General features: G+C 31.0%; 8 protein-coding genes across 8 annotated transcripts; 6 read left to right on the forward strand and 2 right to left on the reverse strand.

Annotated features, from left to right (window-relative positions):
- Positions 1-14,700: 14,700 nt before the first annotated feature.
- On the forward strand, positions 14,701-16,630 carry LOC108451031 (phosphoglycerate mutase-like protein 1). The gene is made up of 9 exons (XM_017748767.2): positions 14,701-14,904; positions 14,995-15,102; positions 15,192-15,271; positions 15,369-15,504; positions 15,599-15,673; positions 15,801-15,889; positions 15,969-16,088; positions 16,194-16,238; positions 16,349-16,630. Exons 1-9 carry the CDS (start codon positions 14,845-14,847, stop codon positions 16,431-16,433), a joined length of 798 nt encoding a protein of 265 aa, XP_017604256.1. The 5' UTR covers positions 14,701-14,844; the 3' UTR covers positions 16,434-16,630.
- Positions 16,631-16,743: 113 nt separating this feature from the next.
- Positions 16,744-20,574, reverse strand: LOC108450214 (uncharacterized). Its single transcript, XM_017747736.2, has 11 exons — positions 20,422-20,574; positions 20,110-20,328; positions 19,921-20,016; positions 19,719-19,807; positions 19,479-19,607; positions 19,025-19,145; positions 18,799-18,883; positions 18,596-18,705; positions 17,766-17,917; positions 17,290-17,386; positions 16,744-17,206 (listed from the first exon to the last, which is right to left on the reverse strand). Exons 1-11 carry the CDS (start codon positions 20,500-20,502, stop codon positions 16,919-16,921), a joined length of 1,467 nt encoding a protein of 488 aa, XP_017603225.1. The 5' UTR covers positions 20,503-20,574; the 3' UTR covers positions 16,744-16,918.
- Positions 20,575-27,264: 6,690 nt separating this feature from the next.
- On the forward strand, positions 27,265-30,476 carry LOC108489934 (uncharacterized). The gene is made up of 2 exons (XM_017794690.2): positions 27,265-28,751; positions 29,624-30,476. Exons 1-2 carry the CDS (start codon positions 27,413-27,415, stop codon positions 29,650-29,652), a joined length of 1,368 nt encoding a protein of 455 aa, XP_017650179.1. The 5' UTR covers positions 27,265-27,412; the 3' UTR covers positions 29,653-30,476.
- Positions 30,477-32,942: 2,466 nt separating this feature from the next.
- LOC108450149 (CBL-interacting serine/threonine-protein kinase 8-like) lies at positions 32,943-37,088 on the forward strand. The gene is made up of 14 exons (XM_017747646.2): positions 32,943-33,343; positions 33,628-33,690; positions 33,783-33,854; positions 33,940-34,047; positions 34,129-34,203; positions 34,318-34,371; positions 34,477-34,602; positions 34,707-34,796; positions 35,195-35,326; positions 35,493-35,612; positions 35,919-36,035; positions 36,238-36,294; positions 36,392-36,466; positions 36,677-37,088. The coding sequence occupies exons 1-14, from the start codon at positions 33,185-33,187 to the stop codon at positions 36,776-36,778; spliced, it is 1,350 nt and encodes a 449-aa protein (XP_017603135.1). The 5' UTR covers positions 32,943-33,184; the 3' UTR covers positions 36,779-37,088.
- Positions 37,089-46,096: 9,008 nt separating this feature from the next.
- Positions 46,097-47,116, reverse strand: LOC108451032 (uncharacterized). The gene has a single exon (XM_017748768.1). It carries the CDS (start codon positions 47,114-47,116, stop codon positions 46,097-46,099), a length of 1,020 nt encoding a protein of 339 aa, XP_017604257.1.
- Positions 47,117-49,302: 2,186 nt separating this feature from the next.
- LOC108452127 (oligopeptide transporter 4-like) lies at positions 49,303-53,330 on the forward strand. The gene is made up of 6 exons (XM_017749876.2): positions 49,303-50,003; positions 50,906-51,003; positions 51,272-51,850; positions 51,939-52,191; positions 52,295-52,477; positions 52,583-53,330. The coding sequence occupies exons 1-6, from the start codon at positions 49,476-49,478 to the stop codon at positions 53,207-53,209; spliced, it is 2,268 nt and encodes a 755-aa protein (XP_017605365.1). The 5' UTR covers positions 49,303-49,475; the 3' UTR covers positions 53,210-53,330.
- Positions 53,331-54,752: 1,422 nt separating this feature from the next.
- Positions 54,753-58,015, forward strand: LOC108452407 (oligopeptide transporter 4-like). Its single transcript, XM_017750191.2, has 6 exons — positions 54,753-55,360; positions 55,575-55,672; positions 55,965-56,543; positions 56,632-56,884; positions 56,980-57,162; positions 57,260-58,015. The coding sequence occupies exons 1-6, from the start codon at positions 54,836-54,838 to the stop codon at positions 57,884-57,886; spliced, it is 2,265 nt and encodes a 754-aa protein (XP_017605680.1). The 5' UTR covers positions 54,753-54,835; the 3' UTR covers positions 57,887-58,015.
- A 4,890-nt stretch (positions 58,016-62,905) lies between these two features.
- On the forward strand, positions 62,906-66,993 carry LOC108451033 (oligopeptide transporter 2-like). Its single transcript, XM_017748769.2, is given in 9 exon segments — positions 62,906-63,708; positions 63,806-63,903; positions 64,642-65,008; positions 65,010-65,206; positions 65,304-65,519; positions 65,521-65,554; positions 65,849-66,031; positions 66,246-66,806; positions 66,809-66,993. Coding segments are annotated over 9 exon segments (2,223 nt in total). The 5' UTR covers positions 62,906-63,195; the 3' UTR covers positions 66,863-66,993.
- Positions 66,994-71,558: the final 4,565 nt, after the last annotated feature.

Genomic DNA, 71,558 nt, shown 5'->3' on the forward strand with positions numbered 1-71,558 from the left:
AGATTAACACGTGTTCCCTAAGCATGGATTTACTTGCATGGTGATACGAATCCACTACGTGCGAACTCGTATAAGCGAACTATGCAAGCAATCACTATTGAAGTAAAGAGGATCGATCCGTCCCAGTCGAGTAAGCGAGTAGCGGATCAATAATGACAAACATCGATTAATTTGAATTCTGAAAAATGTTTAAATCGTTTAAAACTTAAAAATAGAATTGAATTTTAGTAGTAGATGTAGATGAGTGATGTAAGGGAGATTTTTATATCATTGTTAATAGTAACACGAGAGAAATTAGTTTTCATCTTATTGGAGTTATTAGGTTTTAGGTTGTTGAAGTCGAAACCAAGCCCAATAGGCAAACAGGTAATGAATTTATTAGACTCCTTAATCCAAAGCAAAGGCCTTAAATATGTGAACCGGAGAAACATAGTTTAGTACATTGGATGGTCCAAATAATTATTTTTGGGAAAAGGGTTTTAGCTTAGTTTCGGCTCGGAGGATCAAGGAATTAAAGTTTCTTACGACCTCTTCTACACATTGCACTTTGCAGCTCTACCATCAAAGATACATGCTTTGGCCCAATTATGTAAATAAATAAATAATATGGACATAAAAATCAACATTCAATTATTTACAACTTAAAGTAAATAGGCACAACGAGTTTAGAAACATTTAAATTTAATTTAATTCCTCACATGATGAAGAGCCAAAGATGAATAAGAAAATAATCAATCAAAATCTGTCAAATACAAAGCTGGATATATAACTTGTTGACAGACTAACTTCCAGTAATACATTATAAGGCCCCTCATGAATGTTGACGAGGCCCGTCTCCACAACCAATGAATGAAGAGTAGGATAACGAAGAGCTTTAGTAAAAATGTCAGCTGGAAGATTCAACATGAAATAGCTTTAAATACATATATATGTCACGGACAGTTGATGTCAATATGTTTAATCCTCTCGTGGAAGATTTGATTATTATCCAAGTGAATGGCAACTTGATTGTCACAATATAAAAAAGACACCTTAAAGATATTAGTATTGAATGAGGATAACAAAGCTACTACATATATTATTAAATATAATTTTTTTTTTTATTTAGACTGACGATGACTCAAGATAAATCATGCTACACTCAATACTTAAAAAGTATATTTAAGACAATCTTGGTTTAATCAATTCATTCTCGAACATATCAAGACTTTATACAAATATAGTACACCCTTCCAATGATCCATTTAACCACTAATAACAAATAACATTAAGCTCCCAATAATACAATGTACGTAGCTTATTTAATTATCTTCTTTTTAACTAAACTCTTGTCTCCCTACTTATCCAAATTATGGTTTCAAATTAAGATTCTCTTATTTATGTCATTGTAACTTTGATTTTGATACCTTATCAATTCATAGGTATAGTTTGATTCTAAATTATTCGATAGCATATTAATTAAATTCTTTCTCATATATTTATCATACAATGTGTAACATCTCAATTTTTTAGTGGTGTTGGAAATAGTGGTTCGAGGCATCAAATTAGGTGAGTAAGTTCGTAAATATTATTATTTAATATTTACGAGTTAAATATAGTTTTAAAAAGATTTTTGATTTGGTAATTTATATTTTATAATTATTTATTAGGTTTGAGTGGTAATACCCTAGATTAAGTGGTTTTAGAAAGTGAGGTACCAGGACCTCGTTTCTATAAATCGAGCCGTAAATATTTATAAAAATATTTACGGAGTATCATTAAGGTAGTATTAAAATTTCGTTGAAAAATCTTAACGTTTCGATAGTTAATTAATTAAAAAAGACTAAATTGAAAAAGGTGCAAAACTTGCTAATTTTAATATTTAAATGATTAAATGACTTGTAATTAAATAAGGACCTAAGTAATAATTGTACCTAAATTTAATAGATGAGGCAGCATAATAAGAGAAAAATAATAAAATAAGGCCACTCAATGGCAAAATTGTAAATTTAATGAAATCAAAATAAAACAAATTAGATTTGGATAGTTTTCTAAACATTTCTTCTTCAATTTTCGGTTCAAAACAGACAAAAGAAACACTTTAAGCCGGTTCCTCAATTTTTGCTTTATGTGAGCTCAATTCTTACCAGTTTCTTATCATTTTTATGTTTTTGAGATTGTTACAATTAGATTCAATTAAACCATACCTTTGTTTTTTATTTTATTAAAAATTTTGGAAGTTTCCATTGATAAATATTAGATGTTTTTTATGACATGGATTTAGAGTTTTGATTGTGTTGTATAATGGTTTTATAAAGTGATTTTGTTAAATATTGTTTTAGGATTAAATTTTGAAAATGTCAAAATATTAGGGTTTAATAGTGAACTTTTTATTTATTAGGGTTTTATGATGGCCTAGAATATTTTGATTGATTATTGAATGAGAAAATTAGTTAATTTAATAAATTAACTAATTAAGGGATTAAATTATAAAAATTGTAAAAGTTTGAGGTAATTGTGTAAATTTGAAAAATAAAAGGGTATTAATTATAAAATGAATTGGAAATGAAATATATGCTAATAAATGAATAATTTTATATTTTAGATCAAGATCCCGTAGATACTCGTAAAAAAAGAAAAATATCGCAATAGTCCCTGAAGTTCTACAATTACTACAATTCAATCAAGGTAAGTTCGTACGGTTAAAATTTAATATTTTGTATAAACTGGTGAATGATATTATTTATTTATTCTATTATTGGAAATGAATTATTGTTGGAATTATAATATTGAATTGGATTTCGGTTTGAATGGAACTCGGGATTTGAGTACATTCGTATTTTGGTGTATGACGGTATTGGAAGGAGACAACGGCATTTTTCCCAAGTAAACTGAGGTTCAGCATTTGTTTCGAACTCTCGTGTTTTACTTTCTATTAAGCTCTTACAAGCTTTTGTTCAGCTTTCTAGTATTCGGGAGAACCGGCTATTATGAACTTCTGTTGACGATGTACTCTTATCCGTAAGTCATTCTTCGAATGGAAAATTTTGGTAAAGTGATTTATTTAATGAATTTGAAAGACATGTTATGTATTTTTGTATTGATTTGAATACGGAGGTATTTATCAATTGAAGTTGTGAATGACAGGTAGTTGGCATGAATGATTTTATTTATTCGACTTGTTATAGTAGGTTCGATAAGATTTACGTTTAACCCGTCGAATTTACTAAGCTACATTAAGCTTATTTGTATTGTTTAATGTTTTTGTAGTTTTTCGGAAGGTTGGACAATCGGACTGGCACTCAAGCTACACTATCCAGGTTATTTCGGTAGTTTTTGAAACATTAAATACAGTTTATATGGCATGTATATGCTTTTGTACGGACTTAGTCAAAATTTAGCTCATGTAAATATTATGAATAATATTTTGTTTATATAACCAACATACATATTGATATGAAATTAAGGTATGAGTGTGATGTTAGTATAAATGATATATGTATATATATAATTGAGTTAAAGTGAACTTTGGTATCTTCGTTAGATAGGTTAATTAGGTAAGTTTGGAGACTTGGTTGACATTTTTCTAAGTTGTCATTTGAGGTATCTAAGGGTTTATTAGTTGCATATCGTGATAAAAACATGTTTAAAACTTGATTTTAGCTTATGTTAAATGCCTTATTATGGTTTGTTGATGTGCAAATTGTTGAGGCTAGGTTGGTATCAATTTGAGTGAGAAATGTGGCTTATAAAATAGACTATTTTCGTCCACATGGGTAAAGACACGGGCCTGTATCTTTTAGGAATGCAAGTCAGTATGCTCACATGGCCTAGCACACAGGCGTGTGACTTGGTCGTGTTACCCAAGTCAAATAGTTACACGGGTATGGACACGAGCTGAGACACGGCCATGTGTCCCTATTTTGAATGCCCACACGGCCTGAGACACAGGCTCGTCTCCTGACCGTGTGAGTCACACGGCCTAGCCACACGACTGTGTGACCCTTGTAGTGTTGAAAATTTTAAAAATTTTTGAAAAATTCTTTGAGTTTTCGATTTAGTCTCGACTTGTTTCTAATATGTATTTTGGGTCTTGAGGGCTCGTTTAAGGGACGATATATATGATTTTTGATTAGTTTTATTATGAGTATTGATATGTAACGAAACGCTTGAAATTTCTGTCTGATTGATCCGTAAACCCCAGTAATGCTCTGTAACCCTGTTCCGGCAATGGATACGGGTTAGGGGTGTTACACAATACATTCAAATCAGATAGTGATTCCAATTAGAATTACAAATCTCTACTAAATTATATTAGATATATTAATTTTACACATCTTAATATAAGTTATTTAATATTTAAGGCTAATTCAAAATTTTAAAATATGCATATATGAATATCCATTTGAATGATTATACTATATCACAATTTTAATCACAATAATTTGATTTTATTCGCAACATTTAGTAAATACTAGTGGAATACAAAATTGGATATACGAAATAACACACTCATCTAATCAGAACATTGTTGAGAATTACTAATCACACCCATTTAGTACAAACTACAAAACTTGTTGGGAACTTTAATTCGCACTCATTTAAATGTAAGATATAATAAGACAAACACTGGATGGTGTGATTCCAAATACATTCATCCAATACGAGATTGGCAAGAATTAATAATTTATAATGAATCATAACACTAGTATTTTATATTAACATGTTAATCATATCAAAAACTATTTCCTATCGGATTTACCAGAACTTTTAATCAATATTCTTATAGTTTCTCACTTTGGAAATAAATAAACAATTTCATTCTTTTTTGTGTAGTACAATTATCATCATTTACTAGTACCATATAATTACTCACTCAAGGAGCATACATTCATTTCTTTCTTTATTGCAAGTAAGAATATTCTTACCTTGACCAACCAAGTACATAATCATTTCTTCTTTTTTTTTTGGGTGAAATGCAATAATAGGACAAAGTCTGAACAACAAACACAACTAGCACGACTCAAACCTAGTGTAACGACCACATTTTGATTTGGAGCTAAGTACAGTGATAGACGGGGTTAGAAAGTAGTGGAGAAATTTTGAAATTTACTAAATATGGATTTTAGTATTAAATTATGAAGTATTTAGACCCGATAGGAGATTAGAAAATATTTCTAAGATAGAAAATATTTAAATAGAAGCTTAGACTAAATTGAAAGAATATAAAATTATATTGTGGTGTAAATAGGAATTTATAAAGTTAGGAGATACATAGTGGTAATAGAAAGGAAGAAAGGATTAAGAAGAAATTTAACCAAGTGAAGTATAAGTCATCCTAGGAATTATAAAAGATGAATTGGGATAAAATGGTAAATAGCCAAGTAGATATTTTAATGTAATGATATGGGTAAAAGTGTAAAGATGGATGGCTTGAGGACTTATTAGCAAATTGACCATTTAATAAAAAAGTGAGATATTTTTAATAGAAATGTGCAGAAAAGTGGAGAAAAGATGAAAGATATCATCTTTCCAACTTACCAAACCGTCGTTCACCCCCCAAATCCATCCAACTTTTATTTTATTTCCTTCCATGTCCTTCATCCATTGTTAAACCATCCAAGCTTCAAACTTCATTTTTCTCTGACATTTCTTTAGTAAAAGCTAAAAATAAGACTAGTGAGCAACTTTATTTCATGAGGAAACTTCTATAGATGGGTTAAAAGAGATAATACATGAGCTAGGGTTTTGGGTTTTCAAAAAGGTTAACGTAAGAATTATGGAAATTCTTATAACATACATTCTTATTTTCATAATCTAGCATAGAAAAGTTATTTGATTTTAGTTTGAACTTATAAATGTTATATGTTGTTATGAAATTGAAGAAAAAGAGAAGAAGTTTGAGGACAAAAGTGAAGGGAAAGGAGAAGAAGAGAAGAAAAACTCATCAACTAAATTTTGGTTGTAAGTACTTCAAGTAGTAATTTTGTTTAAGTTATATTAATTAAGTATTTTAATTACTAAATTAATGATATTATAATAAGTATTTAGTAGGGGTAAGTAATGTAAATGTTATGAAATTTGACTTTAGTGTACCATTATATGATGTATGGTGGTGATAATGAAAAGGACTAAATTGAAAGAAATTAAAAAATGTTATGATATTATGAATATATAGAAAGTGAGTTTAAATGAAGTGATGTGAAAATTAGAGTGTTATATGTGGTAAAAATGAAGAGAATTTACAAGTTTTAGTGTTATTATTGTAATAAGGACGAAATCGTGAAAAATACAAAGTTATATTATTTTCTGTCAAGTGAATGAATAAAAAGATTTAATAATAAGAAAAGCTCATGTAGACAAGTCCCGAACTATTGGGATATTGATGGCATGCCATTAAGGAAAAATTAGTGTGCTTATCGTATTATTTCGCACTTCGGTGCTTATCATTGTAAAATTTGTACTTTGGTGCTTATCGTAATTATTTTGCATTTCGGTGCTTATCGTTATTTGCACTTTGTGCTTAGTGATATATGATATGAATTAACAATGCATTATCAATTTATTTCCATATATCCTAAATGTTCAGCTAGTCTACATTGGGCTACAGTGTCATAATTCGACTATTATCAATTAATGGGTTACAGTAAGTAAGGCTTTTTTACTAAAAGAACCCATCAAATTTAATTAAGTACCAAAATGACCCACCTTTTTAATTAAACACCAAAATGACCTAAAATCTACAGTAAAAGTTGGTGGAGCAAAATTATATAGCGTCACCAACTTGCCACGTCAGCAGGGAGCATAAAAAATTAATTTTTTGGTGGAGCCATGTAAAATGACGCCACCTTTATAAATATCAGGGAAATACTGAAATTTTTAAAAATATAGGAGAACTTCAAAAAGATTAACCATTTTTCTTGTGGAGCCAATTAATATGGCGCCACCAGTCCCTCCATGTCAGTTTTTTTTTTTACTTTTCTTTATTTATTTTATTTTATTTTATTTATTATTATTAAATTTAAAAAATTAAAATATATATTTGAAATATTTTATTAATCTATATTTTTAAAATTTTAAATATATATTCTGAAATTACTTTTAAAATTTTAAATATTATTTTTAAATTATTTTATTTTGAAATTACTTTTTAAATTTTAAATATTATTTTGAAATTATTTTATTTTGTTTATTTATTTATTTATTTTTGTTATTAATTTTAAAAATTTAAAATGTATATTTGAAATGTTTTATAATATATTTTTTAAAAATTTTAAAATTATTTTAAATTATTTTTAATTTTTGAATATTATTTTTGAACATTAAATATATATTTTAATAATATAAAATATTTAAATATTTTAAATTTATGACCTTTCAAATTTATTATTAGTTTTTAATATTTTAAATATTATTTAATTTATTTTATAATATTTTAAATTATGATTTTAAATCATTTTTAAAGATATTCGCTTTTTAAAGAAAAAGATAAAAGTTAATAAAAAGTAAAAAAAGTGAAATTTGAATTAACAAAAAATAAAAAATATTTGTTAAAAAAGATTTATTTGTTAAAAAATATGATGTGACCAGTTATAATATGTATTTTTAATTTTAATTTTAATTTAAATTTTTATTTTTAATATATATATTTTAATTAAATTCATTTTTAACAAATAAATCTTTTTTATTAATATATATTTGAAATATTTTATTAATATATATTTTTAAAATTTTAAATATATATTTTGAAATTACTTTTTAAATTTTAAATATTATTTTAAAATGTTAAATATTTTTTAGTATTATAAAAATTTAAATATTTTAAACTTTCAAATTTGTTATTAGTTTTATAATAATTTAAATATTATTTAATTTGTTTTATAATATTTTAAATTATGATTTTTAAATTATTTTAAAGATATTCAAACCTTTTTTAAATTCTATTTAAAATTTAAAAATGATATTTTATTTTAAAAATAAATTTGAATTAATAAAAAATAAAAATATTTGTTAAAAATATTTATTTGTTAAAAATGAATTTAATTAAATATATATATATATTAAAAATAAAAAATTAAATTAAAAATTAAAATATATATTATAATTGGTCACATCATATTTTTTAACAAATAAATCTTTTTTAACAAATATTTTTATTTTTTATTAATTCAAATTTTACTTTTTTTTTACTTTTTATTAACTTTTATCTTTTTCTTTAAAAAGCCGAATATCTTTAAAAATAATTTAAAAATCATAATTTAAAATATTATAAAACAATTTAAATAATATTTAAAATATTAAAAACTAATAATAAATTTGAAAGGTCATATCTTTAAAATATTTAAATATTTTATATTATTAAAAATATATATTTAATGTTTAAAAATAATATTAAAAATTTTAAAATAATTTAAAATAATATTTAAAATTTTAAATACATATATATTATAAAAATTTCAAATATACATTTTAAATTTTTTAAAATTAATAACAATAAATAAATAAACAAAATAAAATAATTTCAAAATAATATTTAAAATTTAAAAAGTAATTTCAAAATATATATTTAAAATTTAAAATATATATTAATAAAATATTTCAAATATATATTTCAAATTTTTAAATTTAATAATAATAAATAAAATAAATAAATAAAGAAGAGTAAAAAAAGTACAAAAGTCAAAAAATTAAAAAAGTAAAAAAAAAAACTGATATGGCATGGGATTGGTGGAGCGATATTAATTGGCTCCACCAGAAAAATGGTTAATTTTTTTTGAAGTCCTCTCATATTTTTAAAAATTTTAGTATTTCCCTGGTATTTATACAAGTGGCGCCATTCTACATGGCTCCACCAAAAAATTAATTTTTTATGCTCCCTGCTGACGTGGCAAGTTGGTGGCGCCATATAATTTGGCTCCACCAACTTTTACTGTAGATTTTAGGTCATTTTGGTGTTTAATTAAAAAGGTGGGTCATTTTGGTACTTAATTAAATTGATGGGTTATTTTAGTAAAAAAGCCCGGTAAGTTAAGAAAAATATATTAAACTTTAGGGACTAATTTGATGAGAATTATATGTCTATAAAATGAATAAAATTTTATTTTATATTATTATTAATAGTAGATTTTAAAAATCTTGAAGTACTTACTAAGTCTTCACAGACTTACCGCGTTATTTCTCTAATGCGTAGGTGAAGTAAATCCCGTTGGGCTAATATCGAGGTCACGTGCATCCCATCTCATCACCATTCCAAGAGGCAAGGTTGTATGTATGAATTTTTGGGTTAGTGTGGCATGTACATAGGTTCTTGGTATAACTGAATGTTAGATAGACTCAAATGCAAACTTTGGAAACTTTGTTATTTTGATGATCTAATGGCATATTTTGTTAGCTTTTGAAAGGAATTTATAATAGCTTAACATATGCATGCATATATGATGTTATTATATAGATTTTGTGGTGAATTTTAATGAGTTTGAGGGTAATTGAATTGGCTTAGAAGTATTTGAATATTTTGAATTAGTGCAGGGGGCTTTTTAGCAAATTTTCCAACTGTTTTTGTGTCAACATAACCCAATGTATCGATACATGAGGAAGGTATTGATACCTTGACCCAATAATTAATTTTTTTGAGAAATAGAGAGCAATTTTGGTATCATTTGTTAGGTGGGTATCGATATAAACCTAGGTATCAATACCTATACCTAGACCTAAGGTATCAATAGCTTCATCAAAACTAGAAATTTTGGAGTTCCAGAATGCTATTTTGGTATCAATTTTGTGCAGTGGTATAGATACTTTTCATAAAATATTGATACCTTTTGTTTAAGTATTAATATTTTGCCACTGTTTTGAGTAAAAACAATTTTTAAATCATTTCCAAACGCATATGAACATCTGATAATAACCCCGGATATTTATATAAATAATTTTTGGACTAAATAAGTTAATACACTATATATGAATGATTGAATTGTACAATGTCTAGCCAAAACCACTTTGGCACCAAATGTAATAGTTTTATACCAAGTCCATATAGTCTAACTGAGTATAGGGGTGTTACACTTAAGCCACACCTGGGATAGTGAACACCCTTAACCATCAAGCCATTACATGGAGTTCCATAATCATTTCTATTTGATTCTCCTCGTAGTTACTACCTCTTTTAATCATGCATTTTAATTGTTAGATTTAGTGTCACCCTATTATTTTTTTCAAATTTAATCACCTTTTACAAGTTGATTTTCTCTTTTAATTATATTGTTCAAACATCTAAAACCTAAATGTTCATATATCTAGTCACTCCATTATACTCACTTTTTTTCATACCTCAATCAATCATAAGTTATCATGTTTAACTGTATCTTTTACCAATAATTCAATTGTATATTATTTCTACTACACTCGTATAATTCACATTTTTTTAACGTCTTATTATAACTTATGCAATCCTCCATAAGCAAGGTTTACTTTTAGGCATAAATCCCCAAATTTAATTTAACATTTAAATCGGAGGAAAATACATATTTAAGCATATTCAATTTATGCATTCTTATTTATTACATTAATTACAATACCAATTAAACTAAAATTTAATATATTATATTATTTATCAACTACTAATTCTCATAAATATAATTCATTTTATCATTTAACCCCACATATAGCATTACCATTAAATTCATTATCTACATTTTTTATTTTTAACTCATATATTTATTATTTCCATATTTATTAATTTCTTCTTTAGTAAATCAATGTTTATATATTTAAATATTAGGCAAGTATTACTAAATGTCGTAATTCTAACATGTTTAATTTCATAGCCAATTTTCTCATAATTTAACCACTTGTTACCAATTTTTAGTTCACATAATAATTTTTCTTTTTTTAAAAAAATAAATTTTTATTGAAAAATGGGTGACCAAATCAGGCCTAAGTAGCATGCATTGTTTATACGGGTTGAGCTTGGACAAAAAATATTGTCCAATATTTGAGTTAAATTGGGGTTGAGCGGATATAAAAATTATTAGGTATAATAATTTATTTGGCCTTCCAACTTTACAAAAAGTTATATTAGCCCTCCATTTAATTTTTTGTCTCTTTTAGCCTTTAAATTTGCACTATTTATCAAATTACCCTAAAATAGATGGAAAAATTTTGTGTTTGTTAACTTTGTTGATGTGGCATACATATGAATTGCCATGTGAATGTTAAGCAAAAATTAATTAATTTTAAATTTAAAATGCAAAAATTCATAAAAATATTTTAAAAATTAAAATTATTAAAAGATGTATAAAAAAAATCATAATCATTTTAAATTTTTTAAAAATTAGTTAATTGTAAACATGGCATATATGTGGAGTGCCACGCAGATGCCACATCAACGAAGTCAACGGTTGTTAACTTTTTCATTCATTTTGTGGTGATTTGATAAAAATACAAGTTTAAGGACTTAAAAAAACGAAAAATTAAATGAATGGCTAAAATAACTTTTTATATAAAATTGGAGGGTTAAATAACTCATTATATCAAAATGATTAATACCTTACTTTAATCCAACCTATAAACATGTTAAAAATAAAGTGATTCGGATAATGGTTTGTCTAATCCTAATATAAAAATAATGATTTTACCCTTATATATAATTATTAAAAAGGTAAAAATACAATGATGTATTGTGGAATACATCTTATATTCGTCTAACTTACGTATATTTATTAAAATGTAAAATTATTATTTTACTAGATCTCTTTTAAAAAAAAAAATTCAAGTAGAATGGTCATGATAATTAATAACATCTGATCCGACCCGTATGCATCAACGAACGTACTCAAGCTGATCACGCGGCTTTACTGGTCAATGAAGTCCGAGGGATGGAGATTTTCTGTGGGCTTTTTGTTTCCCTATTGGAAAATGCTTTGTATTTTCCACGTATTTGCTAAGCAAACATAATAAATTATATAAAAAATTAAACACTTTTATTTGGACCGGCTGACTTAGTCGTCACTGTTGTTAACACGTGTATGTACGCAAAATTTTCCATGAGCTAAGAGCCTAAGACCCGCTGATTAATTGTTCTCATAAAAAAAATGACAGATTAATTTCGCTTAATTAAAAGCGGTTTAAATGGACGATTAGATGTGTTTAGTTTATTTTTTATTTTATATTATAATATTTAAGTTTATTGTAATTACTATTTTTACATTAATAATAAATAAATACACTGCTCATTTAAACTTATTCTAAAAATTCCAAATTTTAATGTTTAGTTTGAGTATATACTTACAAAATTATAGTAATTGACGTCTAAGAGCAGTAATTTAAATTTTGATTTGACATTGATTTTAAAACCTCTCATGCAATATTCATTAATAAAATTAAATTACTTGTATCAACAAAAATGACCTTAGAGTGACCAAAACAAACCTTTAACGTCAAAAAGATGGTAAATATACATATAATTTTTGTTAAGGTATAAATAGAAAACAAATTTGGAGATGGTGCATACATTGAGGGATTTGAGGAGTTTTCGCCAACAATATTGTTTTTGTGGGAGGAGGGTTGTTGTTTTTTAATTATAAATAATAATCTTATTTTTCTTATTAATTTTATCATTATATTAACTCATAATTTTACAATTTTAAAATTAATAATTAGATAAATTACATTAGTAGTGATCACTTAATTATATTTTTCTTTTTGGTTATTCAATTACGAAAAGTTAAAATGACCACTCAACTATCAGAAATTTCTTTTTCAGTTATCAAACAATGAAAAGTTACAAAATAGTCACTTAACTGTTTATTTTTGTTTTTTATCACCCAACTATCTTGGATTTTTGAGTATTTCTATCTTTACGTTAGCTAGTTATTGATAAAAAGAAGAAGATAAAATTAAAAATTAGGTGATTATTTTATAATTTTTCATAATTGATGATCAAAAGAAAATTATTAATAATTGAATGACTATTTTATTTCATAGTTAGGTGATCAAAAAATTATAGTTAAATAACTTCTATTGTAAATTACACAAAATAATTTTATCAATTTTGAGTCTTGAGTAACAACTATCAAGCACCTTACATACCCTACCTCACGATTCTTCGTACTTTGTCAAGAAACTAAACATTTGTTTAAATGAGGTTAATTTCTATTAAAATTTTTAAAAAATTATGATAAAATAATAAAATTAAGAACTCTACATTTATTGAACATTAATTTTAGGTTACATACTGAACATAATGATACATATTTCAATTATGTAGGTATAATTAAACTAAGAAATTTATATTTGATATATTAATAAGATGTGAAATTCTTAAAATAAACTCATTTAACACTATTTAAAATAATGTAACAACATCAAAGTCACTAACAATTTATAATATATCAAACATTAAATAATACACAATTAATTAGCAGTTGTTGAGAGTGGTTGACCGTTCCCTAAGTTGTAAATAAAACGGGTTTGGGCCTCCGTGTAAATCCAAAATCGCGTTTCCAAAGAAAAACAAAAGGAAAACAGTTGCTTCACACCTATTCGCGCATTGAAAAAGGAAACTCCTATAATCCCTGTTTCCATGTTGCATGGATTTCATTGAATCTTATTCTTTGTAAACAAACATAACTCTATTTAATGTATGGACATGAATTAATTTTTATCATCATCAGAAATTATAATATAAATTTAAATAAAATTATAAGTAAGACTTGAAGTCTAGTATTTCCAAGAATAGCCTTCCATCCTGCGGTTGGCGTTAATTAAACCAAGTTCTCAATTTTTCCACAGCTTTCCTTTGGCCGCAAACTCTTTCCTTTGATTTTTATTTTCTTCATAATTTTCCTGGCAAACAAGGCTAAGACTTGCAGTTTGCATGCCAATTTTCCTTCTACGAAATGTTTATGCATTTTAATGGTATTATTATATAAGTTAGGATAAACTAAGAATAGTTAACTGAACCAAACTAGTATTAATTGAATTAACTGAAATTTTAATTTTAACTGTTAATCAAACCGAAATATTTCAATTAATTCAGTCGGTCAACTAAATTAACTAAAATTTATATATATATATATATATATATATTTGTTAAAACAAGTATAAAACATATCAAAAAATAAATTGATAATATTCATTTAACTAAATTAAAGCTACATATAATTTTTATTATTAATTATTAAATTCGGTTAATTTAGTTAATTCAATTAATTACTCGACTTCTAATGAATTAACCGATAACCGAATTTCTAAAAAATTATTAACTGACCTCTGAATGAATTAGATCGGTTAATCGACCGATTAACTGAATTAGATTGACTTAATTGGTTAATTCGATTTTAATCGAAATTTGAACACCTCTAGTATCAACCAAAGTAATACTGTAGGGGATGGATCATTTACACTAATATAAAATTTAAGGTTAAAATGTTAAAATACTAATCATATAAAAATTATAAAAATATGTAAAATTATTTGCACTGGTATAAATGAGTTCCTCCCAAGAATAGTATATAATATTATATAGAATGAAAGTTGAAAGTTGAAAGTTGAAAGTTGTCAGGGAAATTTATATATTGTAAGTCAAATGGTAACTAGTTTTCAAAGTCTTTTCTAGTTTCATTCTTAAGTTCCATACTTTTTCCTTCTTCATACGCTCGCATAATTCCACCATTATTAAATATTTATTTAGGAGTCACATAGCCATGATCATATGAACCAACCTAGAAAAATACTCATCTCAATTTCTCTCTCACAATATATATTTAAGTATTTATCCTGCAGCGTACGTTTTAAATAACTTAATTTGCATCACAATAAGCTTTCTTCTATTTGCTTAAATTTACTTACCATTTGCAGAAAGTAATGAACACCACCGCAGCTCAATTTCCATACCCATGGCAGCGTTGCAAAATTATTCACTTGGTATGTACTTGGTTTACATATATAATATACCAACGCCAATAAAGGGCTTTTCTTTTTTATTAAACCATAGCCGTCACTTATGAGTTTCAGGTGAGGCATGGACAAGCAATGCATAACGTAGAAGGAGACAAGGACCGTAATGCACTGTTGTCTCCTCACCTATTTGATGCCCAACTCTCCCCGTTGGGATTGCAGCAGGTAATTTAATAACCAGTGGCTTCTTATATATGGATCGTCAAAAACTTATATATAATGATCATGTTTAATCTTTAAATTTGTTTTTACAGGTTTTTAAACTTCGCAAGGAGGTTCATGCTAGAGGACTTTTTAAAAGGATCGAGTTAGTGGTCACCTCCCCTTTGTACAGGTAAAAACATAAAATACCAAAAGGTTGATGAGATAAGTTATTGTCATATATATTTGGATCCGAAGCTAACGAGTGTTGATGGTATCATAATTATTAGGACCATGCAAACTGCTATTGGAGTTTTTGGTAATGAAAGCAGCGCAGATGGAGGGAATACTGATAATTTTTCTGCAAAACCCGGTGGTCTCGATTGCCCCCAAATCATGGCAGTTGAGCTTTGTCGAGACCGCTTGGTATGGCTTAATTAAATCTATCATTTTAAATTAAACCATGTTATTGGAGTTTTAAACTGGAAGTTTCATAACTTTATAATTCAACTGGATGCAGGGGGTTCGACCTTGTGATATGAGGCGAACGGTTAGCGAATGCGAAGCTCTTTTCCCTTCTATTGATTTTTCAATGGTAAGGCCTTTAGCCGCCATTATTTTATCTTTAAACATTAATTGATTAAGATGATGTCATATAGTACAAGTGTTCAATGAATCCGTATTAAAGTATGCATGTCTTATATTTGTTTTGTATCGATCAGATGGATGGCGAAGATGACAGCATGTGGAATCCGGACATTCGAGAGCCTGAAGAGGAAATTGCTGCACGGATGGTCTTGTTTATGAACTGGTAACAACAATTGGATGTAAAATCTTGGCCCTGTTTTGTAATTACTGGTTGATGAAATTATATTTAATTCCAATTCCAGGTTGTGGACAAGGCCAGAGCAGGAGATAGTGATTGTCAGCCATGGCATCATACTTCAGCAAATATTAAAAGTACTTGGAAATGACTGTCATCAAGCTGTTAGCTCTGCCTTATGCCAACGGTACTCACCCTTAACCATTAAATAATTTGTATTTTGAAAGCTTTCAAATGTTAAATGTTTGTGAATTGTGACTGATGATGAGTTAATTACCTGATCTGATCTTAGCTTCGACAATTGTGAACTTCGTTCGGTGGTCATTGTCGATAAAAGGTAAATTATGCTTCTTTTCTTTTTTTTTTTTGGTTTGCAAATTTTGAATTAAAGAGCGACATCGAACGACGCCGTATCTTATGCTTAATCGCTGCCTTCAACTATTGCAGCCCAAGGGCAGTGGATTCAACGCTTTGCTCATCAAGAGATGTTGCAAAGCAGCAGCATGTGTTAAGGGAGGAAGTTTCCAACTAATTGGACATTACACTGTTGGACTCCGCAAGAATTCTTTAATCTGTTCATCCAATTTGTATTCTTTGATCTTTCTTCATTTGTCTTCTTCATTTTAAGGGAAATTTGACACAAAAAAATGGTCTCCTTGCATTGCTAAATAATTGACTAAAAAATGTACGCTCAATTGTTTTATTAATAAAGTTTCCGTGTTTATTGAATTCTTATTCATGTTAAACTCAATGCAAAATGGCTTTTAAAATAGACATCAATCAAAGTTCAGAGTAACATCTTTTTATCATGGCAAACAAGGAAAACTCAAAAGGCACATATCTTCTCATAAAAAACTATTGCCATTTCAATAAAAAAATGTCCAATGGCATTGAAAATGGTTCTCAGAACAAAATTTCCTTTCTATTATAATTTGAGGTAATCAATCATAACACTACTTGATATGATATTGGTTCTAAAAAGGCTCCATATTACTAGCGAAATGTTCACCCACTGCACTATGATTTTCTTACAAACACGAAACCTACTAATACTGAGAGGAGGAGGATGATAACGGCTGCAATGAAGTAGAGACTGGCTGACTTGCTAGTTTTCTGGCTATTTTCTTTGCCGGTAATTTCCATGTTCTTTTCTTGGGTAGAGCTTGATGTCGAACAGTAAGGGAGAACTACATCCCAAAAAGATCTAGTGGACACTCTAATGGCTTCTTCTTCAGGTTCCAATATTTTTGATGCATCATTTGGAGCTTCCATGGACATCAACTCAACACAATGATCTTTTAAAACCTACTAGCGCATGAAAACAACAAATTAGAAAGCACAGAAATATGTTACCCTCCAATTAAACAAAGAAGAAAAAGAAGAAGAACCTCAAGTGTCTCTGATGGTTGGAGATAGTCACAGATATATGTACCCGCCAACCATGGAACAAAGACTCTCCGAGGTAGTGAAAGATTGCAATTTTTCCTGTACCAATTTGTTTAGCATGCAGTAGAGAGAATCAATATTGCAAAAATATAAGGGGATTAACAGGTACTCTGTGAGGTGCAAGCTTAGAAATGGAGGAAAAAAAACACGTATATAGGAAATGAAAATAATGATTTAAGAATGAACACAGAAAAGCATAGGCTATTTTGGAAGCCACTTGTGAACAATGTTTTATTGTAATCAATAATGTAGCCACAACATAGCCAGATCTTGAATTTAATAGCATGAAGCCATGATGGTAATAATGTACAGAGAAAAGAGGAAACTAGACATTGGATGACAGACAGCAATCGGTATTCTAACTAGAGTTAGGTTCTTTTGATAAAATAAAGACTTATCAACAGCACAACTAATGCACCTCAAGGAGTGTAAAACGAGTTGGGAAACCGGCTTCTCAGAAGCTAAGTCATTTCCTGCTTCCTTAATTCCATTGTCGATTGGCCCTGGGTCTTCATCTGCTTCATCGCAAATAATATCGAGCCTGCTTCGCAAACTCCTGATGATATCATCCTGATCACAGCCATATACAGTTGCACAAGACAAGATTATAAACCCATGTCATTCAAGCAAATAAGACAGTTTGTTTTTTGGATTGAGAACATACAAATAACCTTTGAACATTAGCGTTTCAAGAATGTTCTCATCACAACAAGGTGGTTTTGAAGAAACTGGGTAATTCAATAAAGACAAAGTGAAGACAAAATATGCTATATGCTTGTGTAGAGAACATCAAAAAAACTATGCCATGTCATATAAAATAAATTAATATGCTACATGAAAAGGCTTGCATCACAATAGCACACATAAGCATAGTTTAAAGATGACATAAGACTCAAAAAGACTCTTCAGACCAAAGTTTTAGGGGTAATATGCGTCTTTTGATGTGCAAGAGAATGTAAGAATTTAGGTGCATGTGTTTGTACTGAATTTGTCAACAGGCATCACTCAACTAAAATCAGATAATTTCACATATTGAATTCCAAATATTCTATTCTACTTGTATCCATTTGGATAAACAATTGAAATAAACTGGTCATTGTTTATATTCATCTTGCACAGAGGTGGCAACATCTAATCCCTTTTATTTACCAGGACAGGCATTTCCATGTCAACACTTCAAATATCAAAAAGAGACCAAGTTATCATCTAAATCAAGACAAAAAGTACAAAATAGAAGAAATGGGTTACCTTTATATCAGCAACAGCTTGTGAAATTGGTTCCTTGGAATTCAAGAATGAAAAGGAACATAGAGAGCCAGTAAAATTGACAACACCTACAACATCTTTCTGGCTGCATGCTTCACAAATTTAAACAATTATTAAACGTTAGTTTTAACAGTCTAAACAACATGAAAAGACAATCAAGTTCAAAATAGAAAAGGCCAGATCACCTTCAATGTACATATCCTTCATAAATGGTAGAAGCAACTCAACTTCATGCAAACCCTCTGTGGTGCATGCTTCATCATTAACAACCTAAACAATAGAATAGCATCAGAAGAAATTACCAGTTCAAAGGTGAAGGAATTATTCAAGAAGTAATGGATATTGTTCCATAATTATAAGATTAATGAATAAGATGCCTGGACATAAGAGGTTGATTAGAGCAATTCTCACCAGGTTCCCATCAATCACAGCTTTTGCACCTCGCAGCTCTTTAACGTAATTAGAAATTCCATTATAGAGAACATCAACAAGCGTCTCAGATTTTGATGTTTTCTCTTGATAAATTGGCAGCCTGAGTAACATATACCTTTGTTGTTCAAAAATGACTAAAGACATACTTTTGATGCTAAAATAGCTAGCAGGAAAATATCAACATATGTATCAACTATCAAGAGAAGCAACAATGCAAAAGTGAAACCAAGTTCCAAATTAAGCATAGCTATATGGTAGCCTAATACTTTAGCAAAAAGACTGTAAAGAAGTAATGAGGAAGCAGGCAATAAGAGATGCTAATGAAAGTTTGGTGAACCCCATATGGAAAAAAGAACAAATTCAACAGGAATTATCAAGCCAAACAATAGAAATCTGGGATGGGAAAGAAGTTTGAGAAATAGATAATAGTTACCTAAGATCAAAATTGTACAAGCACTTAAAAGTTTGAAGAGAAGTTAAGACCCTCCCCATTTTGAAGTCACAAGGCCGTAAGCTGCTTGACGTAATATTTGATGACAGTGTACAATTCCGACATGTCCATCTACCAAAGAAGTGTAATTTTGAGGTCAAAATAGAAATTTAACTTTAACAACTGAGGAATATCAAACATCAATAACAAATAACGAGTACAGATACAGTTCTTGTAAAGTACCTCCTTGGGCTATAACATATGTGAATAAGCAATCTTTCATCAAGGTCATCCTCCAAAGTGGAAGCTGCTTCAGCAACTCCCTTCACAGTCTGCAAAAACCATTAGATTTATTTCAGATCATAAATAGGTGAAACCAAAACTTTACTCCTAACGAAAACATGCCAAACTTCAATAAAAATGAAGCAAAGATAAAGTGAAACACCTGGCAAAGCACCATGGTCGAATTCTTGAAAGCGGACTCACTTGCCCACACATAAATACCCACTACTTTGATTCCACCCACCATCATTCTTGACAACTTGATTCAACAACATTTACATAATTTAAGGGAAAAAATTCGAATTCAGTTCACTAATTCAAAGTAAACAAATAAATGAATGAATAAACGCACTTGGCGAGCATGTTCAGCGACCCAATCCTTGTCAATGACCAAATTAGAGGAAGAATCAGACGTCTGAGATTTGGATTTCGATCCTTTTTTCTTGTTGTCTTTTGCTGGCTCCAAAACCGAACAAGCTGGTTGTCCGGCGTCGTTTTGAGGAGTGGGTACTAAATCGAACACGAAGCCGCGGTCCAGAGCGGAGTTGAGTTTCCCTATCACCAGACCAACCTGCATTTAAACGGGCAAAAAGGAATTTAACATGAAATTCTTCAGAATTCATCGATCTCTGTAATTTTGTTTCAACGAGAAAACGGAATGGACCTGAGCCGGTTCTGAAGATCGGGAGAGACGATCCTCAGCTAGCTGGAGTTGGCTTTCTTCTCCGACCACTGCTTTCACCATGTTTGTTTGACTTCAGTGAACAAACAGATCGAAGTCGAGCCACCTGGGATTTCAGAGCTTAGCAATAAGAACCGGAGAAGAAATCATGAGAAAGAAAACGGCGTCGTACTGCCATCATGGACTTGCAAATGGGCTTTTGGTTAGGTCTCTCTTGCTTTGTTTGAGGACATTCGAAATGGGCTTCTTTTAGCCCTTGTGCTTTATATGGGCATAATCATCAGTCTCATAATTTTCTTCTTTTCTCTTACGCCCTTGTAAATAATTTTATATTTAGGAATCCTTTTTAGCTATTAAATATGTTACTAAATACATAAACAAATAATTAATGCATTAACCTTGGTATTACAAAGTTTAGTCTCGTTGACCTAAATGAATGTACGAATTCACATGTGGAATTAGGGGAGTTAGTGGGTAAGTTTCGCGAGTCTCATCTCACTTCAAATTCAATTGGGCTGGGATTGATATAAATTTCGCTGATGGTGAGGTAAGGATGGGACAAAAGTTAGACTCTTCGTGGGTGGTGAGGTAGGTGTGAATATGATCTTGTACCTGTCTCATCTCTACCCGCCACTCATAATGTAATAAGCATATTTAACAAATAAACAATTATAAAATTAAAGAAAAAAAGAGAGCATTCCACAGTTCTTATCCAATTTTAGCACACCTCACTCCTTTAGTTTCTCCCTTTCTCTGTTTTACATAAAAACTCTAAAATTACTCATTATTACTCCACGCCGCAACTTGCAAATTTAAAACTCCTGTTTAACTGATACTTATAAATATATTGTATGGAGTGAATTGCGAGACCCTAAAATATTTGGGGAAGATATTTATATATAGTTTATGTTTACATGTCAAATGCGTATTAAAATAATTAATGAATTTTAGTGTTTGGCCGTTTTTAAATTTATCCACATTAAAGATTTGAGTCACAAGAATTTTCTACTCATAACGAAGGTTAATGGTTTCCTCTTGTTAATATCAAAGGGAATGGAATGAACAAATACATCTAACATTTATAGATTAGGCGGTAGTATTATTTAAATTTTAATATTTATAATAAAGGAGGATGGGTATAGACCAAATATGTCAGGATTTTAGTAAAAGTGTTGTTTCAATTTTATAAAATATCTTTCATTTAGGTTTTCGTTTTTATTTTATTTTTAAATTTGTGCTTTTTATCAATTTATTTAAAATAAATAAAAATTTAATATTTTTAACTTTACTAATGTTGTACCTATGCGGATTATTACGTGAATAACATGTAAGTATTTAATTAATTTTAAAAAATTCAAAAATATATATAAAACTATTTTTAAAATTAAAATTATTTAAATTATTTTAAAATTATAAAAATATTTTTTAATATTTTTAAAATTCTAAAAATCAATTAAATGTTTGAGGTGTTATCTATATGGCAATTCACGATATACCATATGAGCAAAGTTAACAAATGTTAAATTTTTCATCCATTTTTGAGTGATTTGACAAAAATACAAATTTAAAAATTAGATGAAAATAAAATAAATGATTAAAATATTTTTTATAAAATTGAAGGATTAAAAAAATTATTATGCCTTTAACAAATCCCTAATGCAAAAATAGGTGACCAAAACTAGAGTTGTCCATAGGTCGAGCCGGATGAAGGCTTGCCTGAAAAATTGGAGGGTTTGAGCAAAAATATAAGCTCAAAAAATAAACTTGGACAAAAAAAATGCCCATTTAAAAAATATGTTGGGCTTTGAGTAAGATTTTTTTGGGCCCGACTTGAATTTTCAATAAAAAAAACTATTAATTTTCCATATTTTGTTGTTATTTTCTCTTTTTTTACTACTATTTAACAATTATGTTACTCTTATTTTGTTGTTAATGTTTGGATATTGTATAATACTTTTATTATTAATTTTGCTACTATTTTAGAGGTATTTACTTATTAAATTGCACTTATTTATTTGAATATAAAAACTTTTTAAATTTATTTTTAATTTGGTAAAAATATTTATTTTAATATTTCTAATGTATTTGGTTTATTATATTTTTAAAAATTTATATAAAAAATTAAAAAATTAGCACGAATCAAATCCAAATTTTAATATATTTATCTACACTGAATTTAAACAAAAATTTAGAATCATCTTTTGAATCGGGTTTAAAACCTAATAATCCAACCTAAAATTTTGTTAAAGTGAGAGTCGGACCCGACCATCACAACTCTAGATCAAAACCATTTGATAAAAATAATCCTTAGTCCAATTTCGGAATAAAAAACAATAATACGTGACCGAAACAGAAGTCATCATGTTGCAAAGTGACGAAGACCTTGGAACATGGGTTGGGTTAACAATACGGAGCAAGTTCCAAATACCAAACTTTCAAGGAAATAAGAAGGTGATTTTAATATTAATTTATGACAACTAGACAAGCTTTGGAAGATTGCAGGTTTGAAATTATTAAAGTGTGTAATATTTTTTTAAATGATAGAATTTTGTTTTGGAAAAAGAAAATTGAAAGACGTATTTAAAAAATGGGAACGGTAGGAGTTGGTGGAAAAGAAACAAGTATGGGAAAATGCCGAAGCAGAATATTTGTTTTTAAATCCTGCAAAAATATCAAATATGTACGAAATCAACCCGACCAAAGCTGAGATGAGAAACATAAAAAGCGGGGGGTGAAAAAGTGTTTTCAAAGTCCCTTAGGTAAACATTATGATACCTACCAATGATTAACCTTATTATTTTTCCTTTTTAACTTTCTTATATTTAATAATCATATTATATTATGTCTTAATTAAATTTAAAATTAAAATTTAATCGAAAAGTAAAATCTTCCTATACCATATTTTTATTTACAAAATTCCATTTAAATAATATTAAATTTCTAATACTTGACTCAATCAATATACATGCCCCTACTAAATTTTAAAACCCTAACGCTAACCTAGTCTATGGATAATTTCCACTATTTTTCCTTTTTGATTACGTATTCTAATAATTTTGGTTTGTTTTGGCAGCATATTAGTATTACCAGATGGGTCCAGTAACAGCTACACTGCAGCAGCAGACCAAAAGCGAATCCTTCCCGCTGCTCCATAAACTTTCACCAACAATACAATCAAAAACTAATAAGTCGACGAAAACCCGAAGGCTTTTGCTGTTTGTCGTGTCTCCGCAGTTGATTTCTTTCCGCCCACGGGTTTAACCAATATATCTAATTTTAAACATCATTACTTACATCGAATCTAATGATGAAGGGTTTTTAGAGAACAGATAAAATTAAAATTTAAGTATTTATATTCACTTTTTAAGAAATTTTAAACTTTTGTGTATTCTTCTTTATCCAGCCGTCGTTGATGTCTAATAAAAATTGCATTAATAATATGTTTAAATAAAAATTTTGCTTTAATTATAACACTTTTTCAATTACATAATTTTATTAAAATAATATTAGAATTATGATTCTTAAATTTTATTATACGTGTATGCATATAAAATTTATGTATTTAGAACATAAATATGTGTTTAAAACAATAAATAATATATATGATTAATAGATGTAATAAAATGTGTATAATAAAATTAAAATACATAAATAAATTAAAATGAAGTTTTGGTTTAGTGGTAAATTTTTAAAAATCTATGTAATTGTTATGGATTTAAATCATACAATATGCATATTTTTATTGTTTTTAAATGAAAAGATTAAAGTATCCTCAAATAATATAAATTATTTTAAATTAAGAAGATCATTTTGTAATTCCTTAATTGAAATAGTATTTGATTGACTCGTAACACTAACTTAATCGAGATTTTATTAATAATATAAATTATGCAATTGTTATTCTTTAAATATTTAAATTTAAATTTTTATTTAATATTATATTTACAACTGTCACTCTTTCTCTTATCTTTTTTTTTTCTCATGATCTTCCATCCATGCAAGGAGTGATGAAAATCCGTAGGGTGTAGATTAGAGTTACTTAACTTATCAAGACCAGCTCAACTCTTTATTTAGAGCCTAGTGAACCACTATAGTAAATTGTAGTTATCAGAGTAATTTTGTAATCCTAAGGATAGGATTATCCAGAGTTTAAATTCTTTATGAATCTACCGTATAGATAGGTTTGAATTTAAGTCATTAATGTAATTTAATTTGTATTATTGGATGTTGGGGGCTCAACTATAGAAAAGGAATTTCCCACCTCGTTTCTAATCATTTTTCACTTAGAGTAATTAAATTGAGAGCATTCACTTTAAAAGCTTTATTAAGCCTTTTTTACTTTCTCACTTGTTCCGTCAATTACTTTTTTACCATTGGTGACTCAGAAATCTTTTGAGATTGTCATATTTCGAGGGTTCAGGTTAAATTATGAAAATTTGAAGCGAATTCACCGCTTAAGGTCACGCAGTTTCCGAGGCTAGTTTCATTAAAGTGCCTAGTTGAGATGACAAATCAAACAGATTGTCAACATATCTTACTAGAGACCCATGGGGGAAAAGAAAGGTAGCAATTCAAGGGATATTCTGTCGGCGATAAATGGAAGAGTTTCCAAACTCAAAGAATCCATGGTTGATGTTAAGAAAAGCCTTGAGGTGGTTAAAGTTTGCATCATAGAACTGGACTCTATAGGATGAGCTTAAGGAGCAAATACAAGATACACCTAATGTCACTGTGGTAGAGATGTAAAGGACTCTTAACTCCATTGTGAATATGCTGACCTAGAGGAATAATGCTCTCGAAGCCGTGATGGAGGCTTTGAAGAAATATGTGGAATAGCTCGAGGGGGAACTTGTTCTATGCAAAGCAATTGTGGGTAATAGGGTGTGAGTCGAGACATACAAACACAAGATTGACGTCCCTAAACTGAAAGAGTTTAAGGGGATCAAGTTTATATATTTAATTAATGTTGCCCTTTTGTGGTGGTGGTGTAGTGCACAAACGAAAAGTGAGGTGGCATCAATATTAGGACTTGGGTGCAGGTTTAGAAATAATTCAATGAATAGTTTTACCTTGAGTATGTTAAAGATGAGGTTTGGGCTAGGTTGCGACGACTTCTGCAACAAGGCACTATTTGGAGTTTTGTGAATTAATGATCTAGATATTTGGCTAGCATGAGATAAATACATTTTTCTCTTTCTTGGATAGACTAAGACCTTAGGCTAAGCTTGAGTTACAGTGAAGAGGTGCCCAAGATCTTACCAAAGCTATGACGACAGTTGAGTCCTTGATTGAGCTTGACATTAAAAAGGTCAAGTTTGAATCTTAATAAGCCAAGGTGAAGGGCAATGGTCGAGGAGATCAAGGACAATCCAAGAATGGTAGTGTGAAGTCACGGGCAAGGAAGTTGAAGTCTAATAAGCCAATCGATTAAAAAAAAAAATAACGAGCTAGTGAAACGCAACTTACCGCCATTTATAAGGAGGATGTGGAGCCAATGGATGAGGCTTTGATTCTTGGTTCTTTAGTGCTAAATTTTGCCAAGGCAAAAAGGGGTTGAAAGTAGGAAAGGTTGATGTTTATAAACATACATCGCAGGCAAACAAAAGAGTGCTTTTGTTTTAGTACTTAATTATTGTTTTCACTTCATTCAAATAAAGCAACCTAAAAATCAAATTAATATTAATATTTTATTTTTTATTATAATTCTCACTATTACCAATAACTCCCCACCCTTACCCTATGTTTCGGTAAATAATTATAAAGGAAAAGAAATGAAATGAAGGTTTAAAAAAGGTTATGATGCATGTTTATTTTGTTAAATAGATAAAATTAGTAAAGCACTTTGGAAAGCGAAAGAAATGTTTGATTATTATAAAAAAATGCCAATTATATTCTTTTTATAAAATAATTCATGTAAAAATTAATAGGATTAAAAAAGTATAATTTCTCGTTTAAAAAGTAACATTACTTTTTTTCCATAGTTTTTCTCCCAATTTGAAGTAAATAAAACTGTGTAACTTAAATTCAACTCTCTTTTGCTTTCCATTGCCTAAATAAAAGATTCAATTGAATCTCAAAAATAACTTGCGTTCAAATCATTGTTATATAAAAAAAAAACCAAATTCAAAAAAGAGAAAGGTTTTTTACTTTCCTCAAAATGTTATTTTTTTTGTATGTCTAAAGTTTTTTTCATGTGGTGTCAATTGAGTTAGGGTTTAATCCGTTATATCTTTTAGGTATGTCTAAGGCAAATGGTTACTTATTTTCCTCAAAATGCAATATTTTTGGGTATATCGAAAGTTTCCTTCATGTGATGCCAATTGAATTAAGGTTTATTCTGTCATATTTATTGGTATGTCTAAAACGAAATCCTCAAAATGCCTCTTAAGTATGTCTAAAGTTTACTTCATGTGATATAAATTAAGTTAAGACTCAATTTATCAAATTTATTAAATATATCTAAAGGAAAAGGTTAAGTTAAGACTCAATTTATCAAATTTATTGAGTACATCTAGAGGAAAAGGTTTTTTTCTTTCCTCAAAATGCCATATTTATTTTGATATGTTCAAAATTTCCTTCATATGATGCAAATTAAATTAAAGCTTAAACTACTATTTCTTTTTACGAACTTATGACAGTCCTCTTAATTATGTCATTTTTTTCTTTCCCTAAAAGGACAATATAGTTTACCTTTGTATCTATCTTTGTTGGTCATGGGTAATATTATATTATTAAACTTTATAACAGTAGGGGCAACGTTTATAAAAGAAACAAATAAAATAATGAAATAAAAATAAATAAAGGCAAAAACATTTACTTTCACGCTTCTAAATTATTTAATTCCAATCCAGCTCCAGCTGGGTCCACCACGCCCACATTGCAAAAGTAATACTCAAACCTCCATTCTCCGCTGTTTTTCATTTTTCAATGGAACCCTAAAGACTAATCCCTCAAACCTCACCAATTTCATCCCATGGAAAACTTCTCCTACTCTTCTTATCCTGAATCCGGCGATTCTTCGCCTCGTTCCAGAGAAATTGAATGCGAAAATCAATCATGGGACGAGTCGCCCTCCCTCAATGCTACTAATAATAATGTTAATTATAAGGTTAAGTTTATGTGCAGCTATGGGGGCAAAATCCAACCGCGTTCCCACGATAACCAGCTCGCTTATGTTGGTGGAGATACCAAAATCCTGGTCGTTGACCGCAACATCAAGTTCTCTGCTATCATGGCCAAGTTATCTTCTCTTTACGGTGGGGATTCTGAGGTTTGTTTCAAGTATCAGCTTCCCGGTGAAGATCTCGACGCTTTAATTTCCGTTACCAATGATGAAGATCTGGAGCATATGATGATGGAATATGACCGGTTGCATCGTTCCTTTGCCAAACCGGCCCGGTTGAGGTTGTTTCTATTCCCGTTGAATTCGCCGTTGGTGGCGTCAGGATTTGAAGGGAGTGAACCGAAGTCCGATAGGCAATGGTTCATTGACGCATTGAATTCGGTGCAGATTCAGAATCTCGATGCCTCTTCTCCTCCTACTGTGGCGGTTCTGGCGGCAAATCCCGATTTTCTGTTCGGATTGGATAAGGTGAATGTGCCGGATTCTGTTCCTCCGGTTGTGACGGTGGCACAGGAAGTTGTTGCGAAGGATGTAACGGCGGGATCAGACTGTGGATCGGAGGACCAGCATTTGATCACGGACCCAATGGTATCTCCAGCAGAGATCCAGAGGCAAATCCATGAATTACAGAGGATGCATATTGCTGCTACACAAGAACAAGGCATTTTGCAGAGAAAAATCGATGAATCAAATGCTAGAGCTTACAATACTCAAGATTATTCAAAAATGTTGGATAAAATTGCCACTTCACCGGTACCAGTATCAACTCCGCTGCAAATGCCAATTCAAACGGCGTATTTAACCTCTGCTGCTTATTCGATATCTGCGACCGCAGCCCCCGCAAACCAACCAGTTTACCTCATTCCGACTCCTGCAGCAGGAGTTTATCAACAGCCTCCGACAATACAACAGGTAACCGTACCAGCTGGTCAACCTTACTTCGGGGTACAGCGGGTGGTTCAGGATGTTTACCGAGAGCAGTCGGTTTACAATGCGGTTCCATCCACGAAGTTTGGGGCATATACTGAGGGAATCCAAGTTATGCAGCCGACGGGTGGGATGCCTGAATCAGGATATGTACAGGTGGTTTATGATGGGGCAGGAAGGCAGGTGTATTACACGGCGGCGCCATATCAAGGAATGCCACAAATGGCGGCATCTGGTAGTGTCCCGGTGTTAAGTCAAGATGGTAAGGTTGCTGCGAATGCTAATGCTCCTCCCCAAACTTCTTCTCTGTGATTTCAATTAACAATTTGTCAGTATTGTTTTGTTTATCAAGTTATAATTATAATATAGTACTTTGAATAAGACAGAATATTTTTATAGGCTTTGGTGAATTCTTCGATGTCTTATGAAACTTTTCAACAATTTATTTTAAAAATTTTTGGGTGATGTTACCTTTGATATTGTTTGATGTGTATAAGAAAAATGGATTTTTCATAATGGCTGTAAATTAAGTTGTTGATTTCCTGATTAGTTTATTGCAATCGGGCAAGCTCCTTTCAGGTTAAATAAATCCTTAAAACCTTGCTGAAAGTAGAAAAGTAAATATTTTACATCGTCTTAACAAGTTCATTACTCCGGTGTTGTCTGTTCTTTTGGAGAGAATTACGGTTTATGCTGAGTGTTATCTGATTGAAGTTTTAATTCAATGTGTTACTTTGGGATCTTCAGAATTTTGGACCTTCTAAGGATCTGGATTTGGTTTATTACTGTATTTGGGTGGCGTATATTTGTAGCTAGTCTTGCTTTGAACATTCTAATCAAGTTACCATGTCCCGACGCATCCATATGATTTTGTTGTTTCTTCAAAATGCATCATACTTCATTTATACATATACTTGCTACCTCCCCTACGACGGCTACTAGTAATTGCTTCCACGCCTCCTTCCATAACCAGAACCTCTAGTTCTAACACTTACTGCTCCACATTCCACCGGTGTCGTGTTGTCTGGGGTGGCCATATCGGCATTCGGTATTATACACCTTTTCTCCTCCTATTCTCAAACTCACGATTAGATTCATGGTTGATTTTGAAAAGTAACTGAGCAACTGTTGCAGGAACCCAACGCACGCTGTCTGGCACTTAATTATTGGAGCTTTTCTCATTGTTTTTCCAAGCCGTCATTTAAAAATCTCTACAATGACAGTGTCTCCACCGTCACCCCCTTTTGTGACTATCCATTGGTCTGTTGACGAAAAGTGAGATGAAGCTTGTTTCCATAATGCCAGGTATAAATAAAAGTTAAGCAAAGCCACAGGCTTCCCATAGAGGACTTTACAGCCACCATGAAATGGCCGTTTATTCTTGCGGTTATTAATCTCATACCACTAATATCTTTCTTTCAAGTAAAACAATCATGTAGAGCCACAATTTATAGATAAATTTGGGGTTTCCAATATGAAATAAATCTGGACGTGTTTGAACCATGTTCAGCATGTAGGATATCATTTGTCGAAGCAAACAAACATCAACGAATACAGAATAAATGAACTAATTAGATTACTCACCCATAAATGGCCCGGTCTAAGGTTCCTCTCAACCTTGGCGGTGAATCTTAGTTGTTGTTTGCCTGCTGCAAGAAAGATCCAAGCTTATGGCAACAATTTGTGCATCCACTCATTCTACTACTTGTTCATTGATTTAGTTTCGATTCTGAATCAAACTTTATACAGTCTGGGACCTCTTGCCTAAATGTAAAAGGAAATTCTAAAGCTCAAAAGCATCCTTGTACTTTTTACAAGACAAAATGATGTGTCGGATTTGAAAATTATCCTGAGAATTGGGGTGACCCTATTTGAAGCTTTCATGAAATGTTACATCTCTTTTGCTTGAGAAAGGTTTGCTTGAGAAAAGTGGAGCATAAAACACTGATTCTCCGACCTGAATGTGTGCATCGTGGAAAAGACATAACTTCTTTCTTTATTGCTTTGTTTATGCTAAGATGCATGACATATATTTTTCATTTATTCTTATACTATGATGCTTCTTCTGTTGTTAATATTATTAATGCTGGATGATAATGTGGGAAGCTAGGATTGGATTTATTGGAAAAGCCTAATGGCTTGGGGTTAGATGCTCCCTTTATTTTATTTTTGTATTTGACCTGTCTTCCAGTTTGATTTTATTAATGAAATTGTACTTTTTCAAAGAAAAAAATTTAGGTTTAGCGTACAATTAAAATGTTAGCATTCATATTCATCATATAAACACACATTATATTCAAAGAGAACTGTTCAAATAAAGATTTAGAGTTTAGGTTTTCAACTTGCTTCTCTAAAAGTTTGAAATTAGATGAGTTATATGAATAAACATTTGTAAATTACTGAATCAATCACAAGAAGTATAATGAGACTCGATAATTATAATAATAATAAATTAAAGAAGATTTAAAAGAAAAAAAGAAAAAAGTGGTAGTTGAGGCCTCTTCCACTTTCTTCCCACCTGAAACTTCCGTTTGGGGAGACATTCCCCAGCTTCTCCACTTCTTTAATCTTTTATCTTTTCTAGCCCTGGCAATATTTTTTTAGGTAGAGAGGGTTAATTAATGTCCAGTGATCTTGATCAAGATAATGATATGCATGTAGAAATAAAAATACAATGGTTGTCTAATCATTAAGAAAACTAATATATTTAATGTAATTTTTATATTAAAATGTAAATTATCATTCCTGACACTGACTAAATTGATAATAACTAAACACGTGGCTAATGTTTCACAAATGATCTTCTTCCCAAAGACAATAATTAAGCCCATGGGTGTGCTTCAATGTTGTTCTCCATTCTCTTTTCTTCCCTCTAAAGCTAAGAACCAGGACTTGTAAGTAACAATATAAAATTATGAATTCTCAATGGAACCAACAACCCCTATTACTTGCCTAACGCTTTTGGTTATTTATGTTTTCTTAAATCATTATTAATATTAGAAATTTTATCTATATATATATAATAAATTTAAAATATAATCACTAGTTTAAAAATAAATTACAATAAAAAATAAAATTTATAATTTGAAATTGATTAATAATAACATTAAAAATATGTACAATACTATATAATGAAAAGAATTTAGATTAAATTATGAGTAAAACAAAATTTAAACACATAAAACATTAAATTAAGAATATTAAATGAATACAATGGTTTATCATTGTATTGTATTTTAATTTGTAATTCTTTATTTTAGTATTGATCCAAATAACGACCATTAAATTTTAATATTTTTATGATGAACATATTATCGCGTATATAATATCATGTCAATTTCTTATTTTCATATAATATTAAGAGTTACGTTATTTTAGTGAATGAATTTAGTAACTATCATTTTAAATCGTGATTAAAATTTCAAAATTCAAAAATGTAAGAATCAAAAAGAATTTAAAATACGAATTAAACTCATAATTTTCACATAATACAAAATTAATAGTAAAATTTGACCGAACAACTTACCACTACTATTTGATTATGATTAAAATTTGATAAATATAAAATCAAAATTATTCAAATTAGAATATAAAAAGAAAATATAAATAACTTACATCAATTTAATGAAGAAATTTATAACAGTGTAGATAAAAGGATAAGATTGTTAACTAAATTAGACCATATAAAATACCAAAAATAAATGCGTTGTAAATAGAGATTTATTATTTGAGCCATATTGAACCTTTAAAGATAATTAAATTCTTTTAAAAAAATTTTCATAAAATAAAATTTAATTTCAAGATGTTATTTAAGAGAGATGAATTTATTATTATTATTTTAGTAAATTATAATAATAAGGTAAAGCTTGTATAATAAATGTGACTATATTTGGACTGATGAACACAGTTGACCATTAGATCATTACATGGGATTTAATTTTTTATTACTTAACTTAATATATATAAGTAATTTATGGAAAATTAAGATTTCTAATTAAATATTAATAGTGGAAATGTAATTTCTGTTTTTAGAATTTATTTTCGAAAATGAAAAACAAAAAGGAAAGCCCAAAAGTTGAGTCCATTAGATGACTTGTCGGCTGGCACCAGCTATGCAAAAAGGTAGTAGTCAGTTAGTCACTGCTAGGCGCTAACTTCCTTAAAATTAAAAAAAAATTCTATTTCATTTATCTATCTTCATCAAATCGAATCCTCCATCATATATTTTTTTCATTTTAAGAAATTTATTTTACTTAAATTTAATATTTAAATCATATCATATGATTTAATAAATATTTGATATATGTATTTTATAAGTATTAAATTAAAATAAAATAACTCATGGACTAAATTAAATATCAAATAAAATTCATGAGCTTAATTGAAAAACATTTAAATATTAAAATGAAAAATTAATTATCATTAAAATAAAAATATACTAAATTCAACATAAAACTTAAGTAGCAGATGATATATTAAACATTTCCTTTTTAGCTGTAACACTGGAATGTTATTTATTAGTAGTGTGGTAGTTTTAAAGCACAAAAGGAAAAGCTAAAAGCTTCGCGCAAACGCTTTGATTGATGTTTCCTTTATCTTAAACTCTTCCCTTTATTGTCTTTCTCCGTTTATCCTTCTCTTTGGTGAGAGAGAAAGTGGGATGCGGAGACTGAGAAAATCGGAAGAAAATTAGCGATGGTGGTGAGAAAAGTAGGGAAGTATGAGATTGGAAGAACAATCGGCGAAGGAACCTTTGCGAAGGTTAAGTTCGCGCAAAACACGGAGACCGGCGAAAGTGTTGCCATGAAAGTCCTCGATCGCAGCACCATTATCAAGCATAAAATGGTCGATCAGGTCAAATTTCCATCTTTTCTGTTTCTGGATAGAAATTTCGGTAAATTTATGAGAAAAATGTTGAACTTGCAACAAAATAGTAGTTTTATTTATTTTTGTCTACTTTTTTTTTTAATGTAATTTTACTGAATCAAAGGTGAAATCGGTAAATTATCATCGCTCAAATAGTGGTAATAGTTATCATTTCTTATAATTAAGCTTTATTATGATTTGAAAATTTGAATTTTTTTTCAAGTTAAGAATCATGACTTCTGTTTTCCTTTTATATTTATTAATTAATTCAGATCAAAAGAGAGATATCTATAATGAAGCTTGTTAGACATCCTTACGTTGTTCGTTTGCACGAGGTAAGTAATTTAGTAGCATCACTAGACTACTGAATTTTTAATATCTCTCACGATTGGTTGGTTTCTAACAGTGTTAATTTTTTATTTATTAGGTTATAGCGAGTCGAACTAGGATTTATATCATCTTGGAGTTCATTACTGGTGGCGAATTATTCGATAAATTAGTATGTATCTTAGAAGAAAAGATCCAATTTTGGTTGCATTATCGGGTTTGTTTTAAGGGCGGACGGTAAATTGGTAATCTTGCAGGTTCATAATGGTCGTTTTAGTGAAGCTGAAGCTAGAAGATATTTCCAACAGCTTATTGATGGTGTGGAATTTTGCCATAGCAAGGGAGTCTACCACAGAGATTTGAAGGTGTTATTTTTCTTAACGATCGAGTTGCTATTTTTCTTTGAATGGTTTCATAAATTCTGACTTGTTGGCTTCTATATACAGCCTGAAAATCTTTTACTTGATTCCCAAGGAAATTTAAAGATTTCAGATTTTGGCCTTAGCGCGTTGCCAGAACAAGTAAGAAATTAAGTGAAGAGTGAAATTCTATTTTCGCTTCCTCCCCTGACATCAAAATAGGCTGACAGAAATATATAATGATATTGGTTGTTATTTGATGACATGTATATTTAGGGAGTTAGCCTACTTCGGACCACGTGTGGAACTCCCAACTATGTGGCACCAGAGGTAAAATTACAGGATAGACAGCTTTTATGTTGAATGCGCCTAATTTAAATGTTTATGTTCTGTTGTTGTCTTGCTTATTAAACCGATATTTCATTTTTGTTGCAGGTTCTTAGTCACAAGGGGTATGATGGTGCTGTGGCAGACGTCTGGTCTTGTGGGGTCATCCTTTATGTTCTGATGGCAGGTTATCTTCCATTTGATGAGCTTGATCTCACCACACTATACAGTAAGGTATGTACGTTTTTATGTTCACTAGTTTATATGAAATTAATGAAGAAAATTTTCATTTTGACATTATCATTTATCAGTACTGCATAGCTTTTTTTAATCTGCAGATTGAGAGAGCAGAGTTTTCTTGCCCTTCTTGGTTTCCTATGGGGGCAAAATCCTTGATTCGTAGAATTCTAGATCCAAATCCTCAAACTGTAAGTACTTGTTGTCCAACAATTTTGAATTGCTTGGGCTGCCTAATTGCTACAATAAGTAATAAGGTTGTAGAAATTAATGGTGTGGTTTCAAGTTATATGAAATGATGCCTAGCTATCCTGGAATGCACCATAAAACCTTTATGTCTAGCCCGAACACAAGTATACTATAACCTTTCTGATGGCTTCAGAGGAGCCATTATTTATTTGGTGTTATTGTTCTGATATCGCTCATGCAGAACACTTTATTTTGCATGAAGGATTCCAATTCTGTTCTCATTTGAAACTAGGTGCATTGGCACCTAGCACCATATGGAATTCTTTATATTGATATATTTGTTTCTGTAAATATAATAATGGTTTCAATATGGCTAGTCTCTTTCTCCCCTTCTGCACAGCGAATTACAATTGAGCAAATCAGGAGTGATGAGTGGTTTAAGAAGAGCTATGTTCCTGCCAGACTTCTTGAGTATGAAGATATTAACTTGGATGATGTAAATGCTGTTTTTGATGATCCTGAGATTGATAAGGTATTTAACAGCTTTAATATAGTTAAATATGATGTAAAAGTATAATTTGTGTTTTCCCGACAATAACTTCAACCAAGTTTCCTCGTATGCATGTGCCTAAATTGAGTGAGTTTGTTTGAATGTTTCACCGTGATTCAAACTCTTATTTCCTAATATTATACTGTAGGAAGAAAGAGGTGATGAGCCATCAAGAAATGAGGATATGGGTCCTTTGAATCTTAATGCATTTGACTTGATCATTCTCTCTCAAGGCTTGAATCTTGCAACACTTTTTGACCGCGGGAAGGTATAGTTCTTTAATAAATAGTCAAAATTGCATTTCTACCGCTTTTGACCAGTTTTTGAAGGAGCTAATTGTTTTTTATGGGTTTTTTTACCAACCAAACAGCATGCTTGGAAAAGCTGCTCAGTTTTTTTTTTTTGCTTTTTGATGTTTAGTGCTGTCTGTCTATGAGCAGTAGTTTACTATCAGGAAATCATATATGGCGATTTCTAAATATCTTGAACTTGGGATATATTTCCTTGAGGCAGTCCAATACATGTTTTTTCCTTCCATTCCTCAACTATATGAATGCGTTATTCTCCCTGTCAGGACACCATGAAGCACCAGACAAGATTTGTTTCACGGAAGCCAGCAAGGGTTGTTCTGTCCAGCATGGAAGTTGTTGCTCAATCAATGGGCTATAAGACACACATTCGCAATTATAAGGTAGATGACTCGGGCGATTAACAATTGCTTATTTTAGATTTTGCTCTTTATTACAATTTACATATGGCTATTATGCATGCTAGTAAGTAAACAAGTTCTCTAGTTCCTTCACAATTGTTTCATTCCCTCTGTTTGCCAATAATGTCATCGACTGGACTGGAGAATAATCTTGTTAACTCTGGTCATGTGTTGATTTTTTCAGATGAGAGTTGAAGGCCTTTCAGCTAATAAGACTCCTCATTTTTCAGTTATCCTCGAAGTAGGTTTTTGATCTCAACTCTTGCTAAATTCTTCATTAGCTTTTAAATAATTTTGTTTTTCTCCCCTATCCCTTGATTGCTCTTGGGAATTTGAAGGTTTTCGAGCTTGCTCCCACCTTTTTGATGGTAGATATTCAAAAGGCAGCTGGTGATGCCGGGGACTACCTAAAGGTTAGTTACCTTGTTCCACTTGCATGCCGAGTGCTGTTTAGTCAAGTAATCTGCTTTTAACATTCTTTTTCACACGGTTTCTCGGGATATCCTTCCGGGTCAGCCTTCCCTCAATGCCCATCCCTTCCCCCTTGAATATAATCTCTCTTTCGCTCTCTGTTTTCATTAGCTATCGGATTCGAAAATAAAAAATGCACCTTCGTTTCACAGTTCTACAAGACATTTTGTAGCAACCTGGATGACATCATATGGAAACCACCTAACGAATCAAGCAAATCAAGGATCAGAAAGTCCAAGAGTAAAAGACGTTGAACATTGCCCGTATTTTGAGTCCATAATCACTATGTATACGTAGGATTACAAGTTACAACCTCGAGGTTGACGTGACGGCTTACCTAACCCTTCCAAACTCCTCTGCAACGCCAAAGAGGAACAGGAAAAACATATATGTATGTATAGTATTTATCTGGACTTTCTGTGTGGTTAATGTTTGTAAAGCTTTCTTTGATTTGATCCATAATTTATGTCTTTGAGCAAAATGCTATATGTTGCAACCATGCTGTAAACACGCAAAGTACCCGAGTTTATCAAATGGAGAATGTCATTTTACGGTTCCTCAAAATTATAGAGCATTACGAATGCCAAATTTATACTTGTAAGGCCTTTTAGATTGCTCATGAATTTTTTTTTATTAACACTCATGAATATTAGATATATACGAATTTCTATGGAACGAATCCAGCTCTATTCATTTTCAATAATGAATTAAAACGATTTCATGTAGCTCGATTTATTTATATCATTATCATTATTATTGAAAAAGCAAGCTCGATTTGATAACGAACCCATAAAATTTAAAATTATTGTAACAAAACCTAAAATAAATTGCCTGATGCTTACACCTTAATGAAACGGAACATATTTTTGTAATAATTTGTGCAATTAAATAATATTGAATAAGTTTATAATTTGAAAAATTATTTAGTATCGAATGAAATTTTTAGACTCTACAAATGAAGTTAGAAGTTGATAAGCGTCTTATAAGAATATAATAAAATAGTAAAAAATAATACTTAAAAAAAGGCATATATAATTTTTAAAATTACTTGTAGAGTAAAAATGCACTGTGATTATACTAAATAATCGCTTATAGTTTATGCAAAATTTATAATAATTAATATGATTTGATTAACATTTTATGTAATTGGAACTCATTTTCGCTCTATAGAGTACACGTAAAATCTTCCCAAGCTCATTAAGTTAGACATTTGGTTCGGGAACTAGCAGGAAGCCGAACCTCTAGGCTTGGTTCGAAACTAGGTCGAACGAGAGACTACCCAATCATAGCCTGTTAAAGGGGCAATGGGCATCAGTTTTGGATTGAAGCTAAATAATCTTAATATAAACCTCTTCAAAATTTTAAATTAGAATATAATACATATTTAAATGGGTTTAAATTCATTATTGTTACAACAATGACGACAATGTCATCCGATTATAATATATTTCTTTTTGGATGTATCTCATAAATAAATTTATAAGAATTATAATTAATTATCACATTAATATAAAGATTATTAAAAAATATAATGATAAATTTCACTTTCAATATTTATATATATTTTAATTTGATCTTAATATTTTGCTTGAGTTAAATTTGATTATTAATTTTTTAAAAAGTCCAATCGTTTTTAAGAAAATTCTTAACTAAAACATTTATTTTTCAATGATGTTTGCATGACAATTGCATGATAATCCATGTATACTCAATGTTAGCATAAACTATTTGTTTTATATGTCACATTAATAAATAATTTGAAAGTATAAAATATTCAAAATAAAAATTATAAAAAGTTCATAAAATTTTTAAAAAATGAAGCACACATGGATTGCCATGCAGTGTCATATTTAAATATTTAACGTTTTGTTTAGTATTTCGTTAAAAAGAATTATTTAATTCTTTTTAAAAGTTAAGGCCAAATTTACATTAAAAAAGAATAATGATTAAATTGATAAAATATATAAACATTAAGGTCTTAATTGATCATTATGTCTTATAATTTAATGTAATTGAAATAAAAAATATTTTTAAAATTATTCTAACAAGAGATATTCATCAAGATAATAATAAAAGGGAAATATTTAATACATTGCGAGTTTTAAGTTATATAAGTGGAATTAAAGGGTTGATAAATATTCTATAATTTTTAAAATTATAAAATAAAAATAAAATAATACCGATGTACTAAATATTCATCTCTAATAAAAATGATAAAAATGAAAAATTGTGATAAATGATAATAATGTTGTGAAATAATAAAGAAAGAATAAACTAAAATGTGATAGAAGAAAAAGTGTAGAGAGAATATAGAAGAAAGAGTGTATCTTCTTTCTTTATTATTTTTCATGAGTACATGAGCCCCATATATATGGGGGTTAAAAGTAACTCTCTAATTATTATAGGGCATGTAAAGGGTCATGACCTTTTATCTCCCATATTAATGGGTATAGGAAAAGCCTCATAACTTATGGGGTATAGGAAGAGTTTTATAACTTATGGGGTTGATAATGACATCCACATAAATATTTCATAACACTCCCCCTTGGATGTTCATTATCTAATTATGCCTCGTTAAAACCTTAATAAGAAAACCCAGTAGGACAAAAAACTTAGTGAAGGAAAAATAGTACATAATTATACGCTTGATATGCTGCCTCATTAAAAACCTTACCTGGAAAACCCAGTGGGATAAAACCAAGGTTAAGGGAAAAAGAGTACAGCGCATATTAACCCCCCTTAATGGCTACATCACTTGAGAACTCGAAGGTGACGCATTCCAATGTAGTAAACAAGCTTCTGAAACACTGATGTAGGAAGCGCCTTAGTGAATAAATTTGCTAAATTCTCACTTGAACTGATCTGCTTAACTTTTATCTCCTTAATCTTCTAGAGGTCATGAGTGAAGAAGAATTTTGGTGCAATGTGTTTTGTTCTGTCACCTTTGATGTATCCACTATCGAGCTGATCAATGCATGTTGTGTTGTCTTCAAACAAGACAGTTGTAGCTTCCTTTCCAGATGATAAACCACAATTATTCCTTATATGCTGGATCATAGATCTTAACCATACACATTCACGACTTGCTTCATGGATTGCTAAGATTTCTGCATTATTAGACAAGGTTGCTGCAATTGTTTGCTTCATTGAGCGCCAAGAGATTGCAGTACCTCTATATGTAAAAACATATCCAGTTTGTGATTTTCCATTATGAGGATCTGACATAAATCCTGTAACACCCCCTAGTCCCAAACCGTCGCCGGAATAGGGTTACGAGGCGTTACTGAACATATTGGTTAATTTACAAATAATTCATGAATAAACAACAAATATATTAAAATTAAATCATTAAGTCTCTTTTATGAACCTTCGAGGCCTAAATCACGTATTATAAATGAATAGGGACTTATTCAAGTACTCCGAAAATTTTTCGTAATATAATAATAATTATATTTTTTTAAAAAAAATTCAATATAACCCCTTTAGAAACATCTAACCTTCCCTGCAATTTCAAATTTGCAACTAACTCAACACAACAACAACTCAACAAATACAATCTTCATCCAAATCACATTCGTCTTATAACAATATCACTAATCCTTATTTTATCTAACATTATATCCATTCATACTTTCAAGTAGTATTTAAACATCTTAATTAATTTCCATTCATATCATATATCAACTTATATTAACTTAACTAATATATTCATGAGTTGATACAAAACATAGTCACATAAGCTCCTATACATGCCATATAAACCATTTAAAGTATTTATAACAAAATCTACCGGAAAATCGAGATAATGTGACTTGAGTGTGATGATCCGATCCTCTGACCCTCCCGTTAATCTACAAAGAGCAATAAACATTACAGGTAAGCTAACTATAGCTTAGTAAGTTCGTCGGCTTAAACCATAAACCTTACCAATATTAGTTTCAAAAATTCAAATCATATGGACATTTCAAGTAAGTTACTTTCATCCTATAAATCATAATTTCATTTTAAAAATAATTTACTTAATTGAGCTCAAAAATAATGATAACATTATTTACATTTCTTTTTCCACACGTTACAATTATGACTTACCGACTTGTCAATTTAAGGAACGACTTATGGATTTGAGTACATCGTGATCTGAAACCCGAAATCTAACTGAAGCACATAAGTGCTAAACGGAAGTCCGAAGGCTAACTGAAGCACATAAGTGCTAAACGGAAGCCCGAAGGCTAACTGAAGCTCATCAGAGCTGAACTGAAACCCCAAAAGGGTTAACTAAAACTTATATGAGTTAACGGAAGCTCGTAAGAGCTAAACAAAAAGCAAACACAAGAGTTCGCAACAAATGTTGAATCTCGGTTTACTTGGGTAATTTACCGTCAATTCGTCTTTTTCATCGAACGTTCGTACTCGTTTCCTGCGTTCCGTTCCTCCGAAATACTCAGTTCAATTTCGTAACTTTTGTACATGATTTAATTACTTTCAACAATTAACATACATAAATATTAATAACCATTCATAAAATAACATTGAAATTTAATAATTTAAATGTACGAACTTACCCGGAACAATTTGCAGTAGTTGTAGAGATTTCTGGAACTATTCCGAAATTTTCTCTTTTCCTCGTTTATCCTCGATTTCTTGATCTATAATATAAAATTTTTCACTTATCAGTATTGACTTCACATTCATTCTATTTCACATCCTTAATGTTTATAACCCGCTTATAAGTAACATTATCTGGAATTTCACTATTTACCTATGTATATTCAATGCTGTCCATCCGTGTCATAGTCACTAAATTATTTTTATCTTGTGCTAAAGAACTCCAAATTAGGATCCACTAATTTTTCCTGAAACTAGACTCACATATCTTCTTGTCATAAAATTTTCAGAATTTTTGGTTTAGCAAATAATTAGAGTTTATTTTTAAAGTCACCCCTGTTCTGCTGTCTGTCAACTCCAACCCTTCTTCACTAAAAATTAATTATATCTTTGTACAGAATTCGGATGATGTCCATGTTTGTTTCTATTGAAAATAGACTCATTAAGGATTTTAAAAATATAAATTTAAGCCCCTAATTATTTTTATAAAATTTTTTATGATTTTCTAAAGTCAGAACAAGGGAACCCAAAATCATTCTGACATTGTCTCACAAAATCTATTATATCTCATGATCTACAATTCCGTTGCTTACACGTTTCTTCTATGAGAAACTAGATTCAATAAGATTTAATTTCATATTTTTTTCATCTTTTAAATCGATTTCTAAAATTTATGGTGATTTTTCAAAGTTAGACTACTGCTGCTGTCCAAAACTGTTTTAGTGCAAATGTTGATTTCGATTTTTGCCCCAAATTTCACAGTTCATACAACTCAGTCCTTGTTCAATTAATCCCTCAATGACGCTAATTTTTCCTAATTAATGCTTTACCTAGACATTATAAGTTATTTCACAATTATTTAAATTCATAATTTCCACATAAAACCCTAACTTCAAACTGTTTCACCATTAGGTCCCAAACATTCACTTTCTATTCAATTCTTTCAATAAAATCAGCATATAAACAATTTAAAACTCTAATTACATGCTAAATCATCATATGCTTCCAACACATATTCATAGAAACTTCCAATTTCTTTCATAGAATCAAAAACTAATGAATTCAACAAGTAGACCTAGTTGTAAAAGTCATAAAAACACAAAAATTTCAAGAAATAATCTAGAAATGAACTTACTTGTAGTAAAAATATGAAAAACCAGCTTAATAAAACCCTTCTATGGTGTTTTTGCTGATGAGAATGTAGAAAAATAATGAGAAATCTAGATAATTCCACTTTAGTCCTAGGATTATTAAGTAAATTTTGTAATATTCCAATTTTTCCCTTAATCCATCAATTTTCCTGCTGATTTCATGCCTCTTGCAGTCCAGCCCAAATATACCTTGGGTATATTTGCCTTTTAAACCCTCTTTCTTTTATCATTTAAACTATTTAATCATTTCCCATAATTTTACATTTGTTACAATTTAATCCTTTTTATTTAATTAACTATCGGAACTTTAAAATTTCTTAACGAAACTTTAATACTAACTTATTAACAGTCCATAAATATTTATAAAAATATTTATGGCTCGTTTTAAAATTTTCAAACTCTCGATATCTCATATCCGATTCTAATTTTTAAAATTTTTATTTCTAGTACACTATTCGCTATTTCAAAAATTTTCCTAACTTCACACTTAACTTATATTCACTAAATTATTAATATTTTCTACTCATTTGTCAGATTTAGTGATCTCGAATCACTGTTCCGACACCACTGAAAATTTAGGTTTATTACAAATCCTGCATCTGCAAAACCAATCAACTCTGCCTTTGATTTATTAGGGAAAAATAGACCCATATTCTTTGTGCCTTGGAGATAACGAAATATCTGTTTTACTCCAGTCCAATGTCTCCGAGTTGGGCATGAGCTAAATCTTGCTAGCAAATTTACAGAAAAAGATATATCAGGTCGGGTATGGCTAGCAAGATACATTAATGCCCCAATTGCACTAAGGTATGACACTTCAGGACCAATAAAATCTTCACTATCTTCTCGAGGACGGAAAGGGTCTTTACTTGGATCAAGTGATCTTACAACCATCGGGGTAGTTTTTGGATGTGCCTTATTCATATAAAATCTCTTTAGCACCTTTTCAAGATACGTTGATTGATGCACAATGATTCCTTCTTTTAGGTGCTCAATTTGTAACCCCAAACAAAATTTCGTTCTTCCAAGGTCTTTCATTTCAAATTCTTTCTTCAAGCACTCAACAGTCTTTTGGATCTCTTCAAGAGTTCCAATGATATTCAAATCATCAACATATACTGCAATAATTATATATCCAGATCCAAACTTCTTAATGAAAATGCATGGGCAAATTGGATCATTCTTGTATCCTTCTTTCAACAAATATTCGCTTAGGCGATTATACCACATGCGTCCGGATTGTTTCAATCCATAAAGGGATTTGTACAATTTGATCGAATAATGTTCTCTAGAACCTGAACTCACTGCTTCAGGCAGTTTAAATCCTTCAGGGAGTTTCATATATATGTTAGTATCCAGTGGGCCATACAAATAAGCTGTTACTACATCCATTAGACTTAAATCAAGCTCTTCTCTTATAGCCAGACTTATCAAAAATCTAAATGTAGTTGTATCCATCATAGGAGAATATGTCTCCTCATAATCAATTTCAGGTCTTTGTGAGAATCCTTGTACAACTAAACGTGCTTTATACCTTACAATTTCACTATTTTCATTTCTTTTACGCACAAAAACTCATTTATATCCCACTGGTTTCACACCTGTAGGTATACGGACTACAGGTCCAAACACTTCTCTTTTCGCTAGCGATTTCAATTCATTTTCAATTGCTTTTTTCCATTTTGGCCAATCATCTCTTTGTTTACATTCCTCAATTGATTTTGGTTCATAATCCTCTTTATTATTTATAACATCTAGTGCTACATTGCATGCAAAAATATCATCGACGTCGATTTGATTTCGGTTCCATTTTATACCGGACATGACATAATCAATAGAGATCTCTTCATTGTCAGGTACCTGATTTTATTCTGAAACTATTCTTCCAATTATGTCTATAGTCTCTTCAGGAGATCCCGGTATAATCATTTTTTCTTTGATTTCGCTATCATTAATATTTGGTCCTTTCTTTTTTCGAGGTTTCTTATCTTTGGAACCAATTGGTCTACCATGCTTCAGGCGTGTATTAGACTCAGTAGCAACTAGATTTTGTCCTTCTGGGACATCAAGTTTTATTGGAGCATTCACAGCTGGTATATGTGACTTAGTCACTTTCTTTGGGTCAGAAAATGCGTCTGGCAATTCATTAGCTAAACTTTGTAAATGAATAATCTTTTAAACTTCTAAATCACATTGCTTAGTTCGAGGATCAAGATGAGCTAATGACAACTCTTTCCAACTAATTTTCTTATCCAAATTGTTTGATTTCTCCCCTAATGTTGGAAAAATTGACTCGTCAAAATGACAATCAGAAAAGCAGCCGTAAATAGATTCCCTGTAGATGGTTCTAGATATTTAATTATGGATAGGGATTCAAATCCAACATATATACCCAACCTTATTTGAGGTCCCATCTTAGTTCTATGTGGTGGAGCAATTGTAACATATACGGCACATCCAAATGTTCTTAGAGGGGAAATATTTGGTTCCTGACCATGAACTATTTGTAAGGGGGAGACTTTATGATAACTTGTTGGCCTGATGCGAATTAATGCAGCTGCATGTAAAATTGCATACCCCCAAGCAGTGATTGGGAGTTTTGACTTCATAAGTAATGGCCCTGCTATCAATTGAAGTCGTTTTATTAAAGATTCTGCTAGACCATTTTGTGTGTGAACATGAGCTACAGGATGTTCAACACTTATTCCAATGGACATGCAATAGTTATTAAAAGACTGAGAAGTAAACTCACCAGCATTATCAAGACGGATGGTCTTAATAGGAAAATCTGGGAAATGGGCTCGTAATCGAATCAATTGAGCAAGCAATCTCGCAAACGCAAGGTTGCGAGTTGATAACAAAGATACATGAGACCATCTACTCGATGCATCGATTAAAACCATAAAGTACCTAAATGGTCCACATGGGGGATGTATAGGCCCACATATATCCCCTTGAATTCACTCAAGAAAAGTAAGTGGTTCGTTATTTATCTTAGCTGGTGATGGTCAGATTATTAATTTCCCCAGTGAACATGCAGCATATGTAATGTTTTGAAGAATCTGCTGGCTTTTCAATGAATGTCTACATGAATTTTTAATTATTTTTCACATCATTACTGAACCGGGATGGCCTAACCGGTCATGCCAAAGAACAAAGTCATTAGTAAACTTCTGGTTTACTATAGCATGTGTTTCTATAGAACTGATCTTTGTGTAGTACAAACCAGTAAAGAATGCAGGCAATTTCTCAACAATTTGTTTATTGCCTTGAGCAATACTCGTAATTTGAAGGAATTCACAATTTCCTTCGTTTAAAGTCTCAATATGATATCCATTTTTGCGAATATTTTTAAAACTCAATAAATTTCTTTGAGACTTAGGAGAGTATAATGCATTAATAATTTCAATCTTTGTTCCCTTTGGTAATAAAATAATTGCTCTTCTGGAGCCTTCTATAATAGTTGTACTACCAGATATAGTGCTCACACTTTCTTCTTTCATTATTAAATGAGAAAAATATCTCTTGTCTTTCAATATGGTGTGAGTAGTTGCACTGTCTGCTAGACATATATTTTCACCATCCATAGCTGATTGCCTTTGCGAGATAATGTTCTTCAAAGAAAAAAAATAACCACAAAATGTCACACATAATGGTGAAAACAGGTATTCAAAGTTCAAATTACTAAAAGGTCTATAAAATAAAATTATCACATAAAACATAGCACTAGTAAATGTCATAACATCATTATTAAAGTTGCTAAATGAAACATAGAGTAGTAGAGGTTTATTTTATTATTTAACGAAATTTGTGGCCTTAATAATTTCCTTCAGGGGTAGAAAGAAAATCAGCCACTTCTAAGTGGGTTGCATTGCCACCATCAAAATCACCTTCGCCATCTTTATACACAAGATTGGTTTCTACTTTCTTTCCCTTCTGTTTTATGGACTGCTGATAAAAATCAACTAGATGCTTTTGTGTGCGACACGCACGAGACCAATGTCCTTTTCCTCCATAATAATAGCATACATTAGTCACATTTTCACCTTTTTCTTTTTCTTCCCTGTTACCATTTTTCCGATCCCACTTCTGGTAGGAATGTGAATTTTTAAAACGATCACCTCGACCATATCCATATCTATGTACGCGGCCACGCCCTCGGCCAAGACCACAGCCACGCACACTACTATTTGCATGGTGTGTTTCTTTTAATTTTTGCCCATTGTGTAAACTCACATTCGCTTCAGGGAATGGAGCAGAGCCAGTTGGGCGTAATTCATGGTTTTTCATTAGCAGCTCGTTGTTTTGCTCCGCCACTAGGAGATAAGAAATTAATTCAGAATATTTTTGGAAGCCTTTTTCACAATATTGTGTCTGCAGGACAACATTATTTGCATGGAAAGTTGAGTATGTTTTTTGTAACATTTCTGCATCAGTAATCTTCTCTCCACATAAATTCAATTGTGAAGTGATTCTGAACATGGCCGAGTTATAATCACTAACAGACTTAAAGTCCTGCAATCTTAAATTCAGCCATTCATAACGAGCTTTAGGCAAAATCACAGTTTTCTGGTGGTCATATCTTTCCTTTAGATTGGCCCAAAGAATTTGAGGGTCCTTAACAGTCAAATATTCGGTCTTTAGACCTTCATGGAGGTGATGGAGAAGGAAAATCATGGCCTTGGCCTTATCTTGTGTACTTTCTTCATTTCCCTCCTTAATAGTCTCACCAAGACCCTTTGCATCTAAGTGAATTTCAGCATCTAGTACCCATGATAAATAGTTGTTTCCAGTGATGTCCAGAGCCACAAATTCGAGTTTTGTAAGATTTGACATTATAAACTTTAAGACAAAATATACAAGTCAATAATGTAAAATAAAACATGTTAATATGCAAATGAAATAGATTAACTTGTTACCCTTACTTCACCTAAGCGTCCTTCGGCAATCTTTAAGGAAAAATTTGTTGGCCTTGATTTCTTGTATTAGAGACTCGTGCTGATAACGTGTTGTGAAATAATAAAGAAAGAATAAACTAAAATGTGATAGAAGAAATAATGTAGAAAGAATATAGAAGAAATAGTGTATCTTCTTTTTTTATATATTTTTCATGAGTACATGAGCCCCATATATATAGGAGTTAAAAGTAACTCTCTAATTATTATAGGGCATGTAAAGGATCATGACCTTTTATCTCCCATATTAATAGGGTATAGGAAAAGTTTCATAACTTATGGGGTATAAGAAGAGTTTTATAACTTATGGGGTTGATAATGAGATCCACATAAATATTTCATAACAAATAATAATTAAAAAAATGGTAACTTTTTTTTATCATTATTTGGGATTGAAAGGTCATCATATTCATTAAAAAAACAAAAAAGAAAAACAAAAAAGAGAGAAAAGAAGATAGGATTGAAAAGTTAGCCACACTAATTAATGAAGGGCATTTTTTTAGTAACTTCGTGTACATTCAATCTTTTCAATTTCTTTTTATTGAAAAGACGTACGAACCTATTGAGAGAAAATTAAGCTTTTAAACTTGAAGTAACGAAAGAGATTGAAGTTTATATTATTTTATTATTGTTAAGTATTTCTATCACATTCAAATTGAAATTTATTTTGTTCTAAATTAAAAGTTAAGAATCTTGTTTGTCCCACTTTACAAAAGTCAAATTTTATTTACGAGAATTATAGATTAATTCTTTATATTTTAATTTAATTATTTTTAATGTAAATTTATTTAAATTTTAAAATTTTAATTATAATCTAAAAGATAATCATTAAATTTCTAACTTAACTAATTTAAATAATTATCATTAAATCATATTATTACATATGTAATGTCATATTAATTTATTATTTTATATAACACTCAAAAAAAATATAATGAAAATAGATGAAGTATAACCCAATTTTATAATTAAAACTAGGTTATACGTCAATTATATTTTTTGAGCGATAGTGCAAAGTTGAAATAGTAATTAATTAAAAAATTAGATTTTCGTTGAGAAGAACGATGAGGTAACTAATTAATTTTTAATAATTAATTAACCATTGACTAAAGTTATTGGAATCTATGGAATTTTAGAATCTTTAGCCGCTGTCTGCACCCTGGCTGGTTGTCTTATAACGTCAAGCTACCTCCATGAACAGTGAAGTGATTGTCTCCCATAATTAATTAATTAATCAGACACTTTTTGGACGAAACGGCCTCCCTTCCGTGATTTACTTTTTTTTTTTTTTTTTTTTTACAAATTGATTATTAGCCCACTAATTTGTAGCTTTGCCAACCAATTAAACAACCACCATTTATTACAATCATATAGGAATCATCGTTCAAACAAAAGTAAGAATAAGAATTTGCCCCGCCCCATCATTATCCAATAATTTGACTCTCTCAATTACTTTAGATTTAAATTTTAAAATGTACTGTTTAGATATAAAATGTTAGCTTTGATATTGAGTATATTTAAAATATATGGTTCAAATTTTAAATACATTTATATAACTTATCAGATTTTAGAATTTAGATTTAGATTTTAAAAATAATGTAAATTGAGTAGTAAAACTGTTAGAAATGTAATATTCATGATAATTTTTCAAATTTATTAATTTGTTAAATACCTATTTAATAATGAATTTGATTTGTTTTTTTTAGCATTTGTCAAATTCATGTTTTTATATTTTTCAAGTATATATCTAGCTGTCTTATTTTTACATAATAAGCAGAATTCAAATCTAAAATTTCACATCCATATTACCAAACAGAGCTAAAAGGAAATGTCCTTAAAATTTAAAGATACTATGTATAATTTTTAAATATATTATTGGTCTAGCTAAAATTTAACCCCAAGAACTTAATTAATAAAACATCCCATACAATAATGATTTAATTCAAACATTTAAAAATTTAAGCTACGGAGACATAAAATTAATAATATCAATAATAATAAGACAACAATAGGTATAGTGGACATATTGTGGTACTATTTAAAGGAGAGTCACAAACATATAAACACACCCAGTAAAAGCAAAATATTTCCTTTAATTTTTCTTAGGACTAAAATATGTCTTATAAAAGTAAATAAAAGAAAGTGACATAGATGTACTAAACAAGAAGCAGGAATTGCAGCTAAGCTAAACTCATTCAATAGTTTTTATTCTCTTTAGTTTTTCGATTGTTTCTCAAAAAATGGGAACTATGGAAATTGAAGCAACAGTACCAAAACTAGCTGAGGAAGTGGTGAAAGAGGAGGGTGAAATGGACGAAATCGAGGTGTCTCCGATTGAACAAGTTCGTCTGACAGTGCCCAACACCGATGACCCTTCGCTCCCTGTATGGACTTTCCGTATGTGGTTCTTGGGTCTTTTCTCTTGCGCCCTCCTTTCCTTCCTGAACCAGTTTTTCGGCTACCGAACCGAGCCGCTCGTCATCACCCAAATCACCGTCCAGGTGGCCACTCTTCCCATCGGACGCTTCATGGCTTCGGCTCTTCCCGCCACTAAGTTTCGTATACCTGGGTTCGGTTCGAAGGAATTCTCGCTTAACCCCGGACCGTTTAACATGAAGGAGCATGTTCTAATAACGATATTTGCTAATGCTGGAAGTGGTTTTGGAAATGGTACTGTTTATGCTGTTAGTATTGTTACCATAATCAAGGCTTTTTATGGAAGGAGCATCTCTTTCTTCTCTAGTTGGCTTCTTATCATGACTACACAGGTTGGTTTACTGCACTTCTTCTTGACTTTGAAGTTAAAAGAAGACCTTGATTATGGTATATATATCATATATGTTCGACTGTTTTCAAAGAAAAGGATTAACTGAGACTATAGATTGAGAATCGAGAATTTTTCAAGTTTGAATATTAATTTCCATTTTTTTTATGGTAAGTAATATGTAGGGAAAAGAAACACAAAGATCTATATATATATACATTTTTTCTAAGTCTATTTACAGTTCTCGACGTGCTTTCTTTTTGATTTCTCACATTTTAAGTTTTTATTAACGCTTAGCGTTTCATGGTATGTAAGTGGAAATTTTTTATTTTATGAGTCTTATTTTTTGTTTAATTTAATTTAAAAAATTTAAATAGAGTCAAGTAAAATTATTTGAGTTAAATTAAAAATTTAAGTATATCATATTAAAATCTTGTTACAATATAATTAATTTCATATTAAAATACAAAATTTAAAATCATATACATTTGAATTTTTTCAAAGAAAATAATAATAAATGATAAACTTGAATCTTAATTAATTTATTTAGATCCCAAAATTATTATTCTAAATTTTTAAATTTTTTAACTTTCTTTATATATTTTTAGATTTTTTTGAAATTTTATATATTTTTAAAAATATAAATTTTAGATTTTTATAAATATTATGAAATTTTGAAAAATTATTTTAAATTTTATTGTAATTTTTATTGAGAGGGTGTTATTTGAATTATTCGATGAAACTCTAATTACCTATTCGAGTCTTGAATAACTCAATTCGATTAACTTGAAATTTAATTCGATTCGATTAACTTGAAATTTAATTTTTATTTTATTTTTTAGAATTGAATCGAGTTTTGTTGACCACTAATTTAAACTTTAATTTATTTGGTTGTTATAAGTGCAGGTTATGGGATATGGTTGGGCGGGGATACTGAGGAAGTATGTGGTGGAGCCGGCGCACATGTGGTGGCCCTCTACCCTTGTTCAAATTTCTCTCTTCACGTAAGTTACTTTGGTCTTCTTCCTATATATATGTTGCATGTATGCTTTAATTGGTCAATATATATTTGTTATACCTCGGAAACATCTCACATGGAAATAGCAGCAATACTTCTATTTTCAGTTTGTTTCAGCATTCAGTATTCTACTTTGGAAAGGCGATAATTGGCATATATATATATATATATATTATATTGTACACTTTTCATTGTTTAGCTACAAATTCAAAAAGTTATTGTACTGTATAGTTGTGATGAATATGACATTGCAGGACTTTACATGAGAAGGAAGAAAATAAGGATGGCAAGCGCCCCATAGCACGAGTGAAGTTCTTCGTGATAGCATTAGTGAGTAGCTTCTGCTGGTATGTTTTCCCAGGTTACCTCTTCCAAACCTTGCAAAGCATCTCTTTGGCTTGCTTGGTCTTCCCCCATTCGGTAACCGCCCACCAAATCGGCTCAGGCATGAATGGTCTCGGTATTGGGGCCTTCACACTTGACTGGACAACCGTTGCCTCTTTCTTGTTTAGCCCGCTTGTTTCGCCCTTCTTCGCCATTGTAAACGTCTTCATAGGATATGCCTTGATTATATACCTCGTGATGCCGGTATCTTACTGGGGGCTAAACCTATTCAACGCGAAAACATTTCCCATTTATTCATCGGACTTGTTCACCGCACAAGGTCAGGAGTATAACGTTTCGTTGATTGTTAACAAGAAGTTCGAGATCGATTTCCCAGAGTATGAGAAGTTAGGGAGGGTCCATATGAGCACTTTCTTCGCTATCACCTATGGATTTGGATTCGCTACTATTGCTGCCACCATAACACATGTGGCCTTGTTCTATGGAAGGTAAAAATTATTTGGTTATTTCGCAAGGTGAAACTTCATTCTTCTATTTGATGTACATCTTTTAAGTAAAAAAACATGTTGATTGCAGGGAAATTTATAGTCGATATCAAGCTTCTTCAAGGGAAAAGCCTGATGTTCACACAAGGCTGATGAGAAACTACAAAGACATACCTTCGTGGTGGTTTTATTTGCTTCTTGCCGTCTCAATTCTTCTGGGCCTTGTACTCTGCATCTTCTTTAAAAAGGATGTTCAAATGCCTTGGTGGGGACTCTTATTTGCTGCTGCACTTGCCTTCTTTTTCACTTTGCCTATCAGCATTATAACAGCTACGACTAATCAAGTAAATTAAGATGGGAATTTTGCTTATCAACAAGGATTATATTTTTTTTTCAAAAAGAAAAAAACTCACCTAATTGATGAATGTTTATGTTCTTTACCGGCAGACACCAGGGTTGAATATCATTACAGAGTATATAATGGGAGCAATATTGCCTGGACAACCAATAACCAATGTTTGTTTTAAGACCTATGGGTACATTAGCATGGCTCAGGCTGTGGCTTTTCTTAGTGATTTCAAGCTCGGTCATTACATGAAAATTCCTCCAAGATCAATGTTTCTGGTTCAGGTATTATAGTTTATCATCTGTATACTTAAAAATTGTTTTTTCAACAGAATTTTATTTGGATAATTCTCTTACATTGGTCGATTGTTGGTTGCACTTGCTTCTCAGTTCATCGGAACCATGTTAGCCGGAACGATAAACCTTGGAGTGGGCTGGTGGCTTCTATCTTCCGTCGAGAACATATGCCATAAAAATCTTCTCCCAGCAAATAGTCCTTGGACATGCCCCGGCGATAAAGTCTTCTTCGATGCATCGGTCATCTGGGGTTTGGTTGGACCAAAACGAATTTTCGGCTCACTGGGGGAGTACTCAACACTTAACTGGTTCTTCCTAGGAGGACTATTAGGACCAGTTGTAGTATGGCTGTTGCACAAGGCATTCCCCAGTCAGGCTTGGATTCCCCTTATCAATCTGCCAGTGCTTTTAGGCGCAACAGGCAACATGCCACCAGCAACCCCATTGAACTATACTTCCTGGATTATCGTTGGAACTATCTTCAACTTCTTTGTCTTCAGGTATCGAAAGCGATGGTGGCAGAGGTATAATTACATTCTATCAGCTGCATTGGATGCAGGGACAGCATTCATGACAGTGCTGATTTACGTTGCACTGGGTGTTGAGAGTAAGAGTTTGCACTGGTGGGGTGCTAGTCCTGATGTTGTCCCGGAGCACTGTGATCTAGCAACTTGCCCTACCGCTAAGGGTATATTGGTTGAAGGGTGCCCAATATTTTAAGCTTCGTGCTTTGTTAGAGTCTGCTACTTTTTTAATTAATTTTCTCAAGGTCTCAGCATGGCAAAGAAATGAATAAAAAAAAAACTCAAGCATAATGAAAGAATTTGGTTGCGGAAAAGAAGATTCTAATTAGTATACAACATTTTAAGATTATTGTATGAATCGAAAGGAAACCCAGTTCAGTTATTTGGATAATTTATGGACAAGTCTACTCATATATATATTTAAATATTTTATAATAAAAATTATTTTTGATGAAAGTAAAATATCTTTATCTTTAATATCTATTATTAAATATTAAATATTTTATTATATTTAATAAAATTAAATAATGAAAATTAAATATTTTAAATTTAATTATTATTTGATAATCATATTTTAATGTTATTTTAAATTTAAATACTCTTTCAAGTATTGTTCAATAATAAGTGGTGCTCTCGCATTTAAATTGTGTATATATGTTTCAATAATTCGATCTTTGTATTGATTATATAAATATAAAAATAAAAAATATAATAGTAATATTTTCTTATAATTTGTAATTGGTTGGAAATGTGTTTGTGATCCAAACGAATAAAAAGCATCGAAATTTTTAAAATCTATGACATTTATCAAATTAAATAAGATTAATTAATTTAGACAATAAAATAAACTAAAAAATACAATATTATTAAATTAACAATTTATTTAAAATAAAAATATCTTTAAACCTATTAAAAAATAAAATACCTCATTTTATTTGAAATCTTTGAGATGATGAAAATCGAATAAAATTAATAAATTAGGATAAAAAATGAGAGAAGAAGAATTTGAGAAAATTTTGAGAGATTAGGATAAAAATTAAGGGAGAAAGAGCTTCAAAATGAAGAAAGATGGATGAAATTGAATAAAAAAAAATGATAAGCAGAGAGATTTATTTAGGGTTAGAGTTTGGGAGCCGCTAAGTGTTTTTAATTTTTTTTTCATTTTTCAAATTTCTAATTGTTGGAGATTCAACTGTTTATATTTATTATTATTTTTTTAAAAATTCTGTGTAGAGCATCACTGCCAAAATCAATTTATTTCCTTAAATTTAGAAAAAAAAAATCTATTCACATTTGAAATCTGCATATTCCACTAATTTATCCTGTTGGAATCTATAGAATTTTAGAATCTTTAGCAGTTTGGTCCAGTAATTGCACCCTGGCTTCTTGTATTAACAACGAAAAACTACCACGTCTGTAAACTGATAGCCTCCCATAACTGATGTTGAACCTTTACTTTGTATTAACCCACTAGTTTGTAACTTTGCCAACCAATCTCATCGATTTAAACAACCTCAACAACCTTTGTTACATCTTATAGAAATTATCGTACAAACAAAAGTAAGACTAAGCACTTGCCCGGCCATTCAATATCGAAGAAGTCAACTTTAAACCTATGTAATTTTCTTCTTGTCTTATATAAAACTTCATTTGAAATTTTGTAAGAATTTTGGTTTTTGAAAAATGGGTAATTATAATTAAGATAATAACAATAAAAGGGACATTGTTGTTTTAAACAAGAAGCAGGCATTGCAGCTAGTTAAGACTTGTTCATCATTTTTTTTTTTTTTTGGTTTCTCTTTCGTTTTGATTATTTATCACTATGGGAACTGTGAAAACTGAAGCATCACCAAAACTAGCTGACAAAGTGGTGAAAGAGGAGGGTGAAATCGACGAAAGCGAGCTGTCTCCGATAGAGGAGGTTCGTCTGATAGTGCCCAACACCGATGACCCTTCACTCCCAGTATGGACCTTCCGTATGTGGTTCTTGGGTCTTTTCTCTTGCATCCTCCTTTCATTCCTGAACCAGTTTTTTGGTTACCGAACCGAGCCGCTAGTCATCACCCAAATCACCGTCCAGGTGGCGACTCTCCCCATCGGACGGTTCATGGCTTCGGCTCTTCCTACGGCTAAGTTCCGCATAACTGGGTTTGGCTCGAGAAAATTCTCGCTTAACCCCGGACCGTTCAACATGAAGGAGCATGTTTTGATTACGATATTTGCTAATGCTGGGAGTGCTTTTGGAAGTGGTACTGTTTATGCTGTTTTAATTGTTACCATAATCAAGGCTTTTTATGGAAAGAGCATCTCTTTCTTCGGTAGTTGGCTTCTCATAATTACAACACAGGTTGGTTTACTCGACGTTTTTTTGGCTTCAGGGTTCAACAGTAAGACGTAAAAGGAGATATATAGTATAATCATGTATATATGAGAACAGTTTTCAAAGAATGGTCTATAGAATGAGAATTTAGAATTTAGAAAAAAAAAAACAAGAGATAAGATAATATTACCACTGTTATTGAAGTGGTTCTTTGGCTAATTTCGTGGTGCCTTAACTGCAGGTTATGGGATATGGTTGGGCCGGGCTAGTGAGGAAGTATGTGGTGGAGCCGGCGCACATGTGGTGGCCCACTACCCTTGCTCAAATTTCTCTCTTTAGGTAATTATTTTGGTCTTCCAATGCACATATATGTATATTATTAATTTTTTATTGTTCAACAATGTATCAACTAGCTTATAGCTTAATGATAAAAAAACTTCTGTATTTATTATCCCTTGGAAATATCTCACATGAAAGTAGCAGAAAATATTTCTGTTTCAGTTTGCTTCAGCCTTCGATCTTCTTTTTATCTCTAAGGCATTCAGTATTCAACATTAGAAAGGCGATAACTGGCGTATATATTGAACACTTTTGCATTGTTTTAACGTTGTACTGCTGTTATATATTCCAGGGCCTTGCATGAAAAAGAAGAAAACAACGATGGCAAGCGCCGCATATCACGACTGAAATTCTTCGTGATAGCATTAGTATGTAGCTTCTGCTGGTATGTTTTCCCAGGTTACCTCTTCCAAACCTTGCAAAGCATCTCTTTGGTGTGCCTGGCCTTCCCCCATTCAGTAACCGCCCACCAAATCGGTTCGGGCATGAGCGGTCTCGGCATAGGGTCCTTCACGCTTGACTGGACAACCGTTGCCTCTTTCCTGTTTAGCCCACTCGTTTCTCCCTTCTTCGCCATTGTAAACGTCTTCATAGGATATGCCTTGATTATATACCTTGTGATGCCAGTATCTTACTGGGGGCTAAACCTATTCAACGCGAAAACTTTTCCCATTTTTTCATCGGACTTGTTCACCGCACAAGGTCAGGAGTATAACATTACGTCGATAGTTAACAGCAAGTTCGAGCTCAATGAGGCGGAGTACGAGAAGTTAGGGAGGATCCATATGAGCACTTTCTTCTCTGTCACCTATGGATTTGGGTTCGCCACAATTGCTTCCACGGTAACACATGTGGCCTTGTTCTATGGAAGGTAAAAATTCTTTGGTTATTTCACAAGGTGAAACGTCATTGTCCCATTCGATGTTCATCTTAAGTGATGAAAACCATGTCGATTGTAGGGAAATTTATAGTCGATATCAAGCTTCTTCGAAGGCAAAGGCCGATGTTCACACTAGGTTGATGAGAAAGTACCCGGATATACCTTCATGGTGGTTTTATTTGCTTCTTGCCGGCTCGATTCTTGTCAGTCTTGCACTCTGCATATTCCTTAAAAAGGATGTCCAAATGCCTTGGTGGGGACTGTTATTTGCTGCTGCACTTGCCTTCTTTTTCACTTTGCCTATCAGCATTATAACAGCCACGACGAATCAAGTAATTTAAGATTGCAATTTTGCTTATCAACAATGATAATTTTATTTTTCAAAAAATTGACTTAATTGAATATTTTTTATGTTCTTTACCGGCAGACACCAGGGCTGAACATCATTACAGAGTACATAATGGGAGCAATATTGCCTGGACAACCAATAACCAATGTCTGTTTTAAGACCTATGGATACATTAGCATGTCTCAGGCAGTGGCTTTTCTTAGTGATTTCAAGCTCGGTCATTACATGAAAATCCCACCAAGATCAATGTTTCTGGTTCAGGTATTATAGATTTATAGTTTATTATAGATCAATTTCTCTGCATTAACTTCCATAATTCTCTTACTTCGCTCCCTTGTTGGCCGAATTTGCATTTCAGTTCATTGGAACCGTGTTAGCGGGCACGGTAAACCTTGGAGTGGCTTGGTGGCTTCTAACTACCGTCGAAAACATATGCCATCGAGATCTTCTCCCAGCAAATAGTCCTTGGACATGCCCCAGCGATAGAGTCTTCTTCGATGCATCGGTCATCTGGGGTTTGGTTGGACCGAAACGAATTTTCGGTTCGCAAGGCCTGTACTCATCACTTAACTGGTTCTTCCTAGGGGGGCTTTTAGGACCAGTTGTAGTATGGCTGTTGCACAAGGCATTCCCCAGTCAGGCTTGGATTCCCCTTATCAATCTGCCGGTGCTTTTAGGCGCAACTGGGAGCATGCCACCAGCAACCCCATTGAACTACACTTCCTGGATTCTTATTGGAACTATCTTCAACTTCTTCGTCTTCAGGCATCGAAAGCAATGGTGGCAGAGGTATAACTACATTCTATCAGCAGCACTGGATGCAGGGGTGGCATTCATGACGGTGCTGCTTTACTTTGCGTTGGGGATTGAGAATAAGAGTTTGAACTGGTGGGGTGCCAGTCCGGATATCTTTCCAGAGCACTGTGATCTAGCAAGTTGCCCCACAGCAAAGGGGATATCGGTTGAAGGGTGCCCAATATTTTAAGATTCATGTTTTAACATTTGTGCCCTGTTGGAATCTGCTACCTTTTTTACTTAATTTTCTGAAGGTCTCAACAAGTCAAAGAATCAAAAAACCCCTCCAGTTTAATGAAATGAACATGGTTGCAGATCAGGAGATTCTAAGTTTAAACTTTCTGATACTACATAATTTTAAGATGATTGCATTAATCAAAAGAAAATTGGATTCAGTTATTGCGTGAGTTGGTCACTGATTAAGAAGGCTTTACATTTTTTATTCCTTATACATGCAAGTAAAACGTTAAACACTATGTTGAGATTTGGAAAAAAAAAAAAAACCATTTTTCTCGATAATTTGCTTTTAATTAAGAGAAAGAATGAAAAAAAGAAATTGAGAGTCTTCACTTTTCCTAACTTTTCTATATTTTTAATATCTCAAAATTTGAGGTAAAGTGAAAAGAAAGAAATATGGTAATTTTTATATTATGTGAAATTTTATATTTAACCTTTATTTTAATTTTTTCAAAACTTTCATTTTCTACCTACCGACCATTTAACATCAAACTTTTCCCTTTCCTATTAACTTTAATAGAGATCCAAAACATTTGACTATTCATTATTATTCTTGTAAATTTGAATATTAGTTAACCATGACAAAACATTTGGGGCAAAATAATCATTTTTTTAATTTTATGGTAGCTAATATTTTACATTCTTTTAGATTATTAACCTCTTTTATTTGAATTTGAAATAAATTTATTTGTAATTTAATTTAATTATTGTTATTGTTATTTATGCAAAGAATAAAATTAAAATTTCATTCACAATAAATTATTTCCATTCTTTTCCATAGTTTACCGAAAGAAAATCTTAAAATCACTTTCCTTTTATTTCCTTTATTAATCTTAATTATTCAAACAACAAAATAAATTTAATATTTCCTTTTTTAACTCTCAATATTTATACATTGTGTCAATTTAGTCATGATTCTAAAAAATTAACCTTTAACACCTACACATTGTGTAATTTGTTTTTTTTCAATTTTACTTCTAATTGTGACTTTGAGGGTTAATTTTAAAAGAATATGAAAATTATTACCTTGGATTTCGGATGTTTCCATTTTATATATATTTTCAATAAATTTAGTTAATAGAAATTTTTTTAACTTTTTAGATGAAAGGCATACAAAGAAAATCAAAATTAAAAAAACTAAATTACTTAATGTGTAAGCATTGATAGTTAAATTTTTAAATCAAGACTAAACTGATACAATGTATAAATGTTAAGAGTTAAAATTACTATTATGCTAATTTTAAAAGTCATCGCTATCATCTTTCATCAACCATTTTAGCAATTGGTGACAAAAAAAAAAACTTGAATAGTTAAGTGATCAATTTGTAACTTTTTATGATTGGTGACAAAAAAACTATGCATAATAACTTATTTGACCCTCCAATTTTACAAAAAAAAATCATTTTAGCCTTTCACTTAATTTTTCATCTCTTTTAGCCCTTGAATTTATAGTTGTCAAAATACTCCAAAATAGATGGAAGAGCAAATGTTTCTTAACATTGATGGCGTGACACATCAACAATTAATTAATTTTTAAATTTTAAAAATTAAAAATTATTAAATTTACTATAAATTTATAAAATATATTTTTTAATTTAAAAAATTAATTTCTAACATGGTATACATATGATAATTTACATATATGTCACACCAATAAAATTAACAAGCACTAACTTTTCCATACATTTTAGAGAATTTGACAAAAATATAAATTTAAGTGTCAAAATAAACAAAAATAATAAATGAAATTCTTTTTTTATAAATTTAGAAAGCTACCTTATGCATTTTATTGAAGGAGACCACTAAATTTGATTACAAACTAACAACGTGTTTACAAGTAAATGCTAAAAAGAAAATGAGATTACAAAAAAATTCTACTAAAAATCTAAAATGCTTTGAAAAATAAAATTTAAATTTCTCTAAAAGAATGATGAGAATAGCTAAAAAAAGGTATTTAAACAAAGGACTTTCGAGCATGAGCGACATCATGTGATTTTTATAACATTTCCTGGGGTATGATAAGTGCGTTTTTTATTGATAATTTTGTCATAAATAATTAAAAGCAAAATTACAGAGTAATTTTAGTAGCTATTCTTGGCATGTGATTGGTATATCTTGCCAACTCCAATCCCAATGAATGTACAAATTAAAATTATATTTGTTATCAAATAGAAATCTATCTCCATTTGCAATCCAAAAATAATGTTCGACAGCTAGAATTCTTTTTCAGGTTACAAATAAAATCAAGGAATATTTTTATATTTAATTTAGACTGATCTTTACAAATTTAAATCAAAATGAATTTAAAATTGTATAATCAAAATATCTTTAGTTTTAAATAAGAATAAATAAGATTTATATATAATAAAATTAAAATTAAAATAAATTCAAAAAAATTTATCCATATTTTATATAAAGGAGACTTGAAATTAGAATTTAAGCTTAGGATTTTAACCAAAGCCTAGATTCCATATAAAAATAGGATTTAATTAGCAAAAAAATTTATATTTAAATTTATATATCAATAAAGTCTTAACTCAATAATAAGATTATCCAAATAAAAAATTTGAACTCATATTCACAAACATAATTCTAATTAATTTTTTATTTGTACGAAACACGTGTTAATTATGTTTATTAATAAAAATATATTAAACGTTTCTCATAATTATTCATTTATGTTTATAGATTATACATATACGGATAAAAATCAGCAAATATTCATAAACTAATAAGTCATATTACTATAACATACCAATATTAACAATTATACACCGAAGGTTTCTTATCAATCTAGAACAAATTTATCTTGTGCCTTGCAAGTTTATAGAACTGTAACATAAGTCTTGGAATAAATAATAATATGAAATCATCTTGTACCATGAGTTTATAAAATGTAATATAATAAGACTTTAATTTAACCAATTTAATTTTCCACTTTAATATATAAACTTTTTTACCCAATTTAGTATATAAAGAATTTTTGGTTCATTTAATAATATTATTTATAACTCAGTTATTGAATATATGTGTATATATATATATTAAAATTAAATAACTGAACATAAATATTGTGTAGCAAGCTCATCTTCCACTTCAAAGAAGTACATTATCTCTATTTGAGGATTCATCAATGCCATACACCTTCAAAATGGCCCTACATTTGTAGGTAAATTACGACATCTAATCATAAATTTATTGGATTTTTACATACTTCAATGATATAAAAATAATTTTGGTTTTAGTTTTCCAGGCTAGATCTTAAAGATGATGAGAAGGATTCTCTATTTTGTTAACTTTAATTGTTATTGTACCTGCATATGGAGATTTATGTTTCCAAACTTTTAACTTAATTACCTTTCACATTTTATGCATCTTTCCTTTATACCTTGATCAATATTTTTATAATTGATAGGCTCTCGATCTAGCTTGATGGTTTGGTTTACTTGGTTCAGACTAATTGAAGGCCACGCGTCACAATATTTTACTTAAATTTATAATAATTAATTCATTTTCATAAATTATTAATATAAAATTATTTATGTATTCTTATATTTTAAGCTACAATCTATGTCGTAATTTTAAACTTATCCAATTTGTTATTAAATGTTTTTTAATAAAATCCATACTAACTTTTATATTCTCAAATTTGATGCTTGTGAGTCTACATCAATGAAATCTTCTCCCAATAATTATAACATTAAAATTATCTTTTTATTTACTGTAATCGATTTGGTGGGAAAAGAGAACAAGCTTTGATTTCTCTACTAATTTTTTTAGGTTTTTATTTTCTTATTTTCCCGTATTTTTATAATTGTTTTTACTTTTGCAATCTGTTTTACAATATCTTATTAATAAACCAACTTAACGAAATTTTAAAAAATATACCATTTTGTAAAAGTTTACTTGAAAAATTAGATATTAATATCAAATGGTAAAAAGAATTTTTAAATTTTCGGTAAGTAAACTACTCCATATATTGTTTCATCTTCTTTTAAATAAAAAGTCTGTATATTTCGCTAATTTTTACATTTCCAAAATTTATTATATCAAAATATAATCACCGTTTTATCCATTTTTAAATTACAATATACAATGAATTTTTTAATCTCAATATTATTTTAGAAATAACAACAGAAAAATAGACAAGATGAATCTATGTATCTCACGTATCTCACGGATAAATTATAAAATGTCGAAACATTTTTAATATCAAAATATAATTTTATATTTTTTATTTTTAGGCATATAATATATGCGGTAATTTTTTATCTATTTTTTTGGTGAAAATCTATTTATTTTTTTAAAATAACAATTTAATATTACACAACAATATAAACTAGTTAAATACCTAAAGTGGAGTTTCTTTAGTGAATTTGAATTTTTTTTAAAAGAGAGCTTAATAAATAAATTTATCCCTAAAGCATACCTCATCTTTCCACTTTAATACTTAAATTTTTTACACAACATTAACTGCTTTTCCTACATAGCTGACCTGTTGGGCATTTATTTGTGTATTTTAGGAAGTTAATAATTAAAATGGAGATTTTATTATCCAAAATAACAAAAATACCTTTTTGTTTTTGCAAAAAAGTAATGTTTCTGAAAATATCCAAAAGAGAATAACATTATTTTTATTATTCCGTGATTATATTTTTCCTAATTAATTTTTTTTAAATTTAGTTGCACCAATACAGATATACGTATCTTGATATAGGATTCACATATTTTATACATTAAATCAGCGTGAACAATTGAAATAAAAATAAAATTGATAAATGATATAAAAATCAGCATTTCTTACAAATGTTTGTGTATTTTACTATATATGATATACTAGATCAGATTAATTAGAAAATTTTATATAGAAAATGATTGCTTTAAACTAAAATTTGAATGAATTTAATAAAAAAATCGTTTGTAATTAATTGTCACAGGTAAATATTATCCTTTGGATCAAGAAACCGTCCACATGCATTTGTTAAAGATTTTCAAAGCCATTATAAAGCTTGTTGGTCGCTGCTTAATGCAGTATTCAAGGGATGGATAATGGATTCAAGTAAAAGAATCCCATAGAGTCTGCGAAACCATTCACATGTGAAAAATGGCTTCAGAGATCCTCCCCCATTACCAATCCGAAAAATTCCCCCGCCGTTAAGAATATCACCCGCTTTTTATCTTTCTCTCACTAACAAACCCCCAAAAAAATAGAAGAAAAATATTTTTAAAGAATAAAAATAAAAAAGTCTCCCCACACTCTCGATGTCGTCTCTCGAAATACATTCGGCCAGCGTCGGCGACGTCCTCGTCGTTTCGGCGGCCGATAACGACGATGTTTCCCCCATCGAAGAAGTACGTCTTACAGTTTCCAATGACGACGACACGACACTCCCCGTTTGGACATTCCGAATGTGGTTCATCGGACTCTTCTCTTGTGTTCTCCTTTCTTTCCTTAATACCTTTTTCAGTTACCGGTCAGAGCCACTCCAGGTTACCATGATATCCATACAGGTGGCGTCGCTCCCTGTGGGAAAATTTATGGCGAGAGTGCTACCAACCACCAAGTTTAAGATCCCCGTGGTAAACAAGGAGTTTACGCTGAACCCTGGTCCGTTTAACGTCAAAGAACATGTGTTGATCTCTATTTTTGCTAATGCTGGGGCTGCGTTTGGTGGCGGCACGGCTTATGCTATCAGTATCGTGGATATTATCCGGGCTTTTTATCATAGGAAGATCGGTTTCTTAGCTAGTTGGATTTTAGTCATCACCACACAGGTTTAAATCCCCGTTCTTTCGAAAATAATACGTTGTTCTTGGAACTCCTCTTTTGTTTTACTTTTTTCCAAGTCTAAAATTGAAAACATATGGGCAGGTTTTGGGGTATGGATGGGCGGGGATTATGAGGAGGTTCGTGGTGGAACCTGCGGAAATGTGGTGGCCAAGTAGCCTGGTTCAGGTTTCTCTTTTCAGGTAACGGTGTCGTTTTCGTGCTTTGTGGTATGCCTCTTCATCGTAGTGGCGTACTGAATTTTTAGACTTTACCCTGTGTAAAATTAAATTGAACTTTATGGTTACTAGGAGTAACACATGCACTTGATAGAGTTTGCTCTGTGTAATCATCTTATCTTTTAGAGTTTCTCTCTATCTCTTTTAACCCAAAATAGAGTTTGAATTTCATGGTTCATTATTTCAATTTCAATTAATTATAAGTGTTAGGCCTACCATTTAGCAGAAAATTAAAGTGATGAAAAATTGGAAGAAAAGAAAAAAATTCATCAAAATGCTCGGAAGAAAAAGATTTTTTTTCGAGTTAAAAATGCGAGAAAAAATCAGCATTTTAAAAATACATCATTTTGAATTAATGTAACTTTTCTCTTATTTTCTCTTCATCATTAAGATGAACATGGGTCTCTATTATTTTCTTTCTTTTCATGTTTTTCTCCTAGTAAGTTAATTTAAATTTTATATTTTTTTTCGTTTTACTGCACACTCTTTTCTCTTTCTTTTTTTTTCAACTAAACACACTTGCCAACTATATGTGTTTATATCATTATTTGCATTAATAGTGATTATTATTTTATTAAAAAAATCTAAGTCAGTCAAAAATTTTCAAAGAACTTTTGATTGTATAGAATATCATGGCTTTGCAATAGCTTGTTTTTCCTTGTCAATGCTTGAAGTCAATGAAAAAGCTCATAAATTCTTCAGGGCCATGCACGAGAAAGACAATAGCCGCATGTCCCGAGGGAAATTCTTCTTGATTGCACTTATTTGCAGCTTCTCCTGGTACGTGTTTCCAGGCTACTTATTCCCCACATTGTCAGCCATTTCTTGGGTGTGCTGGGCATTTCCCAAGTCCGTAACAGCCCAGCAGATCGGATCGGGAATGCAAGGGATCGGCATCGGATCGTTTGCAGTCGACTGGTCGGTCATTGCTTCCTTCCTCGGCAGCGCTCTGGTGACCCCTTTCTTCGCAATTGTTAATATCTTTGTAGGCTTCGCGTTATTCTTGTATGTCGTACTTCCAACTGCCTACTGGGGACTTGACCTTTACCAAGCTCGCAACTTCCCTATTTTTCTCGTCACATTTGTTTAATCACAAGGGGGAACCATACAACGTATCAGGCATTGTAAACCAGAATTTCGAAATCGATATGTCGGCAAATGAGCAGCAGGGACTTGTAAACTTGAGCGTCTTCTTTTCTCTCACTTATGGCATTGGATTTGCTGCCATTATATCTACTCTTTCACACGTAGCTGTGTTTAATGGAAAGTAAGCGACCGAAAGCTTTTAATCTTATAGCTTCACACCCGACTTTTTGGATTGGCCGTCCTTTAACGCAAAACTTTGTGTTGAATGTTTGGAACAGGGAGATACATGCACAACTGAAAGCTTCTTTCAAGGGAAAAGAAGATATTCATACAAGGTTAATGAAGAAGTATAAGAGCATACCGAACTGGTGGTTTTACCTGTTGCTCGGGTTGACATTGCTGCTTTCTCTTGCGTTATCTGTTTTTATGAAACGTGACATCCAAATGCCTTGGTGGGGTCTTATCTTTGCAGCTGCCATTGCTTTAGCTTTCACTTCCTGTTAGCATCATAACTGCCACTACAAATCAGGTAACAAGCTCACTTTTGTACCTAACTCTTCTTCTTTGAAGTACTCATATCCGACACATTCCATATGGTCCTTCAAATATATAAGAAGAGGCTTTAAAAATTTTGAGGATATCAATGTCAAAAAATACACACCTATATCCGACCTTCAATATTCTGAGTATGAGTAACATAGCCCATAGCATGTTAATTGAAGTACTAGAAAATCGTATAGTTCTGAGTTATTGCATGATTTACCTGAATAACTTTTGTATCTTGATGATCTGCATTTGCTGAGTGCGGCCCTTCTGTTGCTAGTCACCAGGACTGAATATCATCACTGAGTACATCATGGGTTACATTTTACCAGGAAAACCAATAGCCAATGTTTGCTTCAAAACCTACGGATATATAAGCATGGCACAGGCAGTTTCCTTTCTTAACGATTTCAAGCTCGGCCATTACATGAAGATTCCACCAAGATCGATGTTTGTAGTCCAGGTATGTCCCATAAAGAAATCGAATGTTTAAAGGAAATAAAGACATTTGCAAAAGACAAAACGTTGACAATTAATTGAGTGTAGCAGGTAATAATTGCTGATAGACATGATTTTGACAATTTAAAAGATAAATATATATAAGAATAGAACAGGACCTTTTGTATAGGGTATATTTGCTAATTCTATTTTCTTCATAATTTGTGTTGTATTAAAAGAGCATTGGGACTGTGATAGCTGGAACAGTGAACCTTGCAGTGGCATGGTGGCTGCTGACCACAGTTGAGAACGTATGCCAGGATCACCTACTTCCTCCCAACAGTCCATGGACATGTCCCTGTGACCGAGTCTTCTTCGATGCATCGGTTATCTGGGGTCTGGTCGGACCGAAAAGGATCTTCAGTCCCCTCGGGAACTACTCTGCTCTCAACTGGTTCTTTCTTGGAGGTGCCTTGGGGCCTGTAGTGGTATGGCTATTCCACAAAGCTTTCCCTAACCAGAAATGGATCCCACTGACCAATCTTCCAGTGCTCTTGGGAGCAACAGCTGCGATGCCACCAGCCACATCATTGAACTTCAATTGCTGGCTTATAATTGGATTCATCTTCAATTACTATGTTTTCAAGTACCGAAAAGGTTGGTGGCAGAGATACAATTATGTTCTCTCTGCAGCACTTGATGCTGGGTTGGCTTTCATGGGAGTGCTCTTATATTTCACATTGACAATGCACGGAATTAGCATATCTTGGTGGGGAAGTGATGGCGAGCACTGCGATCTATAGCTTCTTGTCCAACCGCAAAAGGCATAGTTGTAGATGGTTGTCCAGTTTTTTAGATTCATTTCACTTCAACATCAAATAATTTAGGCTTCAAGAACTCTACATTTTCATAATTAGCACATTCTCTAGATGAAAAAGAAAAAAATAGTATTTGTTTAAATGTTTTAAATATAGTCATTTTATATTATTTTCTTCTCTGCATATAATGAGCTTACAAATCACAATATAGAAAAAAACTGAAGCATAAGTGGAAATAAAAGGAAAAGAAAAATGTAATAGTATACATATGATGGCTATATATTATCTATATACATTTTAACGACCCAAAAAGTCACTTCACTTGTGAGCAACTGATCTTGATAAAGGAGCGGCATATCTGGAGGAGAACCCACGATATAGAGAACCCTGAAGATAATCATCTCCATTGCAGTCGTCGAAGTTATGAGCATAACTTAAAGGGTCGTACCTAAACCCACCAACTGGTCTTGGTTTCCTTGGCATGAAAGCTGCCGTTATGCTATTGCCCAAAGCTTTTATTTTTCTTTTCGTGCATGGGAGCTTCTGCTTGAGCCGACCCCAGCAGGAAAGCAACCCTTCTTCCTTGGTTTTCCTCGAAGCTAAACTCTTCTCCATGGTTTGCTTGAGCTCTTTTCAAGACAAACTTTATTGCTTCAGAGTTAGGAGTGGTCGATGAATAAGAGATAAAGATTTGTGAGGTCTCTAGATTTTGTCTCGTTTCATTTAGTTTGGATTTTGAGTGTGTGGTAGAGAAGAAGAGCATTGGTCAAAAGGATCAGTACGTGAAAATGCTCTCCTTTTGGGTTTTAAGGGGAAGGAAAAGGCAAAGAAAGAAAGGTGAAACTGAGAAGTAATGCAGACAAGGAAGGTGAAGAAGGAATCTAAAATGAGAAAGAGACAGAGTGAGTGAGGAAGATCTGTCGCTATTTCTTTTCGCCAAGCGATATCGATTACATGATAGAAGGTGTAACAAATCTGCACCATTGGCTACGTCGAAGAAGCAGAGTCGAAAGGGCCCATGACCGCTCCTCACTTTTTTAAAATTAACGCGTACATTGCAAACAAACAAACAAACAAAAATTGATAGGAGGATTATATAAAAATATCAAACTTTACATAACAAGAATATTAATCCATCAAATTTTTTTGTATAATTCAAAAAAAGGATTATCATGTATATGGAAAACTGCATATCTTCAAATAACGGGAAATTTGACAGTGACTTGGAGTCTAAAAGCGTAACTGTCAAGTTTATATTTAAAAACACAATGCATAAAATATCTAGTTAAAAGAAGTGATGATTCAAAACCGATTAAACAACCTATTAAATTAATTAAATTAAAAATTAGTGGTTTGGTGAATTAAATTTGATCTTGGTTGTCATGTGAGGTTCTCTGGTAGAGAGGTTACTTTTTTATGGTTTTCTTGTTTAACGAATTTGGAAGAATATGAATTTATTTATATTCCAATGTATAATTTATAATAGCTAATGAGATTGTCAAGATTTCACGAACGTGGATGCATTTATCCATTGATGGAGTAATGTTAAGAGGTAATGGGGATGCTTAGATTGGTGGTATGTTGTGAGATTAATATGGGAATTGGATCTTGAGATTTAATCACTATTTGAGAAGATGTACAGCTTTTGAGATTAAATTATATGGCATTTTAAATGGCTTTCTTGTTTTACCAAGTAAAGGAATAAGAAGGGCCATAATTCAAATAGATAATCTAGAAGTGGTTAGAGTTTTGCAAGATAATGCGATGGCCGACTTAGGAATCACTGTGCTTAGGAGGATCCAGCAGATTATAGGAGTTGAAGGTCAATGGCAGATGAGATATGTTCCTAGAGAATGTAATCTAGTTGTCGATTGCTTAGCTAAGTTAAGTTTAACATGAAGGTCAAATCTATAAGTTATTGATGTCGCACCTATCGAAGTTTCGGATTTCCTTCAACAAAATAAAACTAGTGGTGTTTTCGCTCAATTTAATTTGATGTAATTTCCTCTTCAATTATTACCAAAAAAAATATCGAAGTGGGTAAAAAAATACCATTACCGAAAGAGACAGATGCCAAATCCTATATTATCCCTCTTTAATTTTTTTCCTCATAGAAAACAATATTTCTTTTACTTTAATGGTGAACATAAAATTGAAAGCTTTTAAATTGGGAAAAACAATGGGTGGATATATACCACTTGCTTTAAGCCATGGCCAATGGTCCGTAAAACCATGTGATTCAAGGGTGCAGACATTTCTTTCCTCATCTGTTTCAGTTCATACTATCTTTTCCTAGTGCCACATGTTACTATGCCCTACACTCGACCAGTCACCATTGCATTTTTGCTTTCCCCTTTATCCAGTTATTCTATGCCCGTATCCTTGCAGAGGGCCTGAGAGATCACGCACTATCAGCTTTTTTTCCCGTGTTTAAAGCCGTTGGTATCAGCCAGAAAGATCCACCATCGTTTTGCTTTAGGATCAAATAGCCCAAGACAAAGGTATGACATCGTTTTTGCTAATGAAGTTGCTGTTGGCAATCAGGAAAGTAGCATGCCTCCACTGCTCTGCTCAGCTGATAGAAGATTGGCATGGCCGTTAGGCTGTTAACTATATCTATCCACTACTTGCATCTAGCAGAGTGCGAAGAAGCCCGTAAATTTTTGGAAATAAACATTACTAATTCACGATACCAATTATTGCAGATTAAGTGCCTCATCATGTGTAAAGGGAAAAGACAGCACCTAAAAGATTTTCTTTTAGAAAATAGTGATGTAATGCCTTGAGAAGCAATGAAATGTCATGTATCCATAAAAGCACCATCAAAGAAATCAACTAAATGAGATTATATTAAGCAAAAAACATAACTACCACTTCAGCTGAAAGTTTATTGAAAGCAAGCTAATTTTGTGTGTTTAATATATTTATTTATGATCAAATTTTGAATAGAATGCTACTAAATTTGTGGCTTTTTATTTTAATTTTGTCAGGACACAATTGGAGTATCGAAATTTAAATAAACAAGCAAATTGAGCTAAACCGGAAGGGAAAGCAATAAAATGGGCCAAATTAAAAAATTTCAGAATTAGTAGTTGATTAAAAATCAAATTATGAATTTGTCAAAATTTATGAATAAAAAAAATATGATTTTAGTTGGTTGTTAGGTATAATATTAGGAGGAATCATGCTAAATTTGGCATATAAAAAGTGTATAAATAACATGTAATGGTGCGTTGGAAAAAACACACCGAAACATAGTTAAAAACATTTCTTTTCTCTTTCACGCATAAGTAGCTATCCAAAGTTTACTGCCATTTTTTTTTTCATTTCCTTATTTTTGTCCTTTTTACCTGTCACCATTACGTTCAAATCCATTTTTAAACCCTAATTGAGTATGATTAATTTAATATTCAACTAAATCTCATTTAGCCTTAGGCCGATATCATTCCTATCGAAAATTGTGAGATATGAACCCGCGATAAAATCGTTCAACACAATATTCATTATCTCCCTGACAATGGCGTCAAAATTTTATAGGCATCGAAACCACCAAATATAATTTTTTACGCTCTAATTGAATTAAACAATAGTATAGAGAAGTAGGGTTGATCTCACAGGGACTGAGATTCCAAATTTTCCTATTTAAGTAACAAACTCCTAATTCTAGGCAACTGTTGTGCCCACGATCTGTACGTGCAGAGCTGAAAAATAAATAAATGGGGAGTTTAATTGATAAAGAAAAACAAGTATAAAGTAAAATGGAATAATAACAAAATAGTTGCGAACCCCAAAATCAAATCCTAAACCTTGAATTTGAACTCTAAGTTCAAAGTTTAGGGTTCAAGATTCAAGTTTCAAGTTTTTAGGTTATGGTTTAGAGTTTAGGGATTGAGATTCAAGGTTCCAGATTCAGAATTCATGATTCAGAGTAAAAAAATTACCAAAATTATGTGTTAATAACATAGAAAAAAATATTTAAAATGTCATTAAATAATTAAAAAGGGACTATAAATGATTTGGTAGGAAAGGTCAAGCAAATAATTTATAAAAAAATTAACACATAAGAGAAGGGTGCCTTAATGATAGATGGAATAAACATTTAGGCATCACAATAGACAATTTTAAAGCGGAAATATCATATTAAATTTTTATTAAAGTATAAAGGTAAAATTTGTTATTATCCGTTTTAAAAAATAGGAATATATTGTCAAAAAATGGATCTATTTATTTTGCCAACCAAATAGGACATATTGGATTTTACATCTTTGCTAATCTTCCAACGAAAAAAATGGCATGTGGCGGGTTTTTTATCTAAATAATATAAAAAATAAAATAAAATATCAAAATAGGTTGTTTCAAAAATTAAGTATCAAAATGGTACATTTGACTTGGTGGAGGGTGGTGCAGAGGCGGCACCACCCTAAATTTCTAACCCAAAATAGTAAAAAAAATAAAAAATAATGATTTAAAAGATTTAGGGACCTGTTATATAATTTTTCTATTTTTAAATAGCTACTGAAAAGGAATGGCAAGCGTGCCGCCTGCAGTGTGGCGGCACCAAATTTTAAATTTGGATAATTGCCTTTTAAGCCCTCCTTATTTATTATTTTCTTTTTATTCCCTTTCAACTCACTATATTGTGTTTAAACAAACCATTAACCTATTTTTGTAGTTAAATAAGCCCTTTACTTCATCCGGAGATATTACAGCTAAACAACCATGTTTACAAGCTGC

This window comes from Gossypium arboreum, chromosome 5, assembly GCF_025698485.1.
Source record: "Gossypium arboreum isolate Shixiya-1 chromosome 5, ASM2569848v2, whole genome shotgun sequence".
Classification (NCBI taxonomy): domain Eukaryota; kingdom Viridiplantae; phylum Streptophyta; class Magnoliopsida; order Malvales; family Malvaceae; genus Gossypium; species Gossypium arboreum.

Bases quoted from the DNA above. Each gene is read 5' to 3' on its own strand.
- LOC108452127 (XM_017749876.2), top strand. From the start codon at position 49,476: ATGGGAACTATGGAAATTGAAGCAACAGTACCAAAACTAGCTGAGGAA. The intron at 50,004-50,905 runs GTTGGTTTACTG...TTATAAGTGCAG, and splicing joins TTCTTATCATGACTACACAG to GTTATGGGATATGGTTGGGC. The intron at 51,004-51,271 runs GTAAGTTACTTT...ATGACATTGCAG, and splicing joins GTTCAAATTTCTCTCTTCAC to GACTTTACATGAGAAGGAAG.
- LOC108451031 (XM_017748767.2), top strand. From the start codon at position 14,845: ATGAACACCACCGCAGCTCAATTTCCATACCCATGGCAGCGTTGCAAA. The intron at 14,905-14,994 runs GTATGTACTTGG...TATGAGTTTCAG, and splicing joins GTTGCAAAATTATTCACTTG to GTGAGGCATGGACAAGCAAT. The intron at 16,089-16,193 runs GTACTCACCCTT...ATCTGATCTTAG, and splicing joins AGCTCTGCCTTATGCCAACG to CTTCGACAATTGTGAACTTC.
- LOC108450149 (XM_017747646.2), top strand. From the start codon at position 33,185: ATGGTGGTGAGAAAAGTAGGGAAGTATGAGATTGGAAGAACAATCGGC. The intron at 34,048-34,128 runs GTGTTATTTTTC...TTCTATATACAG, and splicing joins TCTACCACAGAGATTTGAAG to CCTGAAAATCTTTTACTTGA. The intron at 35,327-35,492 runs GTATTTAACAGC...ATTATACTGTAG, and splicing joins ATGATCCTGAGATTGATAAG to GAAGAAAGAGGTGATGAGCC.
- LOC108450214 (XM_017747736.2), bottom strand. From the start codon at position 20,502: ATGGTGAAAGCAGTGGTCGGAGAAGAAAGCCAACTCCAGCTAGCTGAG. The intron at 20,017-20,109 runs GTGCGTTTATTC...TGTTGAATCAAG, and splicing joins TCGCTGAACATGCTCGCCAA to TTGTCAAGAATGATGGTGGG. The intron at 18,884-19,024 runs GTGAGAATTGCT...TCTATTGTTTAG, and splicing joins CTGTGATTGATGGGAACCTG to GTTGTTAATGATGAAGCATG.
- LOC108452407 (XM_017750191.2), top strand. From the start codon at position 54,836: ATGGGAACTGTGAAAACTGAAGCATCACCAAAACTAGCTGACAAAGTG. The intron at 55,361-55,574 runs GTTGGTTTACTC...CCTTAACTGCAG, and splicing joins TTCTCATAATTACAACACAG to GTTATGGGATATGGTTGGGC. The intron at 56,544-56,631 runs GTAAAAATTCTT...TGTCGATTGTAG, and splicing joins GTGGCCTTGTTCTATGGAAG to GGAAATTTATAGTCGATATC.
- LOC108489934 (XM_017794690.2), top strand. From the start codon at position 27,413: ATGGAAAACTTCTCCTACTCTTCTTATCCTGAATCCGGCGATTCTTCG. The intron at 28,752-29,623 runs GTAAGGTTGCTG...CAACTGTTGCAG, and splicing joins CCCGGTGTTAAGTCAAGATG to GAACCCAACGCACGCTGTCT.
- LOC108451032 (XM_017748768.1), bottom strand. From the start codon at position 47,116: ATGTCAAATCTTACAAAACTCGAATTTGTGGCTCTGGACATCACTGGA.